The sequence below is a fragment of the Eriocheir sinensis genome, chromosome 49 (genome assembly GCF_024679095.1).
Source record: "Eriocheir sinensis breed Jianghai 21 chromosome 49, ASM2467909v1, whole genome shotgun sequence".
Taxonomy (NCBI): Eukaryota; Metazoa; Arthropoda; class Malacostraca; order Decapoda; family Varunidae; genus Eriocheir; species Eriocheir sinensis.
Genome location: NC_066557.1, coordinates 4846607 through 4918695, shown reverse-complemented (window position 1 = coordinate 4918695; position 72089 = coordinate 4846607). Strand labels below are relative to the sequence as shown.

The following is a 72089-nucleotide window of genomic DNA, read 5'->3' as shown; positions in this document are numbered from 1 at the left end:
TGCATACACTGTAATGACTTCTAGCTTAGCATAATGAAGAAGTGTATGACAATAAATAAAATCCTGCATTCTTATACAAAGGCAATAAGAATAATAAAAATTACAACTCTATATCTCAGTCCCAAAACACACATTGTAATAGACCATATTGGCTATCAGCTTGCCTCCTCTCTACATTTGGCCCCTTGCATGTGTGTCTGTGACAATGGCAATGCTTTACCCTGGACTTATCAGATATCAAGAGATGAGAAAAAAATTATATAAAATACAGTACCCTCTCGAGTTTTGCGCTCGCTTCGTTCTGAAGGTATAGTGCTAAACTCGAGGATCGCGAAACTCGAGGTATTGAAAACACTGAAAAAGCGCTTATCTGTTCCGGCCCGTGGAGATTTAAAAGTTTTTTTTTATACATGTGGGCTATGGCGCTGGTAGACTATCCATCCGGGCCTGATGGTCGGCCCCGAGCCCGTCATGGCGCAGACAACTGTTTATAATGGTGGCATTATAGTTGGCTCGTGCTGCCCCCAGGAGCTCACTTTTTTCCTCCTTTACTCCCTTGTTATCTCAAAATATGTAACTTGTAAGAAGGAAGAAAACAGGAAGAGAGAACGGGTCGTTTTAAGCCACAGATGAAGCCTTATGACTGGCTGAGCTCTAAAAACACGCTTGTGATTCGCTGGGAGTCCGATGACGCCATCGTCGGCGCCACTGTCAGCGGCCTCGCTGCCTTGGGGCAGTGTCACACTGGCCGTTTTCCTCTAACTGTTGTGGCTACTGGAAACGCCTGTGCGCCCATCCAAGAGTGAGTTGTCTTTTTTTTTTTACGTGTACGCCTATAGCGCCAGTAGGCTTACTTGAGGGGCCTGGATGGTGTTTGGCCCCAGCCCGTCATGGCGCAGGCAAGTGTTTATAGTGGTGCCATCTTCTCTTGGCTCATGCTGCCCCCCAGAACTCCTTCTTGATTCACTTGGACAGTTTCCTCTAGAGTCCGGCTGATGGGTGGTCTTCAGGACAGCATGTGGGTAGTTTTAAGCCACCGGTGGTGACTGAAAATCCCAGGTGGTAGCGTGGGGATTCAACCCGCGCCGCCCACCCACGGTGAATGTAGGCCCAGCACGCTACCACTCAGCCACTGTAACCTGGTGTCACACTGGGCATTTTTTCTTCCCACCGCTGGCGGTAGTTAGCAACCGCAAATCCAACTCTTCTGAGTGCGTTACACACAGTTGTTGTTGCCCGTATCCACATCCACAACGTAAACAAAGCACTTGCCCTGCATCGACATGGCGTCGTCTGCTAGTAAGCTGTCGCAGCCATTACCTGTTATGGACATGTTGCTGCCAGTTAAATGAAGGAAAGCTGTTGTGGTGTGGCGTGCCTGTGGTTCCTCTGTGCCACTTCATTGTCATCACAGACGTGAGCAGTTAACCCACCCATCTAGACTCTGATCACATAAACACAAAGATCACACACACACACGCACACACCAGACTCATCATGAACCATGACAGATGTTTCTCACAAACGAAAATGGCTTCGCCATTTCCTAGAGTGTATTAGAACTTATTTGGTGAGTGGTTCATACAAACCAAACATACCCAATGGCAAGAAGAGAGCAGTGTTAAAAACGACTGCTCTCCTTGCCAAGAGCTAGGTTTGGTTCATGTGAGCCACTCACCAAATACGTTCTAATACACTCAAGAAATGGTGAAGTCGTTTCTGTTTGTCAGAAACATATGCAGTGGTTCGTAATGAGTCTGGTGTATGTGTGTGTGTGTGTGTGTGTGTGTGTGTTGTTATTCGATCCATGTGTTTATGTGGTTGAGTCAAGATGGGTGGGTTGGCCGCACAAGCGCAGTGGTGACAATGAGAACTGGCATGGAGGAACCACAGGCATGCCACACCCACAACTGTTTCTTCCTTATATTTAACTGCAGCAACAAGTCCACAACTTGGGTAATGGCAGTACAAGCTGCGACAGCCCTTACTTTCCAATGTTGATACAGGGCAAGTGCTTTGTTTATGTTGTGGATATGGATACAGGCAACCGACCTTGGCCGTGTGTGATGCACACCAGGAAAAGTTGAAGTTGCCGGTTGCCCTAGCTGGCGCCAACGCAGTTTGAAGGAAAAGCCCTGTGTGACACCAGCTTACGGATAACTGTGAACTCGCTCCCGGTTGGGCGAGGGTGCGCCCGTAGCCCCAATGGTTAGACGAAAATGGCCATTGTGACACTGCCTTAAGGTAGTGAAGCCGCTGATAGGGTGAGCGTCGGCGATGACGTCATCGGACTCCCAGCGAATCACAAGAGTGTTTTCAGAACTGTCAGCCAATCGTAAGGCAGCCACCTTCAACTGCGGCTTCAAAACGACCCGTTCTCTCTCTCTCTCTTGCCATAGCCACAATGTTTGGAGGAAAACGTCCAGTGTGATATTACCTTTAAAGGTAGTGTGTGTGACACTGAGGGTAAGTAGACGTGACCCGTATGTGTCAAAGCAGCGCAAAACTCGGGGTGATAATGCGCGAAAGTCGGGATGGTAAGAATTTAGGACTAACCGCGGAACTCGGATAGTGCGAAACTCAAGATGGTACTGTAATCTTTGATCTTCATCTTATATTTAGTATGGTGCATGGGAGAAACAAGTGCTGGTAACTCAAAGCAGTGCCTCTGTTGCTCTCACCCTGCTGTGCGTCGACCAATCTCCCTCCACCATTATCCCCCTCTCTCTCCTCTCCTATGAATCACTAACTCAAACTCAATTCAGTTTTTTGGTCACATCAACATCCTCTATTACCTTATCTTCAGTATCAGTCATTATTGGATACATGAGATACAGTCACCTCTCGATTAACAAGAGTTTAAATAACGCATTTTTAATCTAACATGAATTAATATTTAAGGAGAAACGTTTAACTAACACGATATGTCTGATGAACACGAAGTTGCATCGATGACGCTATCAAGCGTGATGTCATCAATGAAACATTATTAATACATTAGTAGGTCACGGAAACAATAAAAACACACACTCCCACTCTACTCAAATTTGCTCCTCACCCGCCGCCACCGCCTCCCACTCCTCGCCTCACACCAGCCGCCTCACCTTCTCACCTGCCTCCCTCCTTCTTCTCGACACCCATGTTATTGGTGACAAAGACAACTCCCCAGTTAAAAGCTTAAAGAAAGAATTGCTACACCACACTTGCAAGTCACTGACACAACAAAAACACGTCCCTACACTCACCATCACCACCCTGTTGATGCGTCACCGGTCGCCACCACCATCCGCCGAACCCCCACCCTGCCCTCCCTCCTCCCTCCCCACCCTGTCCTTCCACCTCACAGGAGGTGGAAGGACGGGGTGAGGAGAGAGGAGGGAGAGCGGGGCGAGGACCCGGCAGACGACGACGATGACCAGCGACGCATCAACAAAGCGATGATAGTGAGTGCGAGGACGCGTCTTTGTTGTGTCAGCGACTCACAAATGCAATGCAGCAATTCTTTCTTTAGAAAACTCCAACTGATAGGAGTCATCCTTGTCACCAACAGCATGGGCAGTCAAAGGAAGAGGAAGGAGGCAAGCGAGGCGGAGTGGCGGAGGTGAAGGGAGCGCGGGGCGAGGAGGGACGGTGGCCGATGCAGGTGAAGAACAAATTTAAACAAAATGAGAACGTGTGCCCTTGCTGTTTCCGTGACCCACTAATGTATTAATAATGTTTTTTTAAGGTTAGAGTAACAAAATCCCCAAAATAGGCAGACTTTCCCAGAGTCCAGGAACGTAACCCCCCCTATTACCATTGTCTCCTATGGGGAAATTATGTTTAAATAACGCGGCATCTCCAGGAACGTAACCCTCTGCTAATCGAGAGGTGACTGTATATGGTGATGACCTATGCCAAAAATTTACATGCAAAACTAATGATTTCATTGTAAAAAATAATGCAAATTTATAGCAAACAAATCAAAACTCACCAGAAGTAAACTGTCCTCACATAACATAGAAATGAGGAAAAAATATGCACTTGTGCCCTCACATGACAACAAGGACGGTGGACTCTGCAGCTGCTGCCAAAAGATTGCTATCATTGGTGGCGGCAAGGTCCATTCCCCTCATTATTATGTGAGGGCCCAGTGCATATTTTTCCTCATTTGTACATATTATGAGGACATGAGGATGAAACTTTTATTTTTGGTGAGTTCTGATTTTTTTGCTACCAATTTTTCATTTTTTTGTTAAGCAGAAATTACTAGTCTGATACACACATGAAGTCAGTTTGGGTGGGGCTCGCTAGGAGCTACAGCACTGCCAAATCTAGCCTTCGGGGTAAGAACAACCATTGGAGTAGCTACCATCAAGCATGGAGGCGAGGAAGTGACATTGTGTCTTGATTGCTGACACGTTGGAAATAAAAAGTCACGTGTTATTGAGTTCATACAATTCTTTGCCATTATTTTAAAAAGCAACTTATGCATAGCACTATATAGACTTATAGGTGCTGTGCACCAGAGTAACTGTTCACACATTGCAACGGGGCTCTGGAGCCACTGTGCTCCCCCGTTGATACTGAAAGACCGTCTTTTTGTTTAATGCCATCTTTATGGTATGTTGGGGTGTGAATAAACGAATGAAAGTTTTCGATAAGTCATTCTATAGATTACCAGCTGTGGAAAAGATACGGGGATTGAAAGGAGAGAAAATAACATGAGAACGCTGAAGGCAGTGGCTGGCAGCCTGTCGACAGGTTGCCAGCCACTGTCCTCAGCATTCTTGTGTTATTTTTTCTCCTTTCAATCCCCCTATCTTTTCCACAGCTGGTAATCTGTAGAATGACTTATCGGGGAACTTGTTCTGCTTATTTCCACACCCAGGCATGCCACAAAAGGAAGAGGAAGCAGTACAAAGTGGAACAGATCAAAAGAAGGAGTAATTTGTTTTGTTGGTCCTCTGGAGCTCAGCCCGAGCTTGAACTTGACGAGATGTGCACGGCACCTGTTTAACCCTTAAACTGCTAAACGCTCGCAGCGAGTGGTAGCGTCACTTGCTGGTATTGCTAAATGCTCGCTGCAAGCTCCAGCCAGTTGCACTCAAATTTCCCGTGTATGAGAGTGTTCCAACAATATTTCTCATCCCACAGCATTGCCAATTCAGTGGGTTTCCACTAAATTTGGTGGAAAATCGTATCAGCCTAGCGCGTAAAATCTACGTACGAGTAACTGGTGGATGTTGTTGTCCAATATAGCGGCATTTTTGCATAGCTTGACCTAGCACCTGACTGATTTTTTGACCAAATAGTTGTAAATTTTGAAGTTAGCAATACTACCCTGCCAGCACCCCATCAAGAGATCTACGCTGACTATGCAGTTGCTCCAATATGGCCGACCGTCGCGCACGCACAGATGTAAGTGTTCACAGACAACATCCCCTGAACATGCCTGTACGTTCGCAAGAGAGGCATACATAACCGAATCTTATAGATCTGAGCCTCCTCTTTCCAATGGTGTTTTTGTTTTTTTGCTGTGAGTAATAGTTTTTGAGATACAGAGGTTAAAAGAGACCCCCCTCCCCCCATTGGGCTGCCAGAGTGCGCCTGGGGGGATAGTCGCCTCCCTCGCCCTGTGCAATGAAAGGGTTAATGTAAACAGAATATTAAATACACCATGTCAAATAATAAATAGCTGACATATGAGATGAAATGATGTATTGAGGGTGATGCGGCAGTGCTGTGGAGCAGCTTGAGCCCCACCCAAACTGACTTAGGTACAGACAAGGCCATTTCAAAATATAAGACCTGTTTCCCCTACTACAGTGTAGTATAATAAAATTTAAACTAAAAGTAAAGCTTGATAAGCTCACAGCCCTTTGTTTTCAGTAACATTATCATCATTACTATCAGCATCAGACAGGATGAACCCATGGAGGAGCTTGTGGTGGTGCTGGTGAGGGGGTACTGGGTAGGGAGGGGGGGTTTAGGAGCTGCCTGGAGCTCTATTAGGCACTCCAAGAGGTTGTAGTTGTTCTTCTGGATCAATGACAGGTTGTCCTCCACAGTGCCCCCAAAGTACTGTTTGAACACCTGAAAGTAAATAGCAGATTGAGGATAGGAATGGGATGGAGTGCTTTTGGTAAACATAATAATGTCAACCTGTCGCTCTCCCTGAAGAGAAAATGTACAATTAATTCCAGTTATGGTTGAGCAACTTGGCCCCTTACAAAATATTTAAGAGAAAGCCAAGAAGCTAACAAAGGGGAAGGGAGAGAAAAATGCTGGGTACGAAGCAAGCATCATGGATAAGCAAACTGACAAAGGATGAAGATATTTTAGTAACTACAAGAAATGGCCTTAGGCAAGTGTCATGTGCAATACTCATACCAGATGAACAACCAAATAGAGTGGTAACCTAGATTTTGTAGAAGTTAGGGCAGACAGAGGTCCAGGTGGAGAGATGAAATTAGAGCATTTGCCATAGCAGCATGAGTACACCAACATCAGACAGAGAAGTGGAAAATGTTTGGAAAGGCCTCTGTCCAGCAGTAGACCAGTAATGGCTGCAGATCATGATGATACATTAATATTCATTTGTAAACTTCAAAAGTAAAATTAAGGTGCAGAATTGGGTAGGATACAATTCCAAAGCTGCTCTGCTGCCGACTCACCTCCCCAATAGTTTGAATGCAGTCCATCCCTTCCTGTGTGAGGACACTGCTGCTGGTGCTGCTGCTGCTGCAAGATGAGGACACAACACTGTCCTCCAGCCTTGATGCAACTTTTCTTGCAACTTTTCTTGGTAGTGGTCTCTTAGTTTCTTGCACTTGTTGGCCACTTAACTCCCCCTCACTCTGGGGTTCGGAGGTGCTGCTGCTGACTTCATTTTCCATAGTTTCCCATGGGTATCTAGTGCTCTGATTTGGTGAAGTCATCTCTTTGTGGTTTTGTCTCTGCCTCCTCTGCAAACTCCATCCACTTGTGGTTTGGTCTTTCCTTATTGTTCTCGGTTTAGGTTGAGTTGCCTCTTGTCCTGCAGCCTGTCAGGTTGTGGTTCATGTCTTCTGATCTGCTTTCGACTTGCTGGAGGGTCTCTCTCCTTGAATGCCTCCTGTACTGACCTCTTGATTGCACCTGATGACTGCTTGTTGGATATCACAGTCTTGTTTAGCAGAGACTCTGGCACACAGGTGCTAGAGCCAGAGCTTGAAAGTAAGTGTGAGGTGTAATCACTCTCTAGCTTGGAGGAGAAGCTACTGGAGGAGTCTGTGCCACCTTGTTGGCCTGTAGGAAGACAAGATGTGTTTTGTATGTCAGATGGACTGTCACATGACTCATTTAAAATGGTGAGGTGTGAGGCTGCATCATAGTACACACTCTGGTCTGAGTCTGACGTGGACATGAGGGTGACGTCCTTCTGCCATCCAGCATTCAATGCCTCAGGCCACATAATTGTCAGGTTCACAGTGACCACCTGAACCATGGACTGCAGAAGCAATGGGTGTCTGAAAGGTTACTTTTCTTTGATGAAAGGCACTAGCCTTGTTTCTCGGTGTTGTAGATGAGTAGTAGCACCATGAATAGGCTTGACAGTTCCTGCCTTAATACCTTGTTGTCTATGAGCCAGTGTGTGAATGGACTTGGACTGTTTAGTAGGCTTTGCAGGTTGATGTACATCTCTTATCACAAAGGATGCAACCAAGCTCTGTGACTCAAATGAAAGCTCTTGAGTCATGCTTTGGGCAGGCTTTTTCTTGTGAAAGCTGTTGGTGCCACTACTGCTGGGAGGTTTAGCAGGCTGGTGTACAGCCTCGCTGCAATGGGTGCAAGGAAGTCTGGTGACATAAATGAAGCTTCCTGCATGGGAATGTTGCTACTGGTGCCTGGGTCAGATTTCTGTTGGTGCCTGCATTGGTGTGAAGGCTACTAGTACTGGTGCTGGTGCTGCTGCTGCTACTGCTGGTGCTGCTACTGCTACTGCTGTGCGCTACTGCTGGTGCTGCTACTGCTACTGGACTGAATATGAAGCACCCTTTTATAATTTGCACTTTATCTGCGCTCGGTGGCTGTTGACTATGGGAGCTCTGTGATAAGCTCAACTTGGATGTGATGCATCTCCTCTGAAAGATAGGGTGAAAAGTTTACTTTTAGACAGTAGGTAATGAGTACTGACTAATGATTATTGGAATTTTAATTCTGATGTGATTAATACAAGGAAGAGGAGGACTTATGATGACATAGTACTGAATGAACTATGAATCCTGGGACCAAACAGAGGGGGTGTATTTTCCGCTGACTTTTGTGTCATGGGGGGATCTCCCGAGAAAAACTTTACATTAAATGGGGTTAATAATGGAAGTTCTGTTACCTTTCTTGCTTTCTTCCTTGGTGGCCGCTGACTTGCTGCTAAAAATTCCTCAACCTCAGAACATGATGATATGTCACTGGCCTGAACAGAGGAGTGTGTAACTTTTGGAAGGTGGGGATGGGCGGTGTTTTGTGGCTCAGTGGGTGGGATGATGTCCTCTGACTGGATGGAGGGGACAGGTTGAACGTCACTTTGTATAAGGGAGGAAAATATGGAGGAGGAAGGGCTGGTCTGTCTTGGTATATCACTGGTGATCTGGGGCATGCTGGGTGGTGTTCTGAAACATACAGATATGAAGCATTAAAAAAGAAATTCAATGGTTATATAATGGGGGAGAGTAGGCATACAGCATATTACTGGTCACTGGAATGTATGATATTGGTGTATGTCTACTGGCTTTTTGTCATAACTTGAGTAACTGCTTACCAGCATAGTCATATCCCATATGCAAATATAATTTGTTAACTACTTTAATCAATGAATAAATGAAAGTGATTTTCTGGAGACTGTGTCATACTGATATGTGGCCAACTAACTTGGAAAATACAGTAATACCTCGGTTTACAAGCGCCTTAGTTTACGAGCGTTTTGATTTACGAGCAAAATTTTTTCACTAAAGATGCCTTGGTTTATGAGTGGCGAGTTGGTGTACGAGCATACTGTTCATACATGCTTCCCCTCAGTTGCCTGTGGAACTCAAGGTGTAAGTAGTCCTCATGCTACAGTAAGTAGTCACCACTCTACCAGTTTATAGAGTTATTTATCCATGTCAATAATATTAGTAAGACTTGGTTAAGTAATGAGTTGGAATTTCAAAGATCTTGCTGTGGGTAGAGCAACTGTTTTTTACGCAGTTCCTGAACTTCCTACCAAGCTTACTGCTAACTGCTAACTGTCCCCCAACAACAGCCTTCTCACAGTGTACCTGCAGCAGCTCCTATAGGCGATCGTTTACTGGAAACAGCAGTCATAGTTGAATGAAACATTCACAAAAGGTAAGAAGACGCAGTAGAGGTGACACTGGCCACTCATATAACTAACGTCCTTTTTTAGAACAAAGCGGACGTTCCCGGATGTTGGCGAGCGGTTCCACCACTTCCTTTTCCACGCTGCAACAATATATTCCGTCCAGTAAAGGTAAGGGATTATCGTTTTAAGGGGGGAGGTCCAGGGAGGGCGCGGCCCCCCTTGGTTAGCAGGGGGTCGAGGGGGGTGAAGCCCCCCCGTTAGCTGTCAGGTTATGTAAAGTTCAGTTGGAGTACTTTAAATATGCTCCCCCACCTAAATAACCCGATTTCCAACGGGTCCCCAAGATTGTTAGGGAAGGAGATTAGGCCTTTTCTTTACCTTTATATTTGCACCTTTCATATTATGGTTATGGACATGTATTCCATCCCTTAACTATAATATGGAGGTGTAATATTGTATTTTGGAGGCACGGAGTGATTCTCCACAATTACCGCATTGGTCACTCTTCAATTATAAAGACCCTTTCGTTCACAGTGTCCAGCTGACAGGACATTCCCCCTGGATAATGGCTTAGTGCGGCTTGGTCTTGGTCTCAGCTTGGGTGCATGGCTCATCTTTGCAAAACTTGCCAACACCACCGCAGACACCATTACAAAGGCAATCCCACGTCTGCTAATGGACCAACAACAACGCTGCATGATTAATGACTCTATTGTATGCAGGTGTGGCACAAGTATTTCAAATCTTACAACGGTCAGATATCAGTATTTTTTCAATGATTTTTCTTGGATTTATTTTTCAATCTTCAGCCAAATTTTTGCTAGATACTTAGGGTTTTTGGATAGTTGTGATTTTATTGTACTCATTATTGGCCTGGTTGTAAGTGCAAGCGGTCATAAGTCGCACACAGTAAACCCTTGCTTTTACAGACACAGATATAATGAATTATGGCTTTAGCAAACTTTTTGCCTTTCCAGTATGTGTGGGGGTTTACCAAACAAGTGCAGTAATTGTGGGGTTATGTTTGATGGTGGGCTGGTCGAGCATGTACATGCACATCGGTCAGCGTAACATTATGTCCAATGTGTAATTATTGATTTAATTTCTATGGGTGCAATATTTGTGATGACTCCATGAACGTAACTACACAAACTTTCATTTAATATAGTGAACAAGCTTTGTTATTTATGCAAATGGTCAGAAAAAGCAAACTTTCAGCTTGTAATGAACAAAGTTTGTTATATACAAAAAGTTTGGATTCCTCAGATACAACAGATTTTCGATATAATGTCAGCTCCTTCCCCCCAATTGGTTCGTTAAACTGAGGGTTTACTGCATGTCGCAACTTAAGGACCTGTAGATACACTGAAGTAGCCCAAGACAATGAATGTGTCATGCTGGCACAAGTCTTTGCTTTTTAAACTACCCTCCTGCGGATTCTATCCCTCTCTCCGTACCTTTATCTCCAGTTTCCTTTCCGGCCATTCTATCTCTGCTGTGGTAGACAGTCACTGTTCTTCCCCTAAACCTATCAACAGTGGTGTCCTGCAGGGCTTTGTCCTGTCTCCCACTTCTGATATTCATCAATGATCTTCTTTCCACAACAAACTGTCCTATCCACTCGTACGCCGATGAATTTACTTTGCATTATTCAACTTCTTTCAACAGAAGACCCTCCCAACAGGAATTACAAGACTCCAGACTGGAGGCTGCAGAACGCTTAACCTAAGACCTTGCTATCATTTCCAATTTTGCCAGAAGGAACCTGGTGTCCTTCAACGCCTCAAAAACTCAGTCTCCACCTACCAACTCAACTAAATCTTCCAAACACCTATCCGCTATTCTTCGGCAACACTCAGCTGTCACCTTCTTCTACACTAAACATCCTTAGTTTATAATTAACTCAAAATCTTAACTGGAAACTTCACATCTCTTACTAAATCAGCTTCTTTGAGACTGGGCATTCTGTATCGCTCTGCCAGTTCTTTTCCCCACACAGTTGCTATCCATATACAGGAGCCTTGTCCACCCTCGTATGGAGCATGCATCTCACGCAGGGGGGTGCTCCACACACAGCCTCTTGGACAGAGTAGAGTTTAAGGCTCACCCAGGTAGGCCTAACCCCACCACATAAAAAAGCACATTAAAAAAAAAAAAAAAAAAAAAAGCTAGTCAAGCCACATAAAGGTGTGGTTAATAAGAAGACCACCTCATGAAGGCAGGGTAGGTATTAGCTGCTGCTAGTTCCCAAAATATTGATATGTACAAAGTGTAGGAGTCAACCTATAGCCTAAATGGTTAGGGTACTGCCACTGTGATACACCTCAAACGTGCTCAAATCTCAGTACCTTAAACGCCTCTTTGCTTCATCCTTTTTAAATTTCTCCTTTTTCTCTTGCTGGGGCCAGACCTTATCGAGGTGTTCACCACTTCATAGACTACGGGGTCTGCTGATGGAGGCAGGATTCCCAGCAGTGCTCTGAGGGTATTACTCTTGTCTTATTATTACTATTACATACGATTATTATTATTATTATTATTATACTATTATGGCAAATATTGCACCATGGTGCCATGCTGCTCTAGCCATGTCAACCAATTAATGTAACTTCATCTAAATTGTAAACAAATCCTCATTTAAATGATAAAAGCACCATTGAATGCAAACACCAGTAAGGCACCCATATACTATCAGTCATGATTGAATTATTTCAATCGTGTGTGGGGCATGACTGAAGGATTGTGAAAATTAGTGAGCAAAATCTGACAACATGTGATTTTTTAGCTCAACCATGATAAAGATTGTGCGATATAGTCATCTGTCATCATCAGCAGCCATGGTGAGTGCAAGGGAGAGCTAGAAGTTTTGATGTGAGTTCATTGAACTATATAGATGTATGCCTGGGCTTTGAAGGTGAAAAAAGATACTTGAAAGGGAACTGTAAAAAAAAAAAAAAAAAAAAAAAAAACGAAGGAAATAACTATTTCTAATTCTTTCAGTAAGTTTTAGTGGGTAAAAATGTTTTGTTTTCTATGCCATAGCTTCTTCCATAACTTTTCTTCTTCCTTTGTTCACAGCCCTTATGGGCAAGGATGCTGGCAATGCAAGCAGCTGTCTAGTTCATGTTTACATACTTGATGAATCTGAAGACAACTGAAGATTACACAATCTCAGTACTATAGTCAGTTCACCCAAGTCTGAAGTGTGCATTATCATGTGCTGGCAACCTGCTGTCTCTTGGTGTGTCTGATTTCATGGATAATGTATGATAACGGTCGTCAGTTTCAATAATATGCAAGTAACAGAGCTGGGCACTTTCGATCATCAGTCCGATCGTCCGATCTGATTAGAACAACAATTGGCGATTGAATGCAAAGATTGATCATCTTTGTAAAGGTAATCGACTGTGAAGATCGGAACTTCATAAACTAACTTCCGATCATCAATCACATAAAAAAATGTAGTCAACGTTATCATGGCAACACCTGACTGCAGACATTTTGAAAACCTCACGACTCGCTTCTTACAATTATTTTTATACACATTGCTAAATAGTTACTTCAGTGAGCGTCTTTATTTATAATATTAAACGATAATTATTGATCGTTAATTTATTCAATCCTGCAAGGTATCGTGAATGCAATGGGCAGGTGCAAAGTCGCTTATTTGCTTGGTGGGACGGTCACACATCGCCATGACAGTGTGGTGGGCTGCAGTGGAGGACTTTCTGCTCACTCCAGTAACCGGAAGTCGCCTGCCTCAGTTGCAGTTATGCATTTTCTGCTGCAGTGTTACCACCCTTTAATGGCGGCAGCAGCAGTTCCTTTCGAAACTGACAGGACCTAATCTAAAAGGGGGGGCTTTAACCCCCCCACCTTCCTAAAAGGGGGGGAGCGTTGCCTCCCCTCGACCCCCCCTCCAACTCGTCGGGCGCCCCCCCGCACCAAGAGGAGGAGGAGGAGGAGGACGGAGGTCTTGCGAGACAGTGCAACATGCTGCCCAGACCACGGCACCAAACTTACGCCCATACCCTCCCATCCAAGAACTTATCTAACTTCTTCTTGAATGCATCTATCGTGGCGCCTCCACATGATTGATAAGTCTATTGCACTCATCCACCAATTCGCTGCTCTATGTCTTTGTTGAACCTGAACTTATCTAAATTAAACCCATTGCTACGTGTCCTACCCGGTTCACTTATAATCAAAACCTTATTGCTTATGTTCTTCTTGTAGCTCCCTTATTTATGGACCAATTTATTTTTTCAAAAAGCTATTCATCAGGAAGGAAAGGAGATTAATGATCACTATCGTTTATTTTTATACAATAGTAAAAAATATTTCCTAAATATCGATGATAAAATATTAAAAGAATTGACAAATATTTGTCAAGCATCTAAATCAACTTCAAACAAAAGTTAGAATGGCGAACATAATTTATTTTTCATACTTTCATAAACTAAATAAAAAAAAGGTAGATAAATGCATAAAATAAGAAGTTAAGATAGTTTTTTTTTCTTTTCTATGTCCTATATACCAAAAGAAAGAGGAAAAATAAAGATATTTATTAGCAAATAATTGTTATTACTTATTTGAAATTATTACTTAAAGAATGCCTAAAATAGTAGTTTCTTGTAAGTATTATTTAAAAAAAAAAGATAACAATATATTATAAGTTTTAATGATCGAATGAAGTGATCAGAACAGTAGTACTTGAAAATGATCGGATGATCGAATCGGATCAGTTGCCCAAAAGTGATCGGATGATTGGGATCGCAACAGCAAAAAGTGATCGTGCCCACCACTGGCAAGTAACAATAATATATACTGTCAATTATAGTCGATTTAGTTAAAATCATTAGTACTGTTGCAGACAGCTGTTTTGTTTAATATAAAGCTTGCCACTTTTCTCAGTGGCAGATAGTGCCAAGGATGTGCAATAATCATAATCATCGATATTGTAAATTAACAAAACAGCTTTCTGCAACAGCACTAATGATTTTTAACTCAAAATTGCTATAATTGATGGTATTTATTGTTATAGCCTGCATAACATTGATAATGACTTTAGTTCCTATGTGCTGGCTATCATACATCATCCATGAAATCGGACACATTGTGTGACAGCAGGTTGTTAGCACATGATAATACACACCTCAAACTTGGCTGAACTGACTATATTGCATGGCCTAAACCAATGATTTGTCAATGGGGCTTAGAGTTGTCAGCCAGTGAGTGTCACCACCGATCATGTCTGTGGGCCCATGAAGCTTGAACTCTATTGACAGAGGGAGTCTAAGGCTCTCTGTCTCATCAGCTCTCATCCTCTTACTGATAGTCTTCTACCTCTAAATTCCGTCAATGTTGCCTCTATCTTCTATCGATATTTTCACGCTGACTGCTTTTGAGCAGTCACTACCTCACACGATTTTCTAATCAAGCTCATCCCTATACTGTTCAAACCTTTATGTAAGAGTTAACCAGCATCTTCACTCTTTCATCCCTCACGCTGGTAAACTCTGGAACAATCTTCTTTCATCTGTATCTCCTCCCGAATTGACCTCTTTTGGCCACCTCAGTACTCTATTCAGGAGCAGTAGTAGCGGGCTTTTTTTTTCATAATTTTTTTCATGCCCTTGAACTGTCTTCTTTCTGGGGAAGAAAAAAAAAAAATTTAAATTACCAGTGTTTATCTGGAACTTGTAACAATTACATTTCAATACAATAAGTGATACTATTATTGATGAAAATGTAGTTGACCATTATTTATTTTTTTATTGGTAAACAAGGGTGTAAATGACCGCTGTAAGGTTGTCATTAAAATCTTTTTGCAACGAAAGCCTGCAAAATCAATCAGAATTGACTTTTAAACAATTATATTTATAATAAATATTTGTTAAGTATCTGCTTAGGTATATCAGTCTTGCTTTCGATGAAATTTCCACAAAAAAACCCAGTAGGGCGTCAATTGCTACCCCCCCAGGTGTTTATGTTCCATAAGGTTCCTGGACTTCACTTCTAGAATGTTACTTTCTGTGCTCAACTGACTGCTGGTTGTTGTGTGGGGTAAACCAAGACCTTAGGTGGACGTCTGCTGCTACCAGGAGGGTGGGCAAGTCAAAAGTGATGACATTATTTTAAGGTCAGAGATTGAGGGCAGAGTGTAACACTTGAGGCGGAAGCCATTATCCCCCGTGATCAAACAATGGTTCTGTCGATATGCTCGACGCCCTAATGTTTCTGATGAATTTCGTCGAAGGCGAGACTAATACACCCAGAACAGGTACTCAGCAAATAGTGTAATATAAATATTTTTTTTTTTAAATCCAGTTCTGCTTGATTTTGCAGGACTCTCATGCAAGAAAGATTTTTAATACGGAGAACCTTGCAACGGTCATATATTTTCTCTCGATTACCAATAAGTGAAACAACGAGAAAGATCAACTACATTTTTATCAACAATAGTTGTGTTGAAGTGTTTTTGTCCCCAAGAAACACAGGTAATTAATGATAATTGAAAGAATAGTTCAAGCTTCGTAGGCACACAGACATGATCAGTGGTGACACCTGATAAGGATGAATATACCCCATTACAACTGTGCAATCATTAAGAGGGGCAGTAGCTTAGTGGTCAGCATGTGGGTGTGGTCCTGGAGGTCCCAGGTCCAAGTCCCGGCAGCAGCTACAAGCTGACAATTTTCAGTCATTGTCGAGTGGCTTAAAACTACTTACATGCTGTCCTGAAGACCACCTATCAAACTGGACCCCAACGAAACTACAAGTGGAGTAAAATGAATTATAAGCATGAGCCAAACAAAATGATGGCACCATTATAAACACTTGCCTGCACCATGATCGGTTAGCCAACCAGCAGGCCTCATCAAGATAGCCAACTGGTGCAACAGGCTGAACGTAAAAAAAAAAAAAAATAAATAAATAAATAAATGTATGGCCAGCAATACACCCAGTCTTAAATTTTTATTATTAAAGTTATCATTGTTAGTAGTTGTGTAGTTCTTATTGTTTCTATACATTACTTTTCAGTGATGATGGTGATTCTACTGCTACTATTACTACTTGTTAATATTAATGAATATACTCACCCAAGGGGCTTTACTGGCTTTCCAGAGTGTATTGTTCTGTTTTCCTGCCTCTCCATGGTCTCCTTCCCTGGCACCAACACTAGAGCTTCAAATTAAAAGAATAATGACAAAAATTGTAAACATATGAGGGACACTATTTGTTAGCAGAGATTTCTAGTCACAGAGTGTAACAGGACATTATTTTATTTAAATATTACAGTAAAACCTCTTTAATGCAGCACCATTGGGCAAGAGCCATTACTGACCACCCTCAACACACACACACACACAAAGGTCACTACTTGTGTAAGAAAGGTGATGACTCCTCAGGAATTTTCTTCCATGTATAGGGTGAAATCTCCACCCCTAAGATGTTGATTACACAAGAATTACTCTTGGTTCACTCCAGTGGCTGACATTATTGTTTTTGATGAATTTTGAAGTCCCATTCATCACTGATAACTATTTGTCACAAAACTCATCTAAGATTTGAATAATGTTTTAGCAGTAATATGCTGTATCTTTGCTTTTTTCTTCTGTGCTGCCTGTAATGCTGGTGCGCTTTCATGAGGGACCTGGTGGATGGCCCCAGCCCATTTGTGGCACAGAATTTTATTCATAGTGGCTGCCATGATAGATACCTATTGCTTGACCCATGCTGCCTCCCGTCCCAAAACTTTGAGTAAAGTTTCCTAAACGTATTGTCTTTCAATCCACCAGATTCGAACAGTGACACTGGCGTGTCACATGGGGTGCGCTTATTTGGTGCTTTGTGGGCGCATCAAGCTGTGACAAGCATGTGCCTCTCATATTGCCTCCATGAGAATAATGACCTTTCTAAGGTCTCACATACTGTTGCACTTCTCTAGTTTTACCGCGATCACATGTGGGTGTTGACCCCTGGTTAGCAGTGGGAGTCAAGAGGTGAAGCCCTGCTAGAGGTTAGGTTACGAAAGTTCGGTTATAGTAATGTAAGCCCCCCAAAAAAAAAAGGCACATCATATATGTGGGGGCAGGGCACAGCCCCCTGTGGTTAGCAGGGGGGTCGAGGCTAGCTTATGTAAAGTTCAGTTACAGTAGTTTAAATACGCTCCCCCACCAAAACAATAATACTATTTTACGGCGCATCATACATGTTAGAACCAGGGGGGCAAAGCCTCCTTCACCCCCTGTTAGCTGTTAGGTTATAAAGTTTGGGAATTTCCTTACTTTTGAGACTACATGTCTTAACCATTTGGTGGCGGCAGTGTTGCCAACCCTAATTTGGCGGTGTGCACAATGCTTAGTTACACCCACTGTGAGACCAGGTCCACTACGCGGGTTATTTATTTATTTTTTTAGAACACGCACCTTTACCCAAAGGATTTTGTGGAGGTGTGAGCCGGGTATAGTATTAGGTAAAGGTGCGTGTCCTAAAAAAAAAATAACCACGCGTGGTGGACCTGGTCTCACATGCGTGGGCTAATCGCTAACTACACGTACCATCGCTAACCGGATCGTTGGCAACACTGCCACCGCCGCCAACACCAAAACAGGGCGCGTATGTATAATATGCCTTTTCACTACCTTTACCACTTTTTCTTTACTTTTAAGTTTTTCCGCCTTCATATTATGGTTAAGGGACATGTATTTCGTCCCTTAAGTATAATATGGAGGCGTAATATTGTATTTTGGAGGCGCGTAGTGAATCTCTACAATTACCCAAGGGTATTTTCCTTAATTTAAGGATTTTTCTTGGGAAATTTTGGAAGCCCATTTTTCAGTGATTTTGCCTTCCCCCCCAAAATCCCGGTTCGCCACAGGTCCCCAGGGTGGGGTGGTGGAGGGGGTAGAGCTGCTATTCCTAAGATTTACCAACAGATTTTAGACTGCGGTACAATAGGCTCATTCAGAAAACAAATACACACTCACTTGTCACCACAACACACCAACACTAACAATTGCACTTCATTCACTTCCCTCCCCTGCACACTGGGCAGTCAGGGCTCCCCCGTCCCCCCCAACAGCCAACACTAATATGCGTGTTATGCACCTATACTGGTGCCCTGCGCATTGATATCCAGACCCTTCTTTGAGACAGGTGAGAATTTCCTGGCTCGAGGATACCGTAAAGAGTGAGGCTTAACCGAAATAATACCTAAACTTTATCTTAGATACGCCAATATGCTAATAAGAACCTTACTGTACTCTGTTTTCTAAAAGGGTAGGTAACATCCTCCATTGTTTTGATGTCTGTGGAGTTGTGCAACATATCGCCAGGAAGTCCAGTTCGAGGGATTTAAAACGTACGGGAGCTGTTTGTTTACGTTTGGTGTCGGGCTGGCGCATGCGTGGCCGCTGGCGTCCTTGAAGGAGGAGGGAAGGGGCATGGAGGGGATAGGGGTGTGAAGGTGAGACGTTTAATGGAAAAAACAAAAACAAAAAAACAGCAACAGCACCATTATCTTTTCACTTCCAGTCCTCTCAACAAATTCATTTCACGTCCCATTTCAATCAGAAACGCGTGCAGCATTGTTGCTCTCTGTTAACTGTTATATACTTCTCACATTCTAACACAGTACGTGGTTCCTAACCTTTTTTTTTTTTTCAGGCGACCCCAATCATGCACCTCTAGACATGACCGCGACCCCAGTAATTTAGTTTTATATGTGTTATTTTAACAGTAACACCATGTTTGATATTTTGAGGTCTTATGACCCCAGGAAAAGGCTTATGACCCCACATGGGGGAAAGGGGATTCTAATTAATAGCATCTTCCATTTGACACAAAACCCGGAACCAGGTTCGGGGATAAACCCAGACCCATGTCCGGGTTTTCGCGCCGTAAATGGAACGCATTTAGGCAGATATGTAAACAAACATTCTTCCTCTTCTTCTTTTGACCTGTCCTCCTCCTCTCGGGCGTCTCTCTCCTGTTTATTCACACACTTTTCCTTTCAATTGTGCTGTGTAGCTTAATTTTTCTTCACTGCAATATACTATCACAACTTTTCAGTTTGTTGCTGGAATAACTTACTGACATTGCTTATCCGTGCACTTATTCAAGCATTTGTGCCATTTTTTCCCAGCACTGCATCTCCATCCAACACGTACCGTGCGATGGCCCCGTTGTCCTCCTCCAGCCTCTTAGCCCACTCCTCCCTGGTGCTACTAATAACTCCCCTCTCTGCCTCTCATAGTTGCTGCATTTTACTATTGGGTGTTCCACTGATTCTTTCTCTCCTGTCCTACAGCTACAGTTCTGGTTTCCCCCTTCCCTATTCCTGCCATTTAGCTGCGGGGTTCTCGTTCTTGCTTTAAACATCAGCTTGCTCCCCCAGTCTCCTACATGCCAGTCTACTCCCTCTAGGAGAATAGGTGGTGAAGGGAATGGAGGGGCAGTAAGGAGGAGGAGAAGGGATGGTGAAGGGAAGGGAGGGGGAAGTGACGGAAGAGGAGAATAGGTGGTGAAGGGAATGGAGGGGGCAGTAGGTGAAGAGGAGAGTGGATGGTGAAGGGAAGGGAGGGGGAAGTGACTGAAGAGGAGAATAGATGATGAAGGGAAGGGAGGGGGCAGTGAGTGAAGATGAGAATGGATGGTGAAGGGAAGGGAGTGAAGAGGAGAATAGATGATGAAGGGAAGGGAGGGTGCAGGAGTGAAGATGAGAATGGATGGTGAAGGGAAGGGAGGGGCAGTGAGTGAAGATGAGAATGGATGGTGAAGGGAAGGGAGGGGGAAGTGAGTGAAGAGGAGAATAGATGATGAAGGGAAGGGAGGGGCAGGAGGAAGAGAAGAATGGATAGTGAAGGGAAGGAGGAGCGAGTTGGTGAGGAGGAGAATGGATAGTGAAGGGAAGGGATGAGTGAGTTGATGAGGAGAATGGATGGTGAAGGAAAGGGGGAGCAGTGAATGAGGAAGAAAATGGATGGTGAAGGGAAGGGAGGGGTGAGGAGGAAATGGATGGGAAGGAAAGAGGGTAGTGAATAGGGAGGAGAGTGGATGGGGAGGTGAGGGAAGGGGAGTGGATGGGGAACGGAAGTGGGGCAGTGAATGAGGAGGAGGATGGATGGGGAAGGGAAGTGGAGGAAGGATGCTCCCTCACGTGGTGGGGTCGCCGAGCACGTTCTTTGTGTGTAAACAAAAACAAACACATGAATCGGTTGGGTAAGGAGTTCTTAATGTGTTGTATTGCATGGTATTTACTTATTTATTTTATCATATTTCTTATTCTACAGCGTCCCTTCAAGATTCAGTGCAATACGACTGTTTAATTAAACTCGACCGCCACTTCCACCACCTTTTAAAGACGTCTCACCTGGTGCCATCACCTTTAATTACTTCCACAAGAATAACTGATTTTGGTCAGAGTGGTGTCTTAATTGAAGCTCTCCTTCGTCAGCATGTCCATTCTATTAGCCTCCTGAGTTTTCATGCAGGAATTGAACTTAATAGGCTTTAACTATTCTCATTAAAAATGCCAGTCAAGTAAAACAACCCATGATATGAATATTGCTGTTTCATTGTGATGGCCCTGAAGCCTCGCACATAGCTGCAGTAAGTTTTAAGTGAGCTATGAATACCCAAATGACATCATTCAACCCTCAAACTGTTAGGTAAGCTGGCTTGTCTCATTACTCGGCATTTCGTTACGTTGTGTTGGCATTGCTGTCCCAAAACTAATTAAGTTTGGTGTTACATTATTTACCTCTGGCCATGGATTGAGTATTTTGCGAGCTGGTGTAGCATTCTTCCATATGACCCGTATTAACATGCCGTTCGATGATGTTGCATTGTTTCTCACTGACTCTAGTTCCAAAATGACATCTATCTTATATATTACGGAGTTTATCTCACTAGTCACCTTGTTATGTTTCTGCCTGACACAGTGTATTCATAGTAATTAATGAGCATCAGGTATGCCTTCATCCAATTCATCTGACTTACCAGGACCTTGAGGTTGGATTTCTGAGGGTATTTAAGGCTTGTGTTTTACAGAAGTCTTCCAGTAAGTGTAATCTGGATGCTACCCCATCCACGAGCCCTCCAGTTCATTCTGCATGCCATCGGGTACCACAGCGGTCTCATTACCACTATTGTACCTGTCACCGATGAAATCCCAAGATGCGTTTCTCAGCGAGGATACCCTGAAGGCGTTGAACCTGAAGAAATCAGTTTCATTAATCGTTTGGTTGTTAAAATACAGCAGGAAGGGCTGCGTGGCGCCCTCATTGTATATAGTAACGAGGTTTGTCGTCCTGAAGATGGAGAACCAAGTGAACTCGTTCAAGCTGAGGTCCACCGACTCCTGGGTGACCACAGAGACCCGATCCTCACCAGATTAGCTGCCATTTGACTTTCCCCTTGTACTCTTTTTACGGCCAATGATATATTGATGCCCTGCTGGTCGACGGGTGGATCAGGTTGATGTGGACGTCGCCATCTGCCTCCACGCCGAAGATGGTGAGCGATGACTCCCAGGTGGGCAGGCGGAACAAGGGGAGGTGCCCTGAGGTGTGGAAGATGCTCGTTACCACGAAGGGTCTGATGGGATGGATGGATGCCCTCTTCACCGCCTTCGCCGTCCCCGCCACCAGAGCCGTCACCACCCAGGGCCACAAGAGGGCAATAGTGCATATAATGGAAGATATGATGAAATAATCTCTTCAAACTAAGTAAACCAAGTAGATAAAATAATTATGTCACTGCTACAGCTTTACCACGACAATCTACGGCTACAAGCGGGCCATAAGTGCATATATGCACGTGAAGATGGGAATAACATCCTTTCAAACGAAAAGTAAATCAATTAATGAGACAGATTATTGGTCAGTGCTCCTGCTGCAGTACAACCACCACCCACAACCACAGCCCCTGGGTAAAATGTAGCTAAAGCAAACACGTACTGATGATATACGTTTCACACGTAGGCTACAACACTCCGACGCGCAGTTTAAAGGTCCAATGGCTCAGGACCAAAGGATCCTGCAATGGCTTAAACACAGAATGGGGCGTCTGCCGGGCGGACCCCATACACTGGTATTTAATCTTGTTTTCGCCTGAGCGCGGGCAGTATAGGTGTCGTGTTTTTCCGCGTCCTCCTATTTCTGGCCGTCCGTTTTGTCTACAAACCAATAGGCGGATTGCTATGAACACGGGTCCGTGTACGCAGCTAGTCGAGTAAGACAATTTTGTTTTTAGAAAATAGCAAGACGCTATTTCCGTAAATTTACTGACGAATCACTGCATGAAGGCTATATATTGGTCCTTCACTTCACCTATTACATAACAGAGCGCTGTACTAGAGTCATCAATGTTTTCCTATGAAATAATAAAACAACATGCCATCCCGTGCTTGAAAACACTGGGGGGACAGCCACGTACACCAAGGCCATCTAGAGGCTTTGCGTACACCCGACCCAGGTGCGAAAACGGATCCGTGCGTGTTCATAGCAAGTTATTTATTTATTTATTTTTTTTTTTTTTGTAATCAAAACGGACGGCCAGAAATAGGAGGACGCGGAGAAACACCCCATTTGCCTGAGCCCTCCAGGGAACAGCTTATCTTTTTCACACTTCTACTAGCATCAGGAAGCAAGGAAGTTTAGTGAGCTAGAGACAACCGAGGAAATGAGTGAGAGAGAGTACATATGTTGGCTGAGAAGAGTGACTGTTGGAGTTCTTGTTTTCATGTGCAAGGTGCACATGAATGTAACGCGTGGGGAAGGGAAGGCACACAGTACTGGATAAGATTAACCCCTAACCCTATGAAGTAATGTTTTCCGAACCCCCAGCAATAAGCTGTTTGGCAGTAAAGGCGACAGAAGATCGATTGGTTGATATGTCCCCTGTGATTGATTCTTCTCGACCTTAGAATAACTGATAAAAGGCTTTGGACAAGCAGCAGTAAATATTGGAATAATGTGATGATTTTTACGGTGCATTGGGTGTGTTCACGTTAGAGGTTAAATTACCAAACTCAAAACATGAAATGTTACCGTCAAATATTCTTATAAAATCGAAAATTGATCAGATTTTTTTTTTTTTTTTTTTTTTTTACGTCGTTGCCTGTTGCGCCGGTAGGCATCTTCCTGGTGGGGCCTGATGGTCGGCCCAAGGCTTCTTCCAGGTGGGGCCTGATGGTCGGCCCAGCCCGTTCTGGCGCAGGCGAGTGTTTATAGTGGCGCCATCGAATGTGAATGGTTGTATAGATTGTTTATGACAAGGGAAGTCATTGGGAAGTTTAACTTTTACGAAAATATGAAGCAGAAAAGTCAGGAAGGCAAATAAAGGGGCAATGTTACGTTCTTCATGACAGTGACATGATGTTGCTATATTTCATGACAGAAAAAAATCGAAATACTCAAATGATTGGATAATAAATGACCTTCCACAGCCCAAGTAACACTACTTAATGATAATTAGTGTAGCATCTGTTACACCTATATTCAAATACTTGTGTGAATGACTTGACATGACTTAGGACATTCTTGTTCATGGAAAAAATAGGTGAACATAGTCTAAAATAAATTGTCTGGGAAAATTTTCATTTCCATTACTCAATTTTTCCTTTTTTCTGCATGATTATTTATCCAACATGGTCACCAACTTCTAAACTGTTTACTTTTAAGCATAAAGCCCGTTCACACTGTGCCGACTTTGGCCACGACTACCCACGACAGGTCTTGGGTGTTGATGTGAAAGGGTCGGGCATGTCTTGAAAGAGGTCTTGAGACTGTTGCTGAATGCTGCGCTGATGTCATGACGGAGTCTGGAGTCGTGAGGGTTAGCAATGACATGCTGGCAACTAGTTGGCCGAATGTCCCAGACAGTCGGAAAGACACCAAGACTCTAATAAGACCCCCTTCTTGGTGCGTGGGAACCAATTGTCAAATGGGTTGTTGTGGCCCAGAGTCGGCACAGTGTGAACGGGGCTTAAGGTATGTATATGCAATTGTTAAGGATTTTTTTTTTCCCTTTTAATATGCGAAAAAAAAATCTTTGGGGGAGGGAGAAGTGTTGGTGGACCACAGTATACTTAAAGCCATTTTAGTGTAAAAAAATAAATAAATACATAAAATAAGGTTGAGTTAAAGTAACAAATCAGCACTCGGTAAGGCCCAACAGGTGTACGAGTATGGATTATGCTATGGTAGTTAGAAGATTTAATGTGTTTATTAACTTTAACAAAACACAGCTATACATTATAATATTGGATTAGGCAGTAGTAACCTGCAAAATTTAAAGAGAATTGCAAATAATAAATTTATATATAGGTACTTTTATGCAATTTAATAGCCCTAATATTCTGAGAAAAAGAAGCAGCTTTTCTGTAGTGCTGGCCTTCAACACATTCAATGCACAAACTTCCGTAAAGAATAACTGAAACATCTTGGAGGGTCTCTCATAATAAATTCACTAAACATGCCCTTGGTACTTATAAATGCATCTTTTTCAGCTATGACATTACCTGCTTCTTCCTCAATATGTTTGGAACATAGATAAGCCAGTTCAGTCTTGCTGAATTCATAAATATCTTAATATTTACCTTACATAAGTATAAAAATAATTTGTACAAATATAGACAAGAAACCAAACTGATGGTCTCTGTTTTTGTAGCACTTCACCCAGCACCTTAGTTAGGTCTCTGTTGTCCATCCTGCCCTAGTCACATGCCCTGTCTGACTCCTCAAGATGGAAAAGAACTTGCTGAATACGCATCTTTGCCAGAGACCTGGATCTGCTGGTTAGCTTCCTCATGGCAGCGGCTACATATTTACCATAGAGCTCCTCTTCATCCTCTATAACAGGGTTTCGAAGTACATTTTGTCTGACTGTCTTATAGACCTGCTCAGTGCAAGGTGTAGGGCTCCTGGAAGTTCTTGGAGTGCTGTCTCTATTTTCCTTCTTCAAGGTGGGGGTGTCCTCCTGCAGGAGTGGTGGTGGTTGCTTTGGTAGTAGTGATGATAGCATTAGAGATGACTGGGAGACAGAGGCCCTGACCTGGTCACCAGTTACAGTCTTGATCTTTATGGGAACACTATTCAAGGGGGTTGGTTTGGTCATTCTAATCGTCTCTGTAGTATAAAGAGAATATTGGTAGTTTAGTCAAGATGAGAAATTTCAATTCTTTATTTTTTTTGTTAATTTTCACTCACGCATTAACAACACATACATTTTTTTTTACTTTATAGATGGTTCTCACTTATTTGCTCCAAGAAATCAGAAATAACATAACTCAAAAAACTCAGAAACTAGACACAATTTTTGAACCCACTCAAAATAGGGTTTCGAGTGCATTAGTATAATTAGCAAAAAAGTTGCAAGATTAAATGCAAAATTCCTATAATGGAACAAAAATATCACAGCTGCCAGCTGACACAGTGTTAAAAATATGATTTTGTGAAAATGAGAAATATAAGATAATAAGAAATAAAAAAAATTATTAGCTTCATGAAGACTAGTAAATATAACAACTGTGAGCCATATTGCAGGCTTTTTTATGTTTTGTCTTGCTCTTGGTCTGTGTCCTTATTGTAAATGAAAGTAAAGAACAAACTCACTTGTGAAGGCTGCTTTTGGGTCTGTAACGAAGGTTGCTGGAATGGACTTGCCACTTGGAAGCTTTAAATTAAACATTACTGTCTTTTTATCCTTTCCTGGTGGAGGTGTTACTGGTGATGGCAGTGGTGGTATGGGTGGTGATGCAGATGGTGATAATGGCTTTAATACTTTCTCTTGCATATCTGTTTCATCATCTGACCATTCTACTTCTTGCTTAATGTGTTGCCCATTCATAGTAACAGCCAATGGATCAGCATCTTGCAGTAACAGAGCCTCCAACTCCTCCACAGCAGCACTTTTTGGCCTGCAACAACACCAACAGGACTCTACAACTGTTGTTTCTAGATGTTTTACTGCTTATACTACTACTTCTACTACTACTACTACTGCTTCTACTACTACCACTGCTACTACTACTACACAAATAAATATATCTATCTATATCTATGACACCCTGCTCCATTGTGGGAACTTGCCTCCAGGGGGTGGCCGCAGCAGTCTCCATCTCTCCCCCCTGTTCTGGCACTCTCTCTCAGCACACCCAATCAGCACAATTGCATAAGAGTTTACACTTACTAGTTCCTGATATACCACCACCACCTATCCTACTACTATTACTACTACTGTACTACTAGTGTCTACTACTACTACTGCTACTACTACTACTACTACTGGTCTGCTGCTACTACTACTACTACTACTACTACCACTACTACTACTATGCTATTCCTACAGTCTATAGCAGCTACTTTAATCTTCATATACTAATAGTTATAACACTATATTTTTAAAACCTTAACTTTCTTCTTCATGAATTGGCATACTGAAAATGCATCAATTAGTGCTTCTCTTATAGGCAAATGTATGTAAACTTCTAATATCACATAAACCATAAAGGGGGCATATACTTCAGATATCTTCTCAGGTTGTCAGAAATTTCCTCGTCCAAAAGAGGTCCTTTAGTGTTTTTCTCACCCTCCTCATCTTCTTCAGAGAGTTCCCTCTTCAAACTGCTGTTGAGTACTTGTGCCTCTAGAGTAGGGGATATGGTTGATCTCTGTTGTCCAAATGGTGCTGCTTCATTGTTGTCACTATCACTCTTTCTGTGTCTGATTGTTTAATGTTCTGCCACAGCATCCTGGGGAAAAGTAAAGCATGACTGAGTTTGGGTTTCGTATAGGTAAAGAAAGTTTGGGGCATAAGCCGAAGCTGTGCATAGTGCTTATTTTCTATCGCATCGGCCCTTGAGCCTCTGGTGGGTAAGAATCCATTATCTGGGCAGGTATGGCATCCGGGTTACAAGTTTGCCTTCCCAGGTGTGCCCAGGTACCCATTTATCGACTAGCCCAAAGGAGGATGACCATGGCAGCTGGTTGAGCTGCACACCGACGGCGCACATTTGACCCAGAACCCGCGGACTCGTAGCTAAGGATGGGATATAGGCTTAATCAATAGAAAAAAAATCAAAGCGAGCTACTAAAGGCATATACGTAATCAACAATGCACTGAAAAACATTACGTAGTACACCTTTAAAATAATATAAAGGCAACTATTAGTAAATCTACTAGGTAAATGTCAACTGCAAAACGTCATCGCATATCCTACCTATTATCGTGAGCGTCCTCTCGGCTTCAAAAGCTCTGTGGTTGATGTAGGATGCAGAAAATTCATCTCGTCGAAGTATTTCCACTTGTTCCTCTTTCTGCCTGCTCCCTCCCATCAAGTAACATTTTCTATTCCTCACATACACATCTCTTAGCGTGCGCCACCTTTCCTTGCACACACTCCATTTCTCTGGTCTTATTCCGAGTTCTTGAGCAATGTTAAACCACGTCTGTATGCATTTCTGTGTGTCCTTGTAGTCCCTGTGGTTGAAGTCGTAGAGGTGGGTGCTCCTGACTTTACTTATGAGGGATAACTGCAGGCGTACAGGCGTTCGCTGGCTTCTTGTTTAAGTGCTAGGTGTTCATGGTAGCTAACAGTGCTCTGAAAGAAAGATAGGAACATTAATTTTGGAGAAAACAGATGAATGTCGTCGCCACACACACACACACAAAAAAAGCAAAGGACAAAGGAAGAAGAGAGAAACACCGAACAAGTCACGCAGTAGCCGAGGAAATGAAACATACGACTTTGCAAAATTATAATATGAGAAGCACATAATGAAACACCACTTATATATACAATGGCTCAAAAGGAAAGAAAAAGGGAAACATCGATCACATGAAGTGAAACATGTGAGTTTTGAGAGAAGACACCGAACTATAACGCAACTAGATAGGTATAATAACCGAGAAAACAATACAAAACAAATCAGCAGATAAGGGAGGCCGTGGCAAGTTACCTGTCTTTCCCACCTTTTACTGAACCGTTCGACTGACTGCCTGGCTGCGGCGACCCCAAATGTACGATAAGTCATTCCAAACTACGATAATTTGATCACCTTTAGTTATGCTTCCAACTCGCATAAACAAAAACAAAAACAAAAAAACCCCACTAGTTAACGGTTTTAATAAGTGTCATTGAATATCTTTTTTTTTTTTTTGTGTGAGGTGTGACAACTTTGGACTGGATCAGAAATAGGCAACAATGTGCTGCATTACGACGACCTGGTAACGCTGCTTGGGTTGGGAACGGAAGGACGGAGGACGGAGGGAGGTATCGACGGCAGCCCGCCGGCCCCCTTGTGTGGCAGGAAGGGAAGCCACGCACGACGCTCACTCACCACCAAACCTCTGTTCCTCTTCGCCACACCACCACTATCCATTTCATGTTTCAGGCCTTATGATGCTTCCCTGAGACTCGTAGATATACGCACCTGCGATCCTGACGTAGCGGTAACACAGTAACGCCATTCAACCTCTCCTTTCGCACGTACAGCAGACGACTGAGAGAGGGTGTTGGAAGTAGTGTGGTGCGAGGGCGACTGACCGACGACGTACAGCGGTTGGAGGATTTGTAATTCTTTTAAAACAAATGTTTGTATTTCAGTACAGAGCCATCACTGCGTCTCTGTATTTGTGTTTTCTGACATGTTCTAACATTAGTTGTCATCACATATATATATATATATATATATATATATATATATATATATATATATATATATATATATATATATATATATATATATATATATATATATATATATATATATATATATATATATATATATATATATATAACTACAATGATTTGATTCCATCTGTCCACTGAGAACGTATATAGATGTGGCACCTTCTGCATTGTATGTTAGCTCGTGATTGCGAAGATCAACTTTTTATTTTCAGTAATATAATATTTGAATGTTTATGTATACGAATAACCCAAGTCTCTTTTATAAACTGTAAATATGCTGATTTGCATCGATAAAATATACCATTCAAGCACAAGAAAGACAGGCTTAATTGTATCAAACAGTAGTAGGGATCAGCGGTTGATGTTTGGCCTTTAAAAATAAAAGAAAAAAAGTTAAAAAGTAGTGTAATTTTGTTGATCTCAAGATGTTCTTCATCCTTTGGCTCTTTAGGTTGTTAACATGACTCCCGTAGCCATTTCCAGTTTTCAGATATATAGGTGATGAAACACAAGTTTCAGGGAGGTCAGTGGGACGTACTGCCCTGTGCCTTGCAGTTTGTGTGCCAGGCCAGGGGGTCACACGCTCCATCATTATGTCCTGCAGTGTATCTCTATTAGTGCTTATATACTGCCCACGGGCCACTGGGACCTGCATGAGCTAGTGAGCTGTGTTCATTAACAATAATGTTCTTTCAGCTATGCTAAGTGAGTATCCTGCATTTGCCCTAGACTAAAGTTTCTGGGTGCAGTCCCTTATTTGTGTCTGCCTCCTGATCTCATCACTACTACTGTTTTATTTATTTATTTGTTTATGTTTTTAGCACTTGTTTCCTACCATTATACCTTTTTAGTTTCATAGTGCTACCTACAGATGTGTTAATAGTTGTACAATCACACTATAATATATATTGCCTGCGGGTTGGTATGGCAGGTTCCTCCCTCCTTTGTCGTATACATGCAACAATAAACTATCAATCAATCAATCACAAGTTTCTAATTGTCCAAACCATCCCCACCGTGGTGACTGGGTGATGGTTCGGCCAGGAGGTGGATGGTACGGGAACCGTATTATCGGCATAATATTGATAACTTAAGCTTGATTGGTTAATAAACAAGAGTATATGTCTATAACAAGACATTTGTATAAGCACAAAAGTTATTCTCTCAATATCTATTGGAAAAATAAAGTAAAAGAAGACCTATCAGAAATATCTCAAGAATTTTGGAATTATGGTTTCTTCTCTTCATACAAGCATAATATCTTAATATAAATCAACCAAATTAACCTTTTTTATAACTGTTGCAACTCCTGTAGCATAAAACTGATGTAAAATTAGTAAAAATCATGAAAAAACAACTGTCCGAATCATCACGGCTCTCTAAAAATGGTGGTCACACTCCACTTCTGGCACGAGACCTGGGTGATCGTGTTATACGGCAATACCTTCACCGTGCATCGCTGCGTCACCGTAATAATCTACATTTCGCTACTTGTCATTCATGAAGTGAGAGCTTACGATACTGAAAATTTTACATACGAGATGCAAAAAAGACATAAATAGGACTTGCATCGAAAAAGAACAGCTTTGAGGGAGTGGCGTGAGCCAAGGCAACAAAGTTTTGCACATTTACACGAAATCTCGCGGCACTCTGGTCCCTTACGTTTTACAATAAATGCGATGTCCGGCCCATCCCACTGTCCGAATCATCACCACTCTCCCTATACACTCACATCATATACTGAACGATTTATAGCCTTTCAAATACCTATATTGATTGATCAATAGTTTATTGATGCAGGTATACAACAAAGGAGAAGGAGGAACCTGGCATCCCAACCCCCAGGCAATACATAGTGACTGTACAACTAGTAACACCATGAAACGAAAAAGGTATAATTGTAGGGAACAAATGCTATGAAAAATAAACAATACCATTGATGAGATCAAGGGGGCAGACACGAGAGAATGACCCAGAAACTACAATTAAACTTGGGGCAAATGCAGGATACTATTATGATTCATCGTATTGCAGGCCCATTAAATGGCATCTGGCTCTGTAAGTGCCTATATACATATGGAATTTTGATAATTTGTTGCAAATAACACGGGTAATATTCGAAGCCCACGTGGTTGATCGCATTCAACATTTTTTTTTACGATACAAGCTTGCCTTTCGTGTGCTTGTATGGTAGATTATTATCGATGCAAATCGGCATGTTTCGGATTTATAGGACTGAGTTTTTTTATACACAAATTTTCAAATATATTATTTTAAAAATTGTTTAAATATCTAGCACAATTAAGTTTCACGTATTCACGAACTATACGCATAAACGTATACGTATATATCGTATATAGAAAATGCGCGGGCGCCACATCTATCAAAATTCTGCTTTGTTGATGGAAAGAAGAAATGACTGCCTTCGTGGTTATATAATGGCTGGTGTGCCTATAGCTACGACTCCGCTGGCTCGGGTTCGAATACCGCCTGGCAGTATGCAGCCTGCCCAGTTGCAGGTCATTCCCCTTTCTGGCTAACCATAGGTAACCTAGGAAAGGTAGCCTATAAGTGGTAGCAATCCAAGTGTCACACCTGCCCAGTGTCCCGGGATAATGGGTTCTTATAGCCACCACAACTTCAAGGGTCAGTGTTATGAGCACCGAGGTCATGCACATTTATAATTAATCTTTGCCATAACTATGCCACCTGTCATAGTGTAAAGCGGCTTGAGATTCCTGGGACAGTGGCTGTTAACAGTTTTACTAACACGCCGCCTGTAGGATATGGGTCGATTCTCCACACCCTATTTGCATTTTTAGACAAGATTTCCTCCTTGATTAAAAATGGTTAACCTAAAATAAAAAGACTATAGAAAACTAAATAAAGGATACTTTGTATTTTTTTAAAGTAACTTTTCAATATTAGTCCACGCTCTCAAGAGATTAACTTATATTTAGGGAAATTCCAACTTTTTATCCCAGGGCTCGCGCCTCCTGTACGTTACTATCGTCCTCCACGTTAAGAGCTACTGCCGAAGAGAGAAGCAAGACCTCATGAAATTCCAGGATAAAAAAATAGCAAACCATATTTTCCGTGAGGTATTGGACCCTATAATGACGGATAACTTGGGCTCCCTCATACCACACATTTAGCTGGCTGCTACACCTCTGTCTTAATTAATATCTTTTAATGGATCAAGACACAGATCCATTTTATGCGTTCATAGTATACATGTAGGCTATTACATACTGCAGTGGGCGGGTCGTGAGGTAGGCACGCAGCAGAGCCAGTAGAGCGTCGATCGGTCCCGAGTCCCGACAGGTGGCGGCGGAGCGTCTGCAGACTGTTGGGACGGCCAGCCGTTGAAAGGCTGGGCAGTGTAGATATTGCTTACTGCAGACACAACACTGCGTCACCAGCGCTTTGGTTATCATGTTTTAAACTCTGCAGCCTGATCTAGCGTCCAGCAGAGCTGTTTCTTGTTGTATGCGACCTATGCAGTTGCATAGGACCCCGGCCGAAGCCACCTGCAGGGACCCCAAAGCTATTATTATTATTTTTTGTTATCCACCCATCATAATTTTATAACATAAAGGGGCCCAAAACATTTTGCATAGGGCCCCAAAAGGCTAGGGAACGGCCCTGCTAGCGTTCTCAACCTTTTTTCACTCTCGACCTGTATCACAATTTTAAACCGACGCGACCGTCAAATATCAGAAACTTGTTTTACGTATTTTTATTAGAGTAGTTTTCACCCATAGGCTACCTGACTCTGACCAGGCATTTTAGGGTTCAAAACATTCGGGGCTAAGAGAAAACACCAGGCTAAAATTTGCAGTGAGCGAAAAAAAAAAAGGGGGGTGGGGGGGGGCTGTTTGCGTTCACTACTATGCACCTCAGATAAACACATACAGCTACACTCCCAGATTGCACAGTAAACTACAAACTGCTCAAACTACTGGGATATGGCTTCAAATTGTAATCTTTAGTATAGGCTACATCAATAACATCAGCCCGTTCAAGCAGCGGACATACAGTACAATATACCTGATAAAAAACAAAAACATTTAGGTAGTATAAATTAACATCAGCACAGTTGAAAATGTATATTCTCTAGGACTGTCTGCTTGACAAATCATACTTGAGACACGTGTTGGAACTTGGAACCTCTTGAAAACAGAAGACAGGGTCACGGGGCCGGGGTGAAAGGTTCTGGGCTCAAGCCCCTGAAGCCAAGGCTAAGGACGCCACTGACTCTTGACATTTCTAGCAAGGCTTCGCAACTCCCCATTAATCTTTCGTCTTCAGGGGTCACGATCAAGGAGGGTGAATTTATCCTCCTTGGTCGCGACCCACCGGCTGGGTTATCAAACGCATGAATCAAGTGAATTCGGTTGCTTGGTTGTAGGATATGAAATTAGTATTACATAACTTGCTTCAAAATGTAAAGGGTGACTTTGACTAAAGTAAGGATTAGGCTTACTCATCACCATTAATTTTCTTAACGCACTCAAGAAGTCATTAGCGCACATGGGAGATACGAAGTAAGTCTGTTTTGATACTCATGACAATTATTCCAAGTGCAACATTTGTTATATTGACAGGTAAGCGTGGTTTAATATTTTCTCACACCCAAGCACTGTGGCAAAGGTAAGTTGGTCCTTTGAGCTTGATTAGAACCCATTACCCCGTAACACAGGGCAAGTGTGACATCCGGTGTATACCACAGTTTACCCTCCTCAGGTAGCCTACCCATTTATCGACCAGTCCGAAAGAAAAGATGAACAGCTGGGTGGGCTGTGTACCGACTGCCTGAGGCTGGCATCTGCAGGTATAGGCGCTCTAATCACTACATCACGGAGGTGCTATAACTTTGCACAGTACATTAATATGTTACGCATGAACCTGCAATGCCAATCAATCATTAGGGACATACCCTGAGAGGAGGAGGTTCGCCTCACCCACCTCACGGTGACAAGCCTGGGGTGTCTTTCAGAGCAAGTCTCATTGCAGGCCCCTACCCATTCTAATGTGGTAGCATCCAAATCTAGAATAGTTAACAGCTCCTACAGTTTGTCACTCTGTTTGGAAATACTTTACCTGCTGGATGTGTACGATTATGGATAGTGGCAAACATTGTGAGGGTAAAGGATGGGTAATGTAATAACTAGATATGTACATATGTAATAATGTCATGGTCTTGATAATTGTTATTTTTTCTATCCATACACATATTATGGTTCGTTTTTGTCATGTAAAATAAATTTATTTTAGAAAAAGAATGTGATTTTCCCATCTATCCATTCCTCCTGTAAGGAAAGTATCTTGCTTTGTTAGCTTATTGATTCCAGCAGCCCATCTATAATTGTATAATCAGTCTAAAGTATTACAAATCAGTCAACATCCTTGTTTGAAAAGTTGGAGTGTATAAGGCATTAGTGTACTTTTAAGGAGCAGTATTCAATAACCATGGGTAAGATTGAAGTATATTGGAGAAACATTACACAATACAAGGAATTATTCATGTATGCTCATTACCATGCAATTATGAATGCTTTTGTTTCCTCTCTTCCTCGGTGATTTATTTGTCCTGGTATTAGTGTTATCTGTGAGGAATAGTGAGGAGGTGGGTCTGTGTTTTCAGGTTGATGTAGTTATGTACTGCTTGCCTATGATAACTTTTTTCTGCTGAGGAAGATGATTAGGTGTGGTGACAGCCATTCTCCTGGTGCTTACCACAATTGCTTAGTCACTATCACTGTCACAGTTGTTATTACTGGTCAGTTGTGAAATTTTTTGTTTAGCTGGAACAATACACTCAATCTTAAGAGATATTCTGCAAAATACAGGGCACAATGGAGGTGCTGAATACCAGAAATGGATTTGATACCCTTGAACATATCATTCTTTATGGTGTGTGGCAAAACAATTTTTTGGTTGCTCTTTCTAGTCTCTGTAAAGCAGGTAAACAGTTTGGTCTGGAATTCAACATAACTCTTTCGAGAAAACCTGAATTTTCTGTACAACAAAAATGGCACTTCATTGAACACATCCAATACAACAGACTTAGTAACACTATTCTTTATTTCCACCGAAATGTTCTCTAAAATGAGGTACTTGGCCAACAGCTCTTCATAGCCTCCATGAGGCACAGTGAAAACACAGCTGGTGAGGTGGGACTGAGGGGCCTGGAGGAATAGGCCTCACCAGCACTGGTGACAGCTCACAGTGTGGCAGCTCCTCAGGGCTGTATGGTGGAGAGAAGCAATCTCTGAACCCAGCAGCAGCATCACACTCCTCTATGTCAGTGCTCTGGGAGAAGTCCATACAGTCAGCCACCCATGAACTGAGGTACTTAAATAGCTGGAGGAAAGATGCAGAAAACTGTCTACACTGGCCAGGGGTTAGCCACATAGTAATATTTGATGCACACCCAGGCCACTCAGCTGGATAAACCTGCATGTACCCTGCTGCAGTGGCTCTATTCTTTCCAAGGTGCTGAGGGAGTTTGGACAAACATCACTCTCCTCCATGATGGGGCACACACCCAGGCTTCCTAATATAAAATCACGTTCCTCTCCATCGACTGAGTCCACTAAGGAGAGACCATATTTGGTACACAGGGACACTGCCCAGTCAGGGAAGCAGAGGGAGGAGAAAATTAGCTTTGTCCTAAGTGATGAAAGAGATGCCAAGGTCTGCTCAACTGCATTTCTCTTCATCAGATGCCCCAACCAACACCTCCTGAAGGCAGGTCTGAAGGATAGGTCTTGGGGCTCCCTCCTCATGCTCCTCCTCCATGCTCATGGACCACCAGGCAAAGGTAACAAGCTTCATGCCCCTGTGTAGGTGCCTGAAGTCTCTTGAGACTACAAACCATTAAGTACATAGACATCATCAGTGGTATGTGATAGACCTCAACAACTGCAGTGTGAGTTTTATTGCTAAACCCTTCATCAGTTTCACAAGTTCTCTGCTACTGCTACATACACAAGACACATAGGTAGAAAACAACTTGGCTAGATTTTTGCTATGAGCTTAGAAAACTTGTTATGAAAGTCCTCAGCAGCTGTGTGCAGCACATGGAAAACACTTCAAAGCTGTTAAGAGGATACACTGAGCACCATACTTGATCACATCTCTCTGCACCACACCCAGCACCTGGTTTCTTATCTGCTGGACAATCTGTATGAGTCTCTGCCTTCTGATTCCTTGTGTCCTGGAGGCACTGTGTGGGACATGGGTGTCCAGGGAGCTGAGGAGGCGATGAAGGAGGAAGAGAGTGACCTTTGCAGCCATCCCCAAGCACTTGTGTGTGGTCCAGCACACCACGCACAACAACACTCAACAGGGGTCACACAGCCCAGGCGGACAGCAGCTGTGGGCCATCCTTGGTTATGACCACAGCCAGCATTCTCCATGAGCACTGCTCTTGCCATTGGGGCCCAGGGAGCCTCCAGCACTGACACCAGACTGCTACACTGCACCACCAGGCCTGTCAGGTCAATGTCCTTTCTCCAACATTCCATGGCTCTGAAAGAGTGACATTCATTTGGGTAAAACTAGAATATAAGAAAATATGCCTGCAACATGCTGCTCCCCAAAAGAATAAGAAAAAGTGGGAAAGAAAGAGGAGGTAAAGGACCTTCCAAGATTAGCTAAGTAGAGGGTTGGGGCTCAAGACAATACATGTTAACTAAATTTTACTGTTATAAAACACAAAATAATAAGGATTCTGTTTATGCACCCTTCTATATCTTGTTTCCTACTTAACCAACTGCTCTTCTGTTGTCATATGGGTCTTCTACTAACCTTCAAACTTCCCAGAAAACCAGAGGAAGAATGTAGAGATCAAACAAGTGAGAAAATAGCCATGAAATGTATGTGATTCTGCACAGCCATGAGGCTGAGTGGTCCACAGTGTCCCGCAACACCCCAAACCCAAGGCTCACCAGAGCTATAATCCGATAAGAGGTGTTCACGCCTGGCTAATGGTGGGGTGTTTATCCCCTCAATCACCCTTAGGGTCACTAAGACAGGTGAATATAAATGAACCTCCCAATGGGGTCTTTGACCCTCACTACCCTCCTGTGTTTCCACATTTCGTTGCATTGGGCTACTCTGCCACCTGCAGTGGGTGTTCAAGTTTTAACACACATTTCATGGCTATTTTTATGCTTGTTTTGATCTCACACTGTTTCCTAAGGTTTTCTGGGAGGTTTGAACTTTCAAGGTTGGAAGAAGATATACATATATACAGTATGACAACAGAGGAGCCATTGTTTAGGTGGAATGAGATACTGAGGGTGCATAAGTGGAATCTTAACCCCAAAGCCTTCACAAATTACCTCATCACACTGAATGTATAACATCAGCTCTCAAAGAAAGCAACAGGTTGTTACTCATAAAAAGCTAAGAGTTGTCAAAGAAAGTTTAAAGATCTATCTATGTATGTATTTATATCTCCAACGTCCTGATCCCTCACAGGAACTTACTTCCAGAGGGTGGCTGTGGCAGAAGTGTATACACCTCTTTCTGTTCTGGCACTCCTCTCAGTACACTCAATCCTGCTACTTACAACCTCCTGCTCCAATACTTGCTCACCCTATTGATCCACTTCACAGGTGGTCTCTTCTGTAAGTACCCCTCCTAAGTCCTTTCCTCATACACTCTTCATAAATTCATTCTCATCATATGTTCAAACCATCTCAACATACCACACTTCACACATTCAACCACTCAACAATCCACTCTCTTCGCTGTCACACCCATATCAAACCTCTCATACACACTTTCACTACTTCTCCATCCCATCCTGAAACACAACATGCACCTCTTATATAGCTCATTTTTACTGTGCCTACACATTCTCAATTACTGTGCTGCATTCCATGTCCACATCTCTGATGCATGTGACAGAGTTGGCAGCATAATACTGTTCCTTATGCCCCTTTTTTACCCTCACGCTCACACTTCCTCTCATAACTATATCCAACGCACCTACTATAGTCTGTTTCAGTAAGATATTACAGGTGGCCATGGCTCTCTTTTTTCACTTGATTTTGATTAGCTATGTCCTCCTCACGTGGCAGCCAATCACCGTGCAGAACCCAGTTTGTTGCCACCTTGGCGCTGGCGTCGCGACTCTGTGCAATGCTCTTAGTTTTCTAATAATATCTGAATACAAGGCCTGCCTGTGTTTTCTTAGTAGCTTTGCCATCAGTGAGTCATTGTTTATAACATTCATTCTGTAACACAAGACGGCAAATTGTTTTTTCTCGTAGATGTCATGTAAGGAATTAAGATATTTTTTTATACAATAAAATTAAGTTTATATTTCTAGCTATATTCAAGTTCACAGTGTACTTAAGCTTATATTTTTTGTCTCATCATAATCCTTGATACATTAGGTACTATACATGTTCAATGGTGAAATTGCATTGTTAAAATTTCACGGTAATATTGAGGTGAAGAAATATTTTATTCATGCATCCCATAGCACTGTGAGGCAGTTTGATCAAGAGCGAGCTTCCTGGGCCAAGCTTAACCTAACTTTTTCAGCGCAGTGATTGGCTGCCACATGGCCAGTAAAAATTAAGAACATGAGGAGGTGTGGCTGCCTGTAATATCCTAGTGAAACAGACTATACCTATCTGCCCTTCACTGCTCTTTCCCTCACCTCACCTTCCATACTTCCATAAAACTGTCCCCAAATATTTAAACTCAGTCACCCCCTCAATTCTCTTCCCCCTGCCATATCCTACAGTTCTTTGTGCTTTCTGCTCTAACTCTGCATGGCTTTGCAAAATGAATGGTCTGCTCTCTTGCCCTCTCAAATACCATATCCTTACTCTTTCCAGCATTCACTTTCAAGTTTCTCCTCTTACACACCCTGTCAAACTCATTCACTATCCTCTGAAGTGTCCCCTCATTCTCTGCCAACAATACTGTATCATCTGCAAACAGGCCTGCCACCAGACTCCTCTGTATCTCTAACTTTCAGCCTTGGACCTAACTCCCCCACCTCTGACTTTCATTTCTCTAATACAACCATCCATGTACACATTAAAAGCCATGGTGACACCACACACTGCTGTCTTACACCACACCAACACCAAAACTCCTTTATACTCAACTCACCATTCATATGTACAGAGGCACTTGCATCCTTATAGAGTATAAAAGGATTTAATCCCCTCCAAATGCCCTCCCACCCATATATCCTTAGAACATCCCATAAACCTTCCTGTCAAACCTGTCATATGCCTTATCTAGGTTCATGAAAGTAGCAAACAGCTTCCTATCCTTCATTAGGTACTTATCAAGTTAGCATTTTGCAATTACAAATATTTGATTACAGTTTCACTGTTGATGAGGTTTCGGCGTCCGCTCCACTGCATAGTGCGAAAAGGCGCTCTGCAAGGGGCCATCAACAATTGCAATATTGAGGCTTGATAATAATTCTCGATGCACTTATTCGCAAATGTAAGTAAGTGAGGAGCGAGTTTTAATTTATATCCTGAATAGCTACAGATGTTCTTTTTAATGAACTTTGCATCAGATCAGTCTTTCATGTCTGATATTTTCTTTATACTATCACAATTAAATATCCAATGATTATTTCGACTCACTGACCACTTATCACACACAATTTATCTTTGAGTACAAAACACTTAATTAATTGCCATAGCGATCGGTTTAGTGCTTACCAAATTCTCTCAATTTCAGTCTGAAGAACTACACAACACTGGTTATTCTGGGTTCAGATAGATTTCAGAGCTCTCTGATACCCTTACATACAATTTATGCATTTCTTTTCAGTCATGGGCAATCCTTTTGATATATGATTGCCAGAGCACTTGTAACACTTTTTGGGCCTCTATTGTTCTTTACAGTGCTACAGTTGGCAACTCAAGATGGTCATTATCTCTGCAATGATAGCATATAATTGCATGGTATCTGTCTCTCATCAGTGCTCTGAGGTCTGTACAGGAAAGTATCCAGCCATTTACGATTTCAAGAAATGCTTCTAGCCTAGGCCAATGCATGCCCTACTTCTCCTTCCGCTAAAGTAATCTCAACTTTCGTTAATGGGCAACTCACCTTCTTGTTAGCATTTAATATAAGAATGGAAACAGCTTGGGGCAAAGACTTAATTTTATTTATAAGTGAAATTTCATAATCAATTTGAGACCTGAGTGTAAAATTCCTGTATTGACTATTTATTATCAGGAAATTTTCAGCTTTTACTGGATTGTCTATGAGGGGAATGATATCCAAAAATAGATCTAGCTTATTTGTATAATTTCAAAGCTGCTCCCCCTATTACGTCTTAAAACAGTTAGTGGTTTAGTTTTCCATGAGTAAAACTTCATTAGGGACATGCTTTTATGTGGTATATGTTCTAATACTTAGCATTGGTTATAGTCTTAGTAAAACTCAACGACATCTCTATCAACTGATATGTGCAAATAATAAATCCTAGTCAATAATTCCCAACCTATCATTAATTGGCCTCCTCCTTTGTTCCACCAAAAAAATAAAATTACTACCGCCATAAAAAAAAACAATACTAAAATCAATTGTGGTGAAATAACAAGGTCACTCATGATCATGGATAGGGCTTACGGCTACCACAGATGCAGCTATAGTAGTTTAGTGAGGTGCTGCTTTAGTTCCCAGTAACATACTTGATTAAAAGAAGCTTCATTTTCAGTGACACCTCTAACCTAATTGGAGCGATACTGCCACTGGCGCTGATACTTTTGCCTCATAAAGGTTAAAAAGATGTTATATAAAATACATGCTGATTTCATGCAAGAAAGTTTGGCCAGTTACTTTGAATCTAACCAAAGAAAATTCATTCTTGTTGTAAGTAGTAGTAGGGGGATTATTCACGAAAGGGTAACCCTACTATTTCTCGTAGAGTTGTGACTGCTTATATCTGGACAAAAAATATGATGCTTGTTTATTATGAAGATAGTAGTTTTCTCCGGAAATCACCCCTTAAATGATTGACTTTTCAATGCCTGTTATTGCACCTCCGCATGCTGCAGCTGCAAAATAGCTTGCAGAGAGGTTCAATTTGGGGGACCTATGGGAGAGACATTTGGGGTTTTGGGTGGGGAACATATTTAACCATCTCAACCTGAACTTTACATAAATTTAACCTCTAACACAAGGGCACCCCCCCCTGTTATTAGAGGTATGATGTGCTGGTCAAATCTGAAAGAGAAGTACAACAGTATGTGAGACCTTGGGCAGGTTATTATTCTCTGTGGGGGCAATATTGGAGGCATGTAGTGAATATCGACTTATTTCGCGAGGAGATATTTCTGTAACTTACTGGCTGGATCGCTGCTGCCAGAGGAAGGCTACCCTTTTGTGAATATTATCCGTAGTAGCCAACTAGAAGTAGTAAGTAAACAAGTTGTTTGGCTGCCATGAATATATAACAGTCTCATTCATGCATAGCTTGGACCAGAACTCAAATAAAAATGTTGTGGCCTTACAGACAGCACAGGCAGGCTACACATCTTAGCAAGGAGGTTGGCCTCACACCGTAGATGGGGGGATAGCCTTTAAAGCTTAACAAGGAGGTTGGCCTGTCAACAATAAGAAAGGTAGTTGCAGCCCACCAGATCTCAGCAGGGGAGGCAGCTTTAGCATCTCAACTGAGGCTGACTCTGGGGATTATTCAGCAGGAGACATGGGTTCTACTCTTCTTGCAGGGAGACATAGTAAAGTCAGCTGTAAAGACAGATTATCCTCACATATCGGCAGCATGGAACTTCTTGCCTTTGCCTGTCGTAATTACACGAATCAGCTATAGCAGTCTGATTCTACACCTCAGCTTATTAATAGCAGGAAGGCAGGCCCACCTCACTTTAAGCAGGATAGCCTGGTTAGCCTTCACATACTTTCACAAACTAGCAGTGCGTATTAGCTTTCATTCCACGGCAGAAAGGCGTTGACCCCACATCGCCTCGGTAGATGACAGGAAAACAATAACATGTGAGACATGGTGCTCAGTGGCTACCAACCCAGCACGGGCCCAACATTCCTACATCGAAACATCACAACAGTTAGATGATAATTGTTCCTCTCTTTTTGCTGACGCAATACTACGCGGTCGTAAACTAATGGTGCGCTTCAATTTAGCCAGCCACGACGCTCGAAATACTAGGAGATGATTTGAAAGACAGCGACAGATTTAAAGGATTGGTTTGCATCAGAGCCTCTTTAAACCGAGCTACTATTACTGATCTGGCAACAAAATAGAGTTACCAAGCTAAACTCTGTCATTTTATCTAACTTCTAACTTCTTGTTACGTTAAATCTCTCTTCGTAAGAAAACACATTTCAGGAGTAGAGCCAGCATTGTATAAAAGATTTAGAGGCAGTGTAGTTAAAATTAATATTTCCCATATGGTGATAAAGAAAATTATGGAAAGGGTTGCCATGGTAACAGTGTTATACAAAATTTAATGAAGTTCGCTGGAGTAAGAATTTTACCCCACGACCACGAGAGATTTACATAGATTTACATATAAATTCAGAACACACCCCTGAGACCTAGTGGTCCACTATGTGGTCATGTCCTTAAACTTTCAAAGTGATTCTACATTAATCAAGATGGCTCAAAAAAGCTTTGCATTTCTAGTGTAATAAATACTAAGTTGTCGAGCATTTTTGCCAAAGGAGTCACTCGTGTTGCACTGGACCTCCGGTCTATCCTCTTAACTCAAAATCTTAACTGGAAACCTCACCTCTCCTCTCTCACCAAAGGCGGCTTTTACACAATTCCTGGCAAATTCCTGACCATGGCAATACTGAGGTAAGGGGTGGAGCCAGGTACCAGTACCGGTACTAACGGTACCAGTACCGGTACCTAATTGGTACCAGCTAAGCACGGTACGGAAACCGGTACCAGATTGCTCTTGATTTATTTATTGGATTTATTGATAATTCTTCATGTCCGATTTTTTGAAGGTTGCTACTAAATATTGTTATTGTTATAGAGTATGATCGAGTACATTCATTGTAATAACTTAAGGTTGCTGGCTATTTTTTTTTATCGAAAAATAAATATTCACTTCATTCAGAGAGAGAGAGAGAGAGAGAGAGAGAGAGAGAGAGAGAGAGAGGGAGAGGGAGAGGGAGAGAGACTACCACTACTCATGCAGTGAGTGGATATCTCGGGATATGGGTACTCGATCATAGCCCAATAACAATAACCGTAATATTTATTACAGTAACTTCCTAAAAAAAGCAAAAGGCAAAAATCGGACATGAAGAATTATCCAGTAACTCCAATAAATAAATAAAATAATAAAGCGACGATCTAGCGGCTAGACTGGCTGGGTGCTCAGCAAGTACCTTCAAGGCTTCACACGTGGGAGGATGGGAGCATCAAGACGTAAACTGCTAGTAAATGCAAGGACATGATTTCATCCCAGACACCCAAAAGGCTACTACCATATCTTAAAGCCACAATGAGTTTGGTCCATTAGCCTAATTATATTGTAGAAATATTTTAAGTAAACAAGTTTTATCATAAGTAGTATTGATTGATTGATTGACTCTTCGTTATTGCATTCAACAACAAAGGAGAAGGGAGGAACATGCCATCCCAACCCCCAGGCAGTACATTGTGATTATATAATACACGAAAATAATCGTTCCTTACCTCCTTCGATAAAGAGATAAACATCCCGCAGTGTTGCTGCCACTCTCTCAAAAGTTGTTTTGCGCAGACTCTGCCTCTTGTAGAGCTTATCTTGTGGGTCCCACAAGTGTCGATGCTGCCTCACTTCCTCTAGCAATGCCACGTACCTCGGCCTCCCGGCTCCAAATCTTGTTATCTGCATGTCATTTTTTGTTTGATTGGTGCCGACATGTTGTTTACCCAGCCGCCAGTCGGCAATACAAGACGGACACGCTCAGCTGCAGAGAACTTGCCGCGAGAAGGGTTCCCAGACCCAGACCCACACCAAAAATGGATACTGCTTGTGTTGTTTTTTTTATTTTTACAGGGCGTGCCGATACGAAGGCCTGACTCTCCAACGGGTCACCTGTACAGCAAGAGCAAGAGCGAGAGCTGCCGGCAGCACGTCGCGGCTGTATTGCTGGCCAGGAATTGCCAGGTGTAAAGCCGCCTTAAATCAGCTTCTCGAGGTTGGGCGTTCTGTATCGTCTCCGCCAGTTCTTCTCCCCCGCACAGATGCTTTCCATATATAAGGGCCTTGTCCGCCCTTGTATCGAGTATGCTTCTCCCATGGGGGGGGGCTCCACTCACACAGTACTCTTGGACAGAGTGGAGTCCAAGGCTCTTTGTCTCATCAGGTCCCCTCTTCTTACTGACAGTCTTCTATCTCTTAAATTCCGCCGCCATGTTGCCTCTCTCTCTCTTCTATCGACATGTTCACGCTGACTGCTCTTCTGAACTCGCTATCTGCATGCCTCCCCCCTTCCCGCGGCCTCGCCGCACGCGACTTTCTACTCAAGCTCATCTCTTTACTGTCCAAATCTTACGCACGAGTTAACCATCATCTTCACTCTTTCATCCTCACGCTGGCAAACTCTGGAACAATCATCCTTCATATGTATTTCCTCCTGCTTATTGATTTATTTATTGAGTTACTGGATAATTCTTCATGTCCGATTCTTTTTCTTTTTAGGTTGCTAATAAATATTGTTATTGTTATTAGACTATGATCGAGTACATCCATAATAACTGTACATGCTATTTTTTAACGAAAATAAATATTCACTTCATTCAGAGAGAGAGAGAGAGAGAGAGAGAGAGAGAGAGAGAGAGAGCGTTTTCTTTACAGGAAATTTATTTGGGAATTTCATCGAAGTCATAGAGATAAAAAATACTCCTTCGTACCGTAACCGGTACCGGTGCTAATGGTACCTGAGTTTTCGGTACCAGTACTACTAGTACTCAAATTAACGGTAACTGCCCATCCCTACAATACAGCCGCGACGATCTAGCGGCTAGACTGGCTGGTGCTCTCGAGCAAGTACCTTCAAGGCTTCACACGTGGGAGGAGCCGCCGGGAGCATCAAGACGTAAACTGCTAGTAAATGCAAGGACATGATTTCATCCCAGACACCCCAAAAGGCTACTACCATATCTTAAAGCCACAATGAGTTTGGTCCATTAGCCTAATTATATTGTAGAAATATTTTAAGTAAACAAGTTTTATCATAAGTAGTATTGATTGATTGATTGACTCTTCGTTATTGCATTTAACAACAAAGGAGAAGGGAGGAACATGCCATCCCAACCCCCAGGCATTACATTGTGTGATTATATAATACACGAAAATAATCGTTCCTTACCTCCTTCGATAAAGAGATAAACATCCCGCAGTGTTGCTGCCACTCTCTCAAAAGTTGTTTTGCGCAGACTCTGCCTCTTGTAGAGCTTATCTTGTGGGTCCCACAAGTGTCGATGATGCCTCACTTCCTCTAGTAATGCCACGTACCTCGGCCTCCCGGCTCCAAATCTTGTTATCTGCATGTCATTTTTTGTTTGATTGGTGCCGACATGTTGTTTACCCAGCCGCCAGTCGGCAATACAAGACGGACACGCTCAGCTGCAGAGAACTTGCCGCGAGAAGGGTTCCCAGACCCAGACCCACACCAAAAATGCTGCCGGCAGCACGTCGCGGCTGTATTGCTGGCCAGGAATTGCCAGGTGTAAAGCCGCCTTAAATCAACTTCCTCGAGGTTGGGTGTTCTGTACCGTCTCCGCCAGTTCTTCTCCCCCGCACAGTTGCTATCCATATACAGGGGCCTTGTCCCCCCTCGTATGGAGTATGCTTCTCACGTGTGGGGGGGCTCCACTCACACAGTTCTCTTGGACAGAGTGGAGTCCAAGGCTCTTCGTCTCATCAGCTCTCCTCCTCCTACTGATAGTCATCTACTTCTTAAATTCCGCCGCCATGTTGCCTCTCTTTCTATCATCTATCGACATTTTCACGCTGACTGCTCTTCTGAACTTGCTAACTGCATGCCTTCCCCCCTCCCGCGGCCTTGCCGCACACGACTTTCTACTCAAGCTCATCTCTTTACTGTCCAAATCCCTTACGCACGAGTTAACCATCATCTTCACTCTTTCATCCCTCACGCTGGCAAACTCTGGAACAATCATCCTTCATATGTATTTCCTCCTGCCTACGACTTGAACTCTTTCAAAAGGAGGATATCAGGACACCTCTCCAACCAAAATATACCTATCTTTCGGCCACTCCTCTTAACCTTTTTAAAGTCGCGGTTACTGCTATTTGGGCCGTGAATGGGCTGCCTCGTTTGAAATTCATGCAAAAGGGTACGGCCATTAACTGTGAGCACTGCATTCAGGCGGCGAGGCTGGGGGGCAGGGATTAGGGTGGTGGCAATTATTGGGGCAGTGAGTAACGGGCTTTTTTTCATTAGTTTCTTATTTTTGCCCTTGAGCTGTTTCCTCTGCTGTAAAAAACCCCACTCCTTAAAGACTTGCTTGCAATAGTTTGACATGAATAAACAGTCATTAGTGAATTCAAATGCGATTAATCTTCATAAATGCGATCAGGCTTCGACTCGTAATTTACAGGTAGCTATTTTGAAAATATTGCGGCCGTCTTGAAATCTGGAAGAATTCTGCGTGACCGGATGTAGATTATGAAAAAAAAAAAAAAAAGTAAGGACAATTGTTGTTTCAGATTTCAAGCTAGTATCACCATTTGCACTTTTTCCTTGTTAGTTTGGAGTTGCCCGCTCCACTATACATGCAAAATAAACAACACTTCCACGATAATGAATGCATTTATTTGTACATTGTAATAATATGAATTGCGGCTGAGGTCTATTTTGAATGAACACACACACACATATCACCACCACCACCCCACAAGCCCCGCTCTCGTGATGTAGTGGAATAAAGCCCCAAATACACTGCCGAATTTTGGCCACGAACTTGACGCCGAATCAGTTCGTGAAAAAATTCGGCGACCGGTTCGCCGACATGACCAAGATTCTTACAGTTCGTGACCATTCGGCGACATGTGCTCAAGACAATTCGGGGACAGTTCCGAGACATGTCGCCGACTAGTCGGCGTCCATGTCACCGAGCTCAAAATCTGAAATTTTAACGTTTTTTTTGTCGCGGAATAACTGGCGACAAGTCTCCGAATTGTCTTCGCATGTCCCCGAAGTGTCGGCGACATGTCGAGGACAATTCTCCGACAGTGCCAAGATTTCTGACAGCTGATCATCTGATGCCCATGTGGCATATAAAAGCTCGGGAATCCGCGCTTACCTCATGGACTACTACAACACCCAGGGAGCAGTCACCTGGCAGGACAGAATTGTGGGCGAGTAAATATCATGTGTGGTAATATGTGTGGTAATATGTATGATAGTATGTGTAATAAAATGTATAAATGTAACTTGTTTTTGTTTTGCCCTCCTACAAATATTTTAGAATGAATGAATGTTTACGTAATATCAGTAAACAAACCAGGAACTGAAAGAAGAAACAAATCTAAATAACTGAAAATGAAACAAAGGTTAAATAATGGCAGAATAATGATATTAAGAAATAAATAAAGTAATAAATAGTGAATTAGTTATGAAATAAATGAAAAAGTTAGTTCCATACCTATTTTATATATTCATGATTCTTCTTGTTTTTCATATCTTCTTGTTAACTATTTATTATTATTGTAATATTTTATTTCGTATATTTATATATATATATATATATATATATATATATATATATATATATATATATATATATATATATATATATATATATATATATATATATATATATATATATATATATAAATATATATATATATATATATATATATATATATATATATATATATATATATATATATATATATATATATATATATATATATATATATATATATATATATTTAGAGAGAGAGAGAGAGAGAGAGAGAGAGAGAGAGAGAGAGAGAGAGAGAGAGAGAGAGAGAGAGAGAGAGAGAGAGAGAGAGAGAGAGAGAGAGAGAGAGAGAGAGAGAGAGAGAGAGAGAGAGAGAGAGAGAGAGAGAGAGAGAGAGAGAGAGAGAGAGAGAGAGAGAGAGAGATAGATAGATAGATAGATAGATGGATAGATAGATAGATAGATAGATAGAAAGATAATACATAAATAGATAGATAGAAAGATAGATAGATAGATAGATAGATAGACAGACCCCCGTGCACACCTCCCACCGCGACCTGTTTGCCGTGTCGTGATTAATTCGCCGAATATTCGGGGACATGTCCCCTAATAGTCTTGGCCATTCGGCGACATGTCTGAGACATGTCCCCGAATAATCGGCGACATGTCGGCGACAAATTTGCCAATAAAATTTAAATTTCAACGGTCAAAATTCGGCGAAAATTCGCCGAACACCGCGAATCGGACGCCGAATTGTCTGCGACATGTTGGCGACAATTCGGCGTCCATTTTGTATTCGTGCACATTCGGCGAACGGCCGCGAATTTTTCATGCAACATGAAACTTTCGTGGCGGTCGTGACCAATTGTCAAAAGTCGTGTGGTGGACGCAGACATGTCCCCGAACGGCCAAGAACAGGCAACAAAGATGCCGAACTTGTTCGCGACACAGGATGTCTTGCATATTCGCGCACATTCGTGAGACCAAATTCGGCAGTGTATTTGGGGCTTAAGGCACTACCCTGCCTGGCTACCGTCTGGCAGGCTGAGGTTCCGGTTGCACAATCACTCTCTTGCTGTCTCTTCTAGAATGTCGCAGTATAATGATTTGTTGTCTCCTAAGGTCTCTTCTACCGTGTCGCTGCAGAATGACTTGTACTTTTCTGAATCCTCCTCTGAATTGTCACTACAGAGTGACAAAGTTTTCCGAGGTCTTTTTTACAGATTCTCTGCCGAGTTATTTGGACTCTTCTAAAGTCTCTTCTACCACGGTCTCAACGAATGTAAGTCTGTAAAGCTGTGAATGGGCCATGGAGTCCCTGCAAAGGTTGACGGAGGAGCGGGAGGCACTGCTGAAAGGGGGATCACTGCTTGAAAATTCATCGCTGGGTGACTTCCTGCACCGTAGTAGGCAGAGCAGCTCCTTTCGGAAGGACGGGTTGATGAGGAGGAGGTATACGCCGTGCAGCACGTGCTCCAGCATCTGGGTGATGTTCCCCACGTGCCTCAGATTCTCCTCGGGGCTAGATTCCGTGCAGCGTGTAGCGTTGGGCTTAGCGTAGCCTGTCAGGAAGATTGTGATGGGCATCGTCATCACCACATACGAGGCCGTCATGGCTATGGCTGTTGCCACTAACACCTTCTCCTGTTTGTTCTTCTTGAGTTGTCGCTGCTTTCCCGCCTCGACCTTTGACGCCTTGGCCTCTACCTCACCCTGAGCCCGGGGTAGCTTCACCCTCCCGGTGACCACCGCCAGCACCAGTCCGAAGTTGAGGACGATCAGCAGGGCGCAGGGCAGCCAGCGCACCAGCAGGCTATAGATGCAGCGGTACACTTCGTGCCATGGCTCCTTGAAACTCTTTTGGAAGCCGTCGTTGGAGTTGTAGAGGTCGCTGGTGCAGATGTCCTTCGCATGAACGACGTAGGCCCTGGTTTTGTTGACGGACGGTTCCACGCACAGCACCTCGGCGTCCACCATGTAGGGCACGTGCAGGCCGAAGCACAGCACGGTAGCAAACAACAGCTTCTTGTTGATGTTGAAAGGCTGCTGAGTTATCGCCACGAACCACATCGGGAACCACACGCCCACGAACCGGTCCAGTGACATGAAGATGACGATGTAGGTTCCCAGCGCGTGGACTGTGCATGTGACGCTCCAACCAAAGTGCGCGAAGTACCAGGCTGATGCGTAGCTCTTGAGGACACAACCATTGGCCGTGGCGGCGATGATGATGTATGAGAAGATGAGGAACAGGTCACACAACGATAGTGCCAGGAAGTACCTGCGGACGAGAGTGTCTCAAGGTCTGTTACACACACACACACACACACACACACACACACACACACACACACACACACAAACAATCTTGCTCAATAATTGTGAGCACGACTATATACTGACAAATATGACTAGAGCCGTGGTATAAAACAGTTTACTCAAACAACACAGTGACGCGCGACACTGACTTGTTACCCATGACGTTCTTGAGGCTGGGTTTGCTGAGCACTATGATGCTGATGGCGCTGCCAACCAAGCCTACCGCCACCAGCATGGGCAGGATTATCTGGTAGGTGATCACCGCGCCATTGTCCAGCTCAGTACACTCCATTGTATTCACCATTCGGTCGCTTGACCCTTAATATACTTTTAGTCGTCTTCACTTAGGTCAAGACCTTTCAGACGCCTCATTCTCGTCCGTGACCCTGAAAACAAAGGTAATGAGTCGCCTCCTCGTCAGTCAAGACTTTTCATCTGTGCCTCTGTTCCCTTACACCTGGTTGTTGGTTCACCTCGCTATCTTTGAGTTCCTTTCCCTTTCTCAATTGTCCACAGATCACTTTAGTTGGTGTTACGTAACCTGGCTCGTAAATCTTTTAGGGAGGGACTCGCCGGCAGTGTGGCCGCACCCTTATAATAAAAGATTTTTCGCACCAGCCTGGATCACGTGACATCCACTATATCTGGACCCTGGAAACATTAGATTTTCAATCGTGTCCCATCCGATCCTGTGGGATGACTTCTCAGATTGCCTTTTTAAAGCCCCTTGTCTATGTTTTGAATTATTATTTTAATCGCTGGAAAAAATACAACAAAGGAGGGGGAAGGTAACTTCTTGTCAAACAATATAACAAATCACAAGGATTGTATAAATAACACACAAGTATACAAAAAAAGGTATGACGAGACTACAAGAGGCCAACCAGTCAACCTACATATGGCAGCTCCTGAGAATAATAAGTAAAAGTAGTTTGTCACCATCTCCTCTCCCCATCTGTAAATCTGTCCAGCCTCTATTTTGGACTGGCCCGTATTATCATACGCTTCGACTCTCACAGCAATTATATCCAAAGACCACAAAGAAGCCGCACTCAGCTATAGCGGATGCACTCAACTTACTTTACAATGAAGATTAGTCGGATTTTCTTGAGCGTTTTTCGCATTCATTGCACATAAGCCTTGTCAAACTATCACTAGGCTCATAAAACTGCCCATGGAAATACTAACAACCTCTACGAAAGCTTTACCAAATGTGAGTGTGTAAGCCGCGGAATGTTTGCGAATATGAACCCCAAACCACTATTTAAAAAGCTAATGCCTCAGTTTTCACCACACACACACACACACCCACACACACACACACACACACGCACACACGCACACACACATTAACGTCTGCCTTGCCAATCCATAAATCTATCTAGTCTTCATTCATTTAGATACTTCGCATTCGTCAGCTGTTACAGTAAGTATACATACCACTCAGAAGAGCCACCCCCATACACACCGGCTTACGGTACTGCTCTGTGATCCTCTTCTTTCTCCTCCTTGGATCAGTGTGAACATTATCCGCATGACAGGAAGACAATGCGATAAAAACGTGTGTGTGTGTGTGTGTGTGTGTGTGTGTGTGTGTGAGAGAGAGAGAGAGAGAGAGAGAGAGAGAGAGAGAGAGAGAGAGAGAGAGAGAGAGAGAGAGAGAGAGAGAGAGAGAGAGAGAGAGAGAGAGAGAGAGAGAGAGAGAGAGAGAGAGAGAGAGAGAGCATTCGTTTCAGGAAATCCATACTTACCCAACTTCCCGTCTGCATGCTATCTCTTTCTTCATAATCACCGAACACATGCCTGTCAAGCTACTGTGGTGTCTTGCCATAAGATTTTGCGTTAGAGACCATAAGTTTGTGTAAAAAAAAACTCAAGACTTGACAGGTATGGTTCCGACGGACTCAAGCAAGGTGCACGAGGTACACTAACTGTGAAGATGTTAAAAAAATGTTTATAACATGTTTTATACTATCACTGTTTCAACAGTTGTTCATTGACTGCAGAAATATATTATTACATTACGTAGGAAAATTTCTCGTGAACACGATAGTGTGATCAGAATGCAGTTAAACCTCTACGTATTGAAAACACAGAGGTATTTATAGCAACATTTCACTCGCCCCAACCATCACGGCGCTCGAGACATCCTGTATGATGATGTTAAAAAAATGAGTGTCGCGCGTGCCATGATGGTTAGGACGAGTGGCATGTTGCTATAAATAACTCTGTTTTCAATGTGTGGAGCTTTATCTGCATTCTGATCACACTATCGTGTTCATGAGAGATTTTCCTACGTCATGCAATAATATATTTCTGCAGTCAATGAACAACTGTTTAAAATAGTGAGCATAATTAAAACATGTTATAAACATTTTTTTAACATCTTCACGGTTCAACTCATCGTAGTACCATTTTCTTTTTTGTTTTGTCGAGTTTTTACATTACATCTTGATTCTACAGTCACTGCTGAGTCTGATGGTGTCAACCAAAACTGGCTAGCTCGTGTATGAGTTGAGCTATGGCATATAATAAACATGTCTCACTCGAGCATGCAAGATGTGATCCGACATGAGTGTTAGCGGGAGAGCGGAGCAGCCAATCAACTGCAAGCTTACCAACCTGCCTAGGCGCCAGGAATCTAGCTTAAGTGAACAGACTATAGTTGCCAGCATGTCGTGCTAACCTTCATGACTCCAGACTCCCGTCACGACTTCGGCGCAGCATTCGGCAACAGTCTCAAGACCTCTTTCAAGACATGCCCGACCCTTTCACATCAACACCCAAGACCTCGTGTACCCTAGAGTCGTGGGTAGTCGTGGCCCAGAGTCGGCACAGTGTGAACGGGGCTTAAGCCCCAAATACACTGCCGAATTTTGGCCACGAACTTGACGCCGAATCAGTTCGTGAAAAAATTCGGCGACCGGTTCGCCGACATGACCAATATTCTTACAGTTCGTGACCATTCGGCGACATGTCGGCGAATGCTCAAGACAATTCGGGGACAATTCGGAGACATGTCGCCAACTATTCGGCGTCCATGCCGCCGAGCTCAAAATCTAAAATTTTAACGTTTTTTTTGACGCGGAATAACTGGCGACAAGTCTCGGAATTGTCTTCGCATGTCCCCGAAGTGTCGGCGACATGTCGGGGACAATTCTCCGGCAGTGCCAAGATTTCTGACAGCTGATCATCTGATGCCCATGTGGCATATAAAAGCACGGGAATCCGCGCTTACCGCATGGACTACTACAACACCCAGGGAGCAGTCACCTGGCAGGACAGAATTGTGGGCGATTAAATACCATGTGTGGTAATATGTGTGGTAATATGTATGATAGTATGTGTAATAAAATGTATAAATGTGACTTGTTTTTGTTTTGCCCTCCTACAAATATTTTAGAATGAATGAATGTTTACGTAATATCAGTAAACAAACCAGGAACTGAAAGAAGAAATAAATTTAAATAACTGAAAATGAAACAAAGGTTAAATAATGGCAGAATAATGATATTAATAAATAAATAAAGTAATAAATAGTAAATTAATTATGAAATAAATGAAAATGTTAGTTCCATTCCAATTTTATAAATTCACAATTATTCTTGTTTTTAATATTTTCTTATTTACTATTTATTATTATAGTATTATTTTACTCCGTATATATAGATATATATATATATATATATATATATATATATATATATATATATATATATATATATATATATAGATATATAGATATATAGATAGATAGATAGATAGATAGATAGATAGATAGATAGATATAGATAGATAGATAGATAGATAGATAGATAGATAGATAATACATAAATAGCTAGCTAGTTAGATAGATAGAAAGATAGATAGATAGATAGACAGACCCCCGTGTACACCTCCCACCGCGACCCGTTTGCCGTGTCGTGATTAATTCGCCGAATATTCGGGGACATGTCCCCGAATAGTCTTGGCCATTCGGCGACATGTCGGAGACATGTCTCCGAATAGTCGGCGACATGCCGGCGACAAATTTGCCAATAAAATTAGAATTTCAACAGTCAAAATTCGGCGACAATTCGCCGAACACCGCGAATCGGTCGCCGAATTGTCTGTGACATGTCGGCGACATTTTGGGACATGTCCCCGAATATTCGGCGAACATTCAGCGAATTAATTACGACACGGCAAACGGGTCGCGGTGGAGGTGTACACGGGGGTCTATCTATCTATCTATCTATCTATCTATCTATCTATCCATATATATATATATATATATATATATATATATATATATATATATATATATATATATATATATATATATATGGAATAAAATAATAATATAATAATAAATAGTAAACAAGAAAATATGAAAACAAACAGAATAATGACTTTATAAACTAGGTAGGACACCAACATTTTCATTTATTTCATAATTCATGTACTATTTATTACCTTATTTATTTCTTAATATCATTATTCTGCCATTATTTAAGCTTTGTTTAATTTTTAGTTATTTATATTTATTTCTTCTTTTACTTACTGTTTTGTTTATTAATGCTACGTAAACATTCATCCAATCTAAAATATTTGTAGGAGTTCAAAACAAAAAAAAGTTACATTTATACATTTTATTACACATACTATCATACCACACATATTATCACACACGGTATTTACTGCCCACAATTCTGTCCTGCCAGGTGACTGCCCTGGTGTTGTAGTAGTCCATGAGGTAGGCGAGGATATTCTGGGCGTCTACCATAGCTCTTGGGTTCCCCAGAGGGTCGAGTGGGACGACTTGATCGCACTATCGCCATTCCCCTGGAACAAGTGTTGTGAGAGACAAGGTGGGCTCTTCAGATGCCGATGAAGAAGTGTGTTGCACTCCGGATTCCCGTGCTTTTATATGCCACATGGGCATCAGATGATCAGCTGTCAGAAATCTTGGCACTGTCGGAGAATTGTCCCCGACATGTCGCCAACACTTCGGGGACATACGAAGACAATTCGGAGACTTGTCGCCAGTTATTCCGCGACCCCCCCCCCAAAAAAAACCGTTAAAATTTCAGATTTTGAACTCGGCGACATGGACGCCGAATATTCGGCGACATGTCTCCGAAATGTCCCCGAATTGTCTTGAAAATTCGCCGACATGTCGCTGTATGGTCACGAACTGTAAGAATCTTGGTCATGTCAGCGAACCGGTCGCCAAATTTTTTCACGAACTGATTCGGCAACAAGTTCGTGGCCAAAATTCGGCAGTGTATTTGGGGCTTAAGGTACACGAGGTCTTGGGTGTTGATGTGAAAGGGTCGGGCATGTCTTGAAAGAAGTCTTGAGACTGTTGCTGAATGCTGCGCTTACGTCGTAACGGGAGTCTGGAGTCGTAAGGGTTAGCGCAAAAAAAGTATTCCATGCTAAACTTTCACGACAAGAGTCGACAAGAGTCTGGACCAACTGTCATTTCCGGTTGAGGTCTGAGGGAGGTCGGGGGCAGTCGTCAAGACTGTCGTCAACAGTCTTGGCTTGTCTTGAGACAGTCGTGACGACTGTCGGGGCCATTTTTCAAATTTTTACAGTTTCCTGTCGGCACATTCGTCTGTGCCGACTACTTAAGAATGATGAAGGACTGTCGTGACGACAGTCTTTGCCTGATGAAGGACGTTCGTGACGACTGTCGGCTCAGAAATATTGGCTAACACTGCCGCCATCAAGAAATTTTTATTTTTATTTTGCAATTACAAGCACAATAACAACTTCTGGGCTTAGTTATATATATTCGCTGGCACAAACTTGGGAGCCGCACAGTACGCACACACTTCTCTTGCCTCGATCCCTCTTGTGTTGAATGACACAACTAGGGTTGCCACCCTGAGGTCAGAAAAATGTGGAATGCAACTCTCACTCTCCAGTACGGAATGGATCCATATTTAAAGGAACGGGTGGCAACCCTAAAATTTCTCGAGCATGCAATGAGTGACAGCCGCAGCACGCTGCTGGTTGAGGCAAGAGGGAGGGGGGAGGGACGTTACGTGCGTATTTTACACGTATTTTAGGACGAACCTTTGACAAATTTTACGGGCTGGTTTTGTGATTAACCGAAAAATGCGCTCACTACAATTTTAAGATACTGAATTTTATCTGCTTGACCATTCAGATAACAAAATACCGTTCGGAGCAAATGCTGTTCCCTATTGGTTCAAAACGGAACGATACATTTCATTTTCGAATACAAAGCGATTCCGTATTTTAAGGAACGGCAAGGCTGCCGCCAAGACAGTCGCCAAGACAGTCGCGAAGATCGTCGGTCAACTCCTTGGCAACTGTCGGCCAGCTAGTCGGCCAACCAGTTGACAGACAGTCTGGAAGACTGTCGTCAAGACCGTCCTGCGACTGTCGGCCAATCGGTCGGCAGATTCGTGGTTGTCGTAGACATGGCGCCATTTTAAAAAATCACCGTTGAGACTCGTCTCGAGACTAGTTGGCAGCATGTCGCAGACATTCTGCCAACTAGTTGGCAGAATGTCCCAGACAGTCGGCAATCATGGTAGCCGACACCAAGACGCCAAAAAATTCTTGGAGCGTGGGAGCCGACTTGTCAAATGCAAAAGTCGCTGGGTTGTCGTGGCCCAGAGTCGGCACAGTGTGAACGGGGCTCTAAGAAATGTCATATATTACCAATTCAGGAATCAACGGCAGCTTCTTTGCTGCTTGTGCTTATCGTTTAATTCCACATCTATAATTATTTTCTTGGCCAATTTGCCCAACACTACATTTAGAAGACAAAGTCAATATGTAAGATTTAGCCATAAATTTGTTAAAGTGGCTCGCAGAAAACTCGCAAGGACCGAAGTCCGGCTGACTGATACTCATCGAAGTGATGTCAAGGGAAAGGCCTCAGAGGGGAAAGGAGTTTGGAGCATGGACGTTTGTCTATACATTATTCTATGAATTACTGCAAGCAGACTGGCCGAGACATGTTGCTTTTCCTCCCTATGAATAATAAACTCCCTGATACATGTTTAAGATTGTTTTTATTATTTAAAAAAAATTAATGTACTCAATGTTTTTACAATATTTGCCAAATAACCAACAGTAATACACGATGGATACGTTTATTTGTACAATGTAACCTTGTGAACTACGGCTGACGTTCATTATGACACACACACACACACACACACACACGTAAGCCCTCTTGGCTCACAGCCAAGAGATCTCGGGTTCGTTTTTCGGGCATAGTGGAGACGGATATGCGTTGCCTTTACCCGTGCTAATGTCCACCCAGTAATGAATGGGTACCGGGTGTCAGTCGCGGCTTGGCACCGCCAGAAGGAAGCAACATGAGTGAAAACTCAAGGCTTTCAAACCAGGCACTTGCGAACTTGACTCACTAAAAAAAAAGTACAAGGAGGTTAGTACAATACAGTAGGTACATAAATAAAGGGCTGGGGGAACGATCCTAACCTCCTCTTACTTCTCCATATGTTCTGTCTAAGGAAGCTCCAGTGCCCATATGGAAATGCATAATACTTGAATGTCCCGTATATTCTCTTTTCAGCAAGGATCAAGTGTTGGCAAGGGTTGATCTGGCATCTTGTTGTGTATGGTGGCAGGATGGAGGCTAGTGGTCATTTGAAGACCCAGGCCACAGACACTTCCAAGTCTTTTAAAGTTTTGTTGCAGAGGGGCATGAATGACTTCTTTTCAGACGCCATATAGTCCCCTTACCTGCTGGAAGAACGGAAAACAGAAATAATTGTGTGAAAATAATGTTCCACTGGTCCGCAAGCTCCTTCAAAATCTCCTTTTATGCGTTTTCGCAGCAAGGGGTTTGCATTGTTGCATATGTATGAGGGCCATGGAGTCACTATGGAGGAACGGAAGGCACACTGACGGATGAGAATTACATGTGTTCCTTGTCCTCAGTCACACTTCCAAGGTCACTACTTAAGTGTAACTGGACGGGGGTTTTGACTGCTGCATGGGGGCCACTGAATCCCTGAGGCTGTTGGAAGACCGGAGAAGACACTGACATGGCGAAGTGATCAGTGTTCCTAGACCACAATCACTCTATGCTGTCTCTTCTTCTGATGTGTCGCTATATATAGAATGGGTTGGTCTCTTCTACGTTGTCGCTGCAGAATGACTTGTATTTGTCCTTTTCTGAACCCTCTTCTGAATTTGTACAACACAGTGGCTGAGAGGCTTCCGAGGTCTCTTTTAAGGAGTCTCTGCCGAGTGATTTTAATTCTTCTGAAGTCTCCTTTGCCACAGTGTCAGCGACCACAGGTCCGTGGGCAATGGAGTCCCTGCAAGCCTTGATGGAGCGGAAGCTTCTGCTGAGAGGGCGGTTACCATTGGACAGAGAATGGTCAACGCTTGAATGCCCATCGTCGGGTGACTTCTTGCACTGTAGTAGGCAGAGCAGCTCCTGTCGGAAGGACGGGTTGATAAGGAGGAGGTATACGCCATGCAGCACGTGCTCCAGTATCTGGGCGATGTTCCCCACGTGCCTCAGTGTCTCCGCGGGGCTGGACTCCGTGCAGCGATTATCGTTGGACTTAGCGTAGCCTGTCAGGAAGATTGTGATGGGCATCGTCATTACCACGTAGGAGGCCGTCATGGCTATGGCTGTTGCCACTAACACCTTCTCCTGTTTGTTTATCTTGAGTTGTCGCTTCGCCCGAGACTCGAGCTTTGACACCTTGGCCTTTACCTCATCCCGGGAACGGGGCAGCTTCACCCTCCCGATGACCACCGCCAGCACCAGTCCGAAGTTGAGGACGATCAGCAGGGCGCAGGGCAGCCAGCGCACCAGCAGGTTGTAGATGTAGCGGTACACTTCGTGCCATGGCTCCTTGAAGCTCTTTTGGAAGCCGTCGTTGGTGTTGTAGATGTCGCTGGTGCAGTTGTCCTTCGCATGAACGACGTAGGTCATGGTTTTGTTGACGGACGGATCCACGCACAGCACCTCGGCGTCCACCATGTAGGGCACGTGCAGGCCGAAGCACAACACGACGGCAAACACCAGCCTCTTGGTGATGTCGTAAGGCGGTTGAGTCAGTATCTTGTACGTCGGTGGGAACCACACGCCCACGAACCGGTCCAGTGACATGAAGATGACGATGTAGGTTCCCAGCGCATGGAATGTGCATGTGACGCTCCAGCCAAAGTGCGCGAAGAACCAGGCTGAGGAATACCACTCGAAGTCACAACCGCAGGCTGTGACGGCGATGATGATGTACGAGATGCTGAGGCACAGGTCACAGCACGACAGTGCCAGGAAGTATCTGTGAACAAGAGTGTCTCAGGGCAGAGCCGTGGATTGGGAGAGTTTGATAATGTGCTCCTTACGCTCAGGCTCACTACCTCCTAGCCAGCACTTCTGCCTGAACACAAATTCAACACCAAGAGATTAAAATTATTGTGTATTTAAAATTCCAACAACTTGTATTGTGGCAGGGGCGCTGGGTAGGAGGCAGTGAGCATGAACGGCATGATTCAAGATGGCTAGTGGCCTAACTCTCCCTAATTATGGCTTTGTCATGGTATGACACACACACACACACACACACACACACACACACATGCTGAGTGGTTAGCGTGTGGACCCCGCGTTCGCCGCGTCATGGACGACGCGGGCTCGAATCCGCCGCTACCATCTGGGATTTTAAGTCACCACCGAGTGTTCTAAAACTACCCCCATGCTGTCCTGAGGACCACCTATCAACCCGGACCCTAGAGGAACTGTCAAAGTGAATCAAGAATGAGCTCCGGGGGGCAGCATGAGCCAATAGTAGATGGCGCCTCTATAAACACTTGCTTGCGCCACAACGGGCTGGGGCTGACCATCAGGCCTACCAAGAGAACCTACCGGCGCCACAGGCGAAAACGTAAATAAAAAATAATAATGAATAAATAAAATTAATAAACCACACACACACACACACACACACACACACACACACACACACACACACACACACACACACACACACATACACACACCAGTTAAAATAAATGTCATTCATATTAAAACAAGAATGAAAGCATTCTCTCACTTACCTAATTTACCCTATATATACCCTGTTATTACTATACGAACACCATAAAAAAAAGATTATCGTGTAAGAGAGAGAGAGAGAGAGAGAGAGAGAGAGAGAGAGAGAGAGAGAGAGAGAGAGAGAGAGAGAGAGAGAGAGAGAGAGAGAGAGAGAGAGAAGAATGCGTAGAATCCCCCATGGGAATGCTTTGGTGTGGTTGAGGTGGGGAAGATATGGCGCTCAAATAATAATAATAATAATAATAATAATAATAATAATAATAATAATAATAATAATAATAATAATAATACAATAATAAAGAAGAACGTCGCTGTGTGTGTGTGTGTGTGTGTCTGTCTCTCTCGAGACAGCCAGCCGTTCCCCTACGGAAGAGCACAGAGCTCGTAGTACCGATCTTTGGGTAGGACTGAGACCACTCACATACAACACACCGCGACAACGAGGTCACAACTCCTCGCCTGACGTCGCGTACCTACTCACTGCTAGGTGAACAGGGGCTACACGTGAAAGAAGATAAACCCAACTTGTTTTCACCCGACCGGGGAATCGAACCCCGGTCCTTCTGGTTGTGAGCCAGACGCTTTACCCCTGAGCTACCGGGCCGTGTGTGTGTGTGTGTGTGTGTGTGTGTGTGAATGGGTGGGTGTGGGTGTGGGTGGGTGGGTGAGTGGTTCGGTGGAGGTGGAGCAGGGATTAAGGCGCTTTCTTGGCTTTGTAGCACCGGCCTGTCACTACAACTATAACACGATTTTCAAAATTTGAAGTGGTAAAAAAATATGTAATTACGGCGAGTAAAGTCAGATCATGTAATGCTCATACCACTCTTTACAAACCCTAGCGTGTCTCCTCCTGAATCGCACTTAATTTAAAATCTGAGAATACCATCGCAATCAAGAGGATTTATGTTTTTGAACAAACGTTTGAATAAACAATTGATTCGATAATTGCTGCAAATATTGATAATAAGTAAAAAAAGTGTTTAACCACTGAATGATATTCTCTGAATTCTGCCCACCATAATTACTTTATTTTCTTTTAACTGTCGCATTTTAAAAACGTGTTGCAGTTGTACAACCACTGATAATTTAAAAAGGCTAACAAAATTTACCTAAGTTTTGCAACAGATTAGCGGTGGCTGAATGGTCAGCGTGTGGGCGTGGTGAGCCTGGAGTCCTAAGTTCGAGTCCCACCGATGCACGCTGACAATTTTCAACCATCGTCGAGTGGCGGGAATTACCCACATGCTGCCCATATGTTCAATCAACCCGAACTTAAGCGACTTAGGTCAAGAGGAGCTCAGGGGTCAGCATTGGCCAAGCAAGGGTCATACATCACGGCAGCCACTATTAATGAAATTCGCCTGCCCCACTAATGGGCTGGGGTCGCCCAAGAGACCTCTCAAGAAAGTCTGCCGGTGCTATAGGAAGCATCCCCCCGCAAAAAAAAACAAAAAAAACAAAAACATTATGATTATTTTGTTTTTAACCTGACTACTACTAAAGGTTTCAGGGGCCGTGTTCCCGTTTTTCGCAAATAAAACCTTAACAAAGCGTCGGACAAGGATGTTATTTTGGCAGTGGATGTTTGAGACCCCGACCTAATGGGCAAAAATATGATTTGGTGTCACATGTGGATAATGAAGCACTTATAAGAGTAAATTTAGGGTAAACTTGGCTAAAAGTTAAAGGCACTGTGGGCGAGGCTAGCCCCGCCAACGACAAAGGTGTTGTTGGGTAGTTGGGTGAGGATGATTGTGTGAGGAAGGAAAGGTTGGGTATGGGGGAGGTTGGTGAACCAGCATGGGATGAAACCAGAAACTACTGCTCGCTTACATACATGCAGCATGTACGTACTACCAATAATCATATTTTCCATGTAAAGGATAAGTAATTTCCTTCGAGTAAAACTGTTTCCCCAACTGATAGTCCATATAAGGAACATCCATATTTACAGTAGGTTAAATATTGCTACGGTGTGTGTGTGTGTGTGTGTGTGTGTGTGTGTGTGTGTGTGTGTGAAGCAGTAAGACATAATTGCTGGTTGGATGGATGATTACTCATACGTCAGAGCTAAACGTCACATCGACGTCACGAAAATATGAGCGGGGCGGGGCTAGCCTCGCTCACAGTGCCTTTAACTTTCAGCCAAGTTTACCCTAAATTTACTCTTATAAGTGCTTCATTATCCACATGTGACACCAAATCATATTTTTGCCCATTAGGTCGGGGTCTCAAACAGCCACTGCCAAAATAACATCCTTGTCCGAGTTTTATTTGCGAAAAACAGGGGAACACGGCCCCTGAAACCGTTAGAAGTAGTGTATTGGACGATGGAGGTGTCAGACACCCCGCCCGCCAACAGCCAAGCAGCAGAGTTCTTTCTCACTCGTCTGGGGATCCAGCTTGATTAAATGAATTTACTATAGTGTGTCAGCGAGATATTGGTACATGGCATATGTAGTTTTCTAATTGGTTGTATGTAAGAACAGTGCTATAACCATTTCGGGCACATCTATCCATTTCTTACCGTCGTAATGTAACCTTAGAAGAGTAATTGTAATTAATCTAAAACCTAATTACCCTTTTATTTTAATTTTATTCAGTGACGATCGTCCCCTTTCATCTCAACACAGACACACACACAAAAAAAAAAAAAAAAATCTTGCTCAATAACTGTTAGCACGACTATATACTGACATAAATAAGACTAGAGCGTGGTATAGAATAGTTGGCTCAAATAACAGTGAATCGCGACACTAACCTGTTACCGATGGCTTTCTTGAGGTTCGATTGGATGAGCACCAGGATGCTGACGACGCTGCCAACTATGCCTGCCACCACCAGTATGGGTAGGATTATCTGGTAGGTGACCTCCACGCCTTTGTTCAGCTCACCACTCTCCGTTGTGTTCCCCATTGCGGCCCTGGAGACAAAAACATGTAGTCGCCTTCACATCGGTCAAGACCTTCTACTGCTACTACTGTTGGATGAAGCACACGCAACGGTTGCAAAAAGAAAGAAAAAACACCCTGTTATTTTCATTTAAATATGATGACAGGTAAAGAGAGGCACATATAGAGGTGTCACAGGTTGACATACAGAAAGACAGGTAGATAGACAGATAGGCGAAGGAGAATGCAAATATTATAACAAGTGTATTCATGTAACAGATTATCCCTTTCGTTACATGATATGTGCACAGGTTGGATCAGCTGTAGGCAAAGGTGTCACAGGTGGACATATAGACAGTCAGGTAGATAGGCAGGTTGGCAGACAAGAAAAAATATAAAACTGTATTAACGCACCGCACTGACACTCCGAAGGAACCGGAGAAGTTGTGGATACCTTTAAACGTGAAACTCTCAAAGATGCCAAGGAGAGCAATGGAGAGCATCCAAGTTCTAGGAGTGGAGTTGCCTCGAGGGAGAAACTGAAACATACAAAGGAGAGTCGTGCTGCCAGGCTGACTGATGACTTGGATCGATACAGGACTCTGTCATGAAGGCTTTGAACCCTTTTAAGCAGGGATAAGAAAATGTATGTCAGAGGTCTCACCGAGGATGTTGAGGGTTGTCTAAATGCAAACGGCCTTAGAACTATCTTCCGAGCTCTGAAAAAGCTCCACTACAAATCCACACCTCAGAAAGTTCTATCCGAACGGCTGATGGGCAGATAGTATCAGATGGGGGGGGGTACCGAACTCGTTGGACCAAGTACTTTGGGCAGCTGTACACTGTAGAGCCTCCAAGCGGGTAGCTCCCTCTGGCTGGCTTGCAGATGACTGCTGATGATCCAATAATAGACGAAACTTCATCCTCTCCTGCGGAAGTGAGCGAGGTAGTGAAGAATTTGAAGGGTGGAAAGGCAGCAGGGATCTGTCATATTAGCGCGGAGATGTTGAAAGATAGGTGCGTAGCAATAATCATTGGGTTGCATGCAGTGCTGTCTGCAGTGTGGCAGTCCGGTACAAGTTCCCCTGACCGGAAAAGGGGGCTGGTTGTCTCTATCTGGAAAGGGAAAGAGAACTGCAACAATTACCGAGGTATTACACTGCTCATTGTGCCGGGCAAGGTGCTCGCTCATTTGCTGCTGATGCGAATTCGATCTCATCTAATAAAGTTTCAGAGACCTGAGCAATCGAAGTTCACGCCCGGTAAGTCACCATTTGACTGGATCCCAGCACTTCACGTCCTTGTCCTCGACAAGGGCTGCTCACTGCCTATATCGATCTCAAGAAGGCATTTGACGCAATTCATCGTGAGGCACTCTGGGACATTCTGCGGATCCGTGGGATTCCTGCAATGATTACATTGCTCTGATATCTGGAACTGGGACAGAGACCCCAGTGAAGTATGGGGGAGGCGGTTCTAGCTTCTCTTTAATTTAGGAGTGATTTAAGGATACGTCCTTGCTCTGTGACTTTTAACACTTGCATGGACCGGATATTAGGCAAAGTTGTTGATCAAAGTTGTTGTGGAGTATCTTTCGGCAACATCAAGGTCATTGACCTTGTGTTTGCTGATTTGCTGATGATGCCGTACTTCTAGCAGAATCAATTGCTTTCCTAGTGATAGCTCTCGAAGAGCTACATCATGAGGAGGCGAAGCCACTGGGACTGAAGGTCTCCCAGGACAAAACCAAGCAGACGGATTGGATTGGGCCACGACGTTATGGATTCACTCAGCACGAGTATATAGCGATATCTATGTAGGCGGACAAAGATTCGAATCCTTAAGTCGCTTGTGCTCCCAGTCTTAGTGTATGACTGTGAGACATGGACACTGAACATTGACTTGGAGAGGCGGGTCAATGTCTTTGGTACTAGGTGTCTTCGCAGGGTCATGGGGTATCGCTGAAATGACTTCATGTCGAACCAGAGACTACTTCGTGAAACTGAATCGAGGCCTGTTACCAGCTTAGTCCGTGAACTCCAAATTCCGGCTATATGGGCACTTGGCGCGCCTCCCGAACGTTGATCCTGCTCATTGTTTTGTTTCTGCTCGGGACAACCGTGGGTGTAGGAGATCAAGGGGATGTAACTCTTTGATGAGAAGGAGGTCGGTCCTATACTAGGAGTGGAGGCGGCGAGCAAGTGAAGCAACGCCCCCCCGCCTGTTTGGCCGTGAAGCCTTGCAGCGCGATGCTCTAGCCGATTGAGCTAACGGAGCGGAGTGTGTGTGTGTGTGTGTGTGTGTGTGTGTGTGTGTGTGTGTGTGTGTGTGTGTGTGTTAACCCTGTGCGTTGATTCGTCGTGTCTGTCCATCTTTATGTCTATATATGCTTGTTCCTTTTCACTCCAAAGGTAAAGGCACAGGTTAATGTGTAATACGCGTACAGACAGACAGGTAAGCAGGCAAGAAAAAAAGGAAGAAATAGAAGAAGAAAACAATAGATATGTGAATCCACGTACCAGATGCATTTTTTTCATACCTAACTGGTAAAAATAAGTGCAGTTTGAGATGCCATAATCGTAGTACAACTAGAGAGAGAGAGCCAGACACATACCTGAATATTCTTTTTGTCCCTCTGTCAGTTCACAGGTAAAGAAAAAAGGTAAACTCAGAAACAGGTAGAGGTGTCCTAGGTCAGGTAGACGGACAGGTTAGCTCGTAGAGGCTGGTCTGGAGGTGCTGTTGCAGGACTGAGAAGGGTAAAGTTTGAAAGGAACAGCCTCAAGACATGAATGAGGATTTAGTGATAAGATGCGACTTAGCTTTCCCTGATAAGATAAATGGTGATGGTTGTGGTAGTGATGACGATAGTGATAGTGGTGGTGGTCTTGATGACGATAGTGATAGTGGTGGTGGTCTTGATGATGGTGTGGTGGTGGTGGTGGTGGTCTTGATGATGGTGTGGTGGTGGTGGTGGTGGTCTTGATGATGGTGTGGTGGTGGTGGTGGTGGTCTTGATGATGGTGTGGTGGTGGTGGTGGTGGTGGTCTTGATGATGGTGTGGTGGTGGTGGTGATGGTCTTGATGATGGTGTGGTGGTGGTGGTGGTGGTGGTCTTGATGATGGTGTGGTGGGGAGAATATGAAGGGAGTGGGGCAACAGTTTGAATGGGGTAGATCTAATTCATTTGGTTAGTAATGTTACCTTAATAACTTTCTCGTTCCATTGCCTTTCTAAGCTATATATTTTTATTTTCTCTATTTCTTGATCAATTTTGTATATTTATATGTTTGTTTATACGCCTCCGTGGTCTAGTGGTCAGCGTACCTGGCTACTACTCCGCGGACACGGGTTCGAATCCCGGCCCGGGCAGTCGGGGTGCAGCTCACCCCTCATCCCTTTCGGGCTGGTCGATAAATGGGTACCTGGGGAAACCTGGGGAAGGTAAACTGTGGTAGGGCGGATGTCAGAGTGGCCCTGTGTCCCGGAATAATGGGCGCCCTCCCACCACAAGCTCAAGGGCCAATGCGACGGAGATGAGCACCGAGGCCACGCGCAGCTATAGCGTATGCCCCCAACTTTACTTTACTTTATTACGTGTTACATATTTAAGTATTTGTTTGTTTTGTTAACTTTGCTTCTAGTGGTGATAGTGGTGGTGGTGATGATGATGTCATGATTGCTGTTATCACTGACGTCATGATTAGTAGTTACAGACATTGGTCGATTTAATCAACTCTTATCACGTCATTATCATTCTGTCCACTAAAACTGTGTCCTTCCGGAGAGACCTTTTATCTTCATCTGTCGATGTATGGGGTTAGCCTACTCCTTGTACCTCACACCCTTGCCCAAAGGGAGACAGTAACTCCTTGTCAGCGGAAAAATCTATCGGCCTGAGAGAGGCTCAAACCTCAGCCTGCACCACTGTAGTGGTGTACTATACCACAGGATGTGTGTGTGTGTGTGTGTGTGTGTGTGTGTGTGTGTGTGTGTGTGTGTGTGTGTGCCCCTGCATGCTCGTAAATATCACTAAAACTACTACACGCGATAACGCTCCATGTTATCAATGATTTCATGAGGTAGATAAAAGTGTGTGTGGTGTGCAATGCAGGTAATGGTGGCCATGGACAGGTGAGGTGATGTTGGGTGGCGGTGGGAGTGACCGTTTTGAAATTCCTTGCTCATCCTTTTGATTAGCATCGTTGTGTTTTATTGTTAATGCCCTCGACAGAGCGGTATCGTTTTCTGGGTTGTCCATCTTTTATTTTATATGTTGTCATCACTGCTGTATCTGCCATTTTCTTTCTATTGGTCTTTTAAAAACACTGTTCAATCCGCATATACCGATGACACTACATAAATAATTTTGTTCTTCCCCAAAGACCTTTCCTGCGGGCATTGCACATCTCAAGGTTGGATACTAACATCTGATCTCGCCATCATTTCTGAATGGGTCAGAAGGAACTTGGTCTCCTTAAGGGATTTGAACAACATTGGGGTGACCTGTGGTGGAAAGTCTTCTGCAGCGGGGCCCCGGGAGGGGCGGAAGCAAGTAGCAAGTTCATAAATTCAGTAACTATGAAAATGACGGTAGAGGACAGAAAGTGAGGTAAGAGGTAAAAGACTGTCAGTAAGAGGAGGGGAACTGATGGGGCGAAAAGCCTATGACTCGGTCTCAAAGAGGTGTGTGAGGAATCCCTCCCGCCACATAATTATAAAATGGATGTTCCTTCTAATAATGTCAGGTGGATAAACTGAGTTTTTGAAGCACTTAAGCAGGATTTAACAAGCGTCTTCATTCTTTCAACCTGTCCGCTGATTCACTCTGAAACAACCTTCCTTAGTCTGCATTTCCTTCTTCTGCAACTTGACCGAATATGACACTTTCATTCGCTACTCCTTTATTTTTTATTTTTCGGAGCTGCACTATAGCGTTTTCCTCGCTGCGGCCTTTACTCTAAGAAATATGAATAGCTTGAAAACCATTCGAGCTAAAGGTAAAGTTTGGGAGCATATAAACGCTTTAGCATTGTTTGCCTCTCTTTTTTCCTTCTATCGGTATTTTCTTGCTGACTGCTCTTTTGAACTTGCCAAATGCATGCCTTCTCCCTCTCACACGACTCTATACTCTTGCCAGTGACATCTCAAGTAATGGACGGCGGACTCTTTTGATTTTTGCGGCACAAAATATTTGATATCAAATGATATTTGGTATCAAAAGAAATCAAATCAAATGTATTATTCATAAATGGGAAGAAATAAGGTTGAATACTAAGTAAAATTAAAAAAATAACATGTATAATAAGGCGCTTAATATAGGTTGATTTATATAGTGAAATGATTATATAAAAATAGTAACTTTTTATATAGATATCTTAAAATGATTTAAATACAAAATAATCAACATATTGAAGTGTTCATATATGAAGTTTTATGCAGATATATTAATTTTTGTGGCGTCAGGAAGGTTTTTCGTCGCGGCGCGTGAAATGAGTCAGATTCGGTGAATTTTCGTCGCGAATTCAGCTCGAGCAAAAACTACTGCAGCTAGGAAGGCGTGCTTGGTGGCAAATGAAAGCTTTATTAATCCAGATTAATATTAACACAAAATTGGAAAGCACAAAATAAATAAAAAAAAGTTATAAGCAAAAAACTAGGACGTATCCAAATCGCGGCAAAAGAGCCGAAGAACAGGCTATTTTGTGACGGCTCGACGACAAACCTGGAATCGAGCTATCAAAAAATCCTTCGAGCTGGTCGAACTACATTGCCAAGAGGGCTACATGCCAAATTACAGCCTTCTAGAGGCAATAGCAATGCCACACTAGACAAAAACGGGACAGTGTCTGGAGTTCGTCAAAATCACTCTCGAAGGGTTTACGTTTCGAGTTCTAGCGACGAAACTACTGGGAGTAGGGAAATGTTATACATCATATTGGAAAGCACATTGGTAGGGCTAAATCATTTGTTGAATACATTTTTTTGAAATTCTCAAAAAAATGAGCGGGTTTCAAGGTTGGGAACTCAAATTTTTTTTTTCAGAGTCGTTTTTTGGGAATTTATTCGATTTTTACCCTTTCGAGTCCATTTTTTAGTCCAGTCGCTTATTTCAAACTATAGCCCTTTTATTTTTCCGTCGATTGATACCAAAAACATTTTTGTAGCCCAAGAAATAAGGGAGTTATGGCGATTCGCACCAAAGCGGTTGATTTTCCAAAATTCGCGACTTAATGACAAGGGCTAGGGCAAGTTTCCGGTCTATAGTGTAGGGTTCACTGCTCTTGCTCATCCCTGTCCTATCCAAATCCCTTATGCAATAGTTACCCAGCATCTTCAGTCTTATATCCCTTCCGCTGGTAAACCCTGGAACAACCTTCCTTCGTTTGTGTTTCCTCCTGCCTACGACTTGAACTCTTTCAAGAATCTGGAGAGTATCAAGACACCTCCCCCCGAAAATGACCTCTCTTCTGGCCACACATTCTTTTTCTTTTATAGCGGGCTTATTTTATTATTATTATTATTATTATTATTATTATTATTATTATTATTATTATTATTATTATTATTATTATTATTATGCCTTTAAACTGCCTCCCTTGCTGTAAAGAAAAAAAAAAGAAAAAAAAAAAGCCGCGCGTGGCGGTGGTGCACATCTTCGTCCCGTTGACCTTTGAGCCTATGATGGGAAAGAACTCATCAACCCGACACAGGGCCAGTGTAACATCAGGTTTGCCACAGTTTACCTTCCCCAGGTTAGCTCAGGTACTGCCCATTTCTCGACCATCCCGAAATAAAGGATGAACGGCTGGGTGGGCTGAACGCCGCCTGTTCAGCAGGTCGGGATTCGAACTCAGGCACACAGATTCGTAGTTAGGGACGCAAACCATTGCACAACAGAGGCACGTATGTACATCTATACTGACCTATTTTAGACTCCCATTGAAGATCATGGTCATATGTCAAAGGTCAAGGTCCCATGGGCAAATGTCATTTATTTTCTCATGATCGTTTCAACACTCTGTACTCACCACCCATATTATGAAACTACTACACAAATGAACTGAGCCCACCATCGTCTTCATGACACATTTCTGCCTATCATAAGCATAAGTTAATTACACAAAATTGTTCGTGTAATAAGTGTATTAACGTGCCTCATCTCCTTTGCCTCAACTCGCTCTGATTCCCTTGATTTTGCTCGTGTTGATTTCTTGATCACAACCTGGTAACCGTCACACGTCTTTAGTTGGGATGTTCTCATACTTATCGACACAGAGATATCCAGGTGGTGAACGTGGCTGAGAGGGCCGCAGCAGCTTGGTGGGGGAAGGGTGGGCGGCGCCAGTTCGCTATTCCTCCAGCCGATGTTGTTATTGTTGTTGTTGTTGTTGTTGTTGTTGTTGTTGTTGTTGTTGTTGTTGTTGTTGTTGTTGTTGTTGTTGTTGTATTACTGTTATTATTATTATTATTATTATTATTATTATTATTATTATTATTATTATTATTATTGTATTTTTTATTTTTATTTTTTTATTTTTTTATTTTTTTATTATTATTATTGTTATCATCATCATCATCATTATCATCATCATTATCATCTTCGTCATCATCATCATCATCATCATCATCATCATCATCATCATCACCATCATCATCATCCTTATTATTAATCTCAAATGTAAAGATAAAATATTAAGGTCACGGTCAGTATTTTCTTTTCCTCCGATAATGTTTCGTGGAATCACAGAGAAGATGAATGAATACCTGTGCGTTCACACCTGCTGCCTTAAGCCCCAAATACACTGCCGAATTTTGGCCACGAACTTGACGTCGAATCAGTTCGTGAAAAAATTCGGCGACCGGTTCGCTGACATGACCAAGATGCTTACAGTTCGTGACCATTCGGCGACATGTCGGCGACATGTCGGCGAATGCTCAAGACAATTCGGGGACAGTTCGGAGACATGTCGCCGACTAGTCGGCGTCCATATCGCCGAGCTCAAAATCTGAAATTTCAACGTTTTTTTTTGTCGCGGAATAACTGGCGACAAGTCTCCAAATTGCCTTCGCATGTCCCCGAAGTGTCGGCGACATGTCGGGGACAATTCTCCGACAGTGCCAAGATTTCTGACAGCTGATCATCTGATGCCCATGTGGCATATAAAAGCACGGGAATCCGCGCCTACCGCACGGACTACTACAACACCCGGGGAGCAGTGGCCTGGCAGGACAGAATTGTGGGCGAGTAAATACCATGTGTTGTAATATGTGTGGTAATATGTATGATAGTATGTGTAATAAAATGTATAAATGTAACTTGTTTTTGTTTTGCTCTCCTACAAATATTTTAGAATGAATGAATGTTTACGTAATATCAGTAAACAAACCAGGAACTGAAAGAAGAAACAAATCTAAATAACTGAAAATGAAACAAAGGTTAAATAATGGCAGAATAATGATATTAAGAAATAAATAAAGTAATAAATAGTAAATTAATTATGAAATAAATGAAAATGTTACTTCCATACCTATTCTATAAATTCATGATTCTTCTTGTTTTTCGTATTTTCTTGTTTACTATTTATTATAGTATTATTTTATTCCGTGTATATATATATATATATATATATATATATATATATATATATATATATATATATATATATATATATATATATATATATATATATATATATATATATTTATATATATATATATATATATATATATATATATATATATATATATATATATATATAAATAAATATATAAATATATAGAGAGAGAGAGATAATACATAAATAGATAGATAGATAGATAGATAGACAGACCCCCGTGCACACCTCCCACCGCGACCCGTTTGCCGTGTCGTGATTAATTCGCCGAATATTCGGGGACATGTCCCCGAATAGTCTTGGCCATTTGGCGACATGTCCGAGACATGTCCCCGAATAGTGCGACATGTCGGCGACAAATTTGCCAATAAAATTTAAATTTCAACGGTCAAAATTCGGCGACAATTCGCCGAACACCGCGAATCGGACGCCGAATTGTCTGCGACATGTCGGCGACATTTCGGCGACAAT

General features: G+C 42.9%; 3 protein-coding genes and 1 long non-coding RNA gene across 4 annotated transcripts in view; all 4 read right to left on the bottom strand.

Moving 5' to 3' along the window:
- Positions 1–6962, bottom strand: part of LOC126981622 (uncharacterized) — a 9188-nt gene extending 2226 nt beyond the window's left edge. The window contains exons 1-2 of the mRNA XM_050833059.1: positions 6657–6962; positions 5913–6075 (exon numbers count right to left, since the gene is read on the bottom strand). Coding sequence (XP_050689016.1) covers positions 5913–6075; positions 6657–6920 — 427 coding nt within the window. The 5' untranslated portion in view covers positions 6921–6962. The remainder of the gene's footprint in view (positions 1–5912; positions 6076–6656) is intronic.
- Positions 6963–24533: 17571 nt separating this feature from the next.
- On the bottom strand, positions 24534–26989 carry LOC126981657 (uncharacterized). Its single transcript, XR_007734011.1, has 3 exons — positions 26854–26989; positions 25945–26249; positions 24534–25458 (listed from the first exon to the last, which is right to left on the bottom strand). It is a non-coding gene; the product is annotated as an uncharacterized LOC126981657 (long non-coding RNA).
- A 21180-nt stretch (positions 26990–48169) lies between these two features.
- LOC126981656 (uncharacterized) lies at positions 48170–51286 on the bottom strand. The gene is made up of 2 exons (XM_050833090.1): positions 50190–51286; positions 48170–50002 (listed from the first exon to the last, which is right to left on the bottom strand). Exons 1-2 carry the CDS (start codon positions 50342–50344, stop codon positions 48958–48960), a joined length of 1200 nt encoding a protein of 399 aa, XP_050689047.1. The 5' UTR covers positions 50345–51286; the 3' UTR covers positions 48170–48957.
- Positions 51287–57058: 5772 nt separating this feature from the next.
- On the bottom strand, positions 57059–65859 carry LOC126981726 (uncharacterized). Its single transcript, XM_050833171.1, has 3 exons — positions 65615–65859; positions 62871–63032; positions 57059–59336 (listed from the first exon to the last, which is right to left on the bottom strand). The coding sequence occupies exons 2-3, from the start codon at positions 63023–63025 to the stop codon at positions 58145–58147; spliced, it is 1347 nt and encodes a 448-aa protein (XP_050689128.1). The 5' UTR covers positions 63026–63032; positions 65615–65859; the 3' UTR covers positions 57059–58144.
- Between the last annotated feature and the right edge of the window lie 6230 nt (positions 65860–72089).

Coding starts and splice junctions, on each gene's coding strand:
- LOC126981656 (XM_050833090.1), bottom strand. CDS start 50,344: ATGGTGAATACAATGGAGTGTACTGAGCTGGACAATGGCGCGGTGATC. Junction 50,003..50,189: donor AAGAACGTCATGGGTAACAA/GTCAGTGTCGCG, acceptor TCTCGTCCGCAG/GTACTTCCTGGCACTATCGT.
- LOC126981726 (XM_050833171.1), bottom strand. CDS start 63,025: ATGGGGAACACAACGGAGAGTGGTGAGCTGAACAAAGGCGTGGAGGTC. Junction 59,337..62,870: donor AAGAAAGCCATCGGTAACAG/GTTAGTGTCGCG, acceptor TCTTGTTCACAG/ATACTTCCTGGCACTGTCGT.